This window comes from Micromys minutus, assembly GCF_963924665.1.
Source record: "Micromys minutus genome assembly, chromosome: 6".
Taxonomy (NCBI): Eukaryota; Metazoa; Chordata; class Mammalia; order Rodentia; family Muridae; genus Micromys; species Micromys minutus.
Genome location: NC_137975.1, coordinates 65481004 through 65553092, shown reverse-complemented (window position 1 = coordinate 65553092; position 72089 = coordinate 65481004). Strand labels below are relative to the sequence as shown.

General features: G+C 43.5%; 2 protein-coding genes across 2 annotated transcripts in view; one reads left to right on the top strand and one right to left on the bottom strand.

Moving 5' to 3' along the window:
- Window positions 1-25544, top strand: part of GPR137B (G protein-coupled receptor 137B) — a 31692-nt gene extending 6148 nt beyond the window's left edge. The window contains exons 2-7 of the mRNA XM_080917594.1: window positions 10415-10464; window positions 17215-17437; window positions 19644-19793; window positions 21059-21187; window positions 22506-22630; window positions 23905-25544. Of these exons, the coding sequence (XP_080773720.1) occupies window positions 10415-10464; window positions 17215-17437; window positions 19644-19793; window positions 21059-21187; window positions 22506-22630; window positions 23905-24016 (789 nt within the window). The 3' untranslated portion in view covers window positions 24017-25544. The remainder of the gene's footprint in view (window positions 1-10414; window positions 10465-17214; window positions 17438-19643; window positions 19794-21058; window positions 21188-22505; window positions 22631-23904) is intronic.
- A 4760-nt stretch (window positions 25545-30304) lies between these two features.
- Window positions 30305-68010, bottom strand: ERO1B (endoplasmic reticulum oxidoreductase 1 beta). The gene is made up of 15 exons (XM_080918181.1): window positions 67785-68010; window positions 59603-59722; window positions 55653-55736; window positions 55272-55313; window positions 53949-54031; window positions 50414-50487; window positions 45819-45939; window positions 45655-45716; window positions 40911-40934; window positions 37180-37272; window positions 36800-37046; window positions 35299-35368; window positions 34687-34773; window positions 33546-33679; window positions 30305-32859 (listed from the first exon to the last, which is right to left on the bottom strand). Exons 1-15 carry the CDS (start codon window positions 67884-67886, stop codon window positions 32799-32801), a joined length of 1404 nt encoding a protein of 467 aa, XP_080774307.1. The 5' UTR covers window positions 67887-68010; the 3' UTR covers window positions 30305-32798.
- Window positions 68011-72089: the final 4079 nt, after the last annotated feature.

The following is a 72089-nucleotide window of genomic DNA, read 5'->3' as shown; positions in this document are numbered from 1 at the left end:
TCTTCACCTTAGCCTCAGACAGCCACCGCCTTCTCCTCTATATGGACATCACGTATCAGAGTGACTCCCCGTGTCTAGCTTCTCTCGGTAGTATATTTATTTGATAATTTCACAGTGTCCTAGGCCCTCCCATATGCCACGTAAGCACACCCATTAAGCTAGATTCCCCAGTTCCCCTTTTACTTGTTATTTTGAGCCAGGGTTTTCCCTATGCTGCCTGAGCTCTCTTGAATTCACGCTGGTCCAGGCTAAATTGTTATCCTTCTGTTCCATCTTCCCGAGTTACCTAGGATGATGGGGCCTGCACCACCAAGCAAAGCTGCCCTTACATCAGTGCCTTTCCTTGTTTCTCTGTTGCTGTGTGGACTTGTCCCTTCCCTCCTGATTGCTGTTCTTTAAAGTCCTTCTCGCTATGCAAGGAGCCTGAGGCCGAAGGACTAACATTTTTAGGCCTCTCTGAGCTACAGAATGAGTCCGAGTCTAGCTTGGGCAGCTTAGTAAGACATCTTCAAATAAAAATGTAAGGAGAAGGTTAGGGATGCAGCTCAGTGGAAAAGCACTTTATTTACTAAGCACAAGGTCCTCAGTTCCATCCCCAGGATGAAGTGGGGGAGGGAAGGGGAGGCCTGAGCCAGGCAGCTTCCTCTTCAGGAGTTCCCATAGTCATTATTCACTGAAGAACACGAGGAACACCACCCAATGCCACATGACCTGCAGGTCATGGGTTCCTGGGAAAATCTAAAACATCTCCATGTTTGCCTTACTTCTGAAGCAGAAGGTCACTCTCTTAGAGGAAACCTGGGCACTTTCCCTGCTAACTTGTTTTGTGGGGTTTTGCCAGTTTTACTTCTGTGTTAAGATGTGGAGGGTTACTGCTTCAGTGCTAACCTCTTTGGTGGAGCCCTTGGGCTTGACTAACTAGTTCCTCCTGAGGGAGAAACAGCCAAGGGTTAATCTCCCTTGGGGCTATTGTGGGAGTCAAGCAGCCCTGGCTACCCAACTGAAGCTCTGATGGTGGTTCTCAGTGAGAAGGCGATTGTAGTGCCCTGTCAGATAACAGCTCTGTCACTCCAGGGACTGCAGAGAGACCCTGTGAACAGAGACTGTCCTCCATGGTTAGTTTCCATGCCAAGGCAGATGGATAGTGCTTCCCTGGTCAGCTTGGGATGAGCAGGGCAGAGCTCAGACTGAAGCTGTCCCTGAGGCTGCTAGGCCACCTCTGCCACTCCACTGGACAGGCAGAAGTATGCACGGTCCTTTAGAAGGAGGCCACGGTGATACCCGTGGGCACCCATTGACAGAGGGTATAAGGACATCTCTGGGAAAGCACCCAGATGAATGTGTGCTACCCTGGTTATATGACAGATGCTGAGCCCACACAGAACAACAGTCTTACCTTAGGAGGATGGCCTTGAAGTCACCGTGTAACCCATACAGGCCTCAAACTCCTCATCTTCCCAGTGCAGAAGCCTTAAGACTGAAATTACAGACATGTACTGCCGCATCCATCGCTAACTGCCCTTCATAGGTGATAGCCCATCCTTATGGGATCCAGGATGATTTGGTCTTATGGGACCATATGTACAGTATAGCCTGGGCAGGCCAGTTAGCTCCACTGTCTTGGACACAGGGAGAGGTGTGGATTGCAGACCCTCCCCTAGTCCCGAGACCCAGGACCATTAGCCTTATCTCCCTCCCATCTGGAAGAAGACAATTAACAAAGAATGCAAAAAGCACACTCTCACTTTGCTATCTTGCAAGGGTGACCTCAGCTGAGGATCCCCTACAGAGCAGAATTCTCCAGGAAATCTTGTAGGAGGGGGCACACTCTGCACCTGATTGCAGGGACCCTGGCTGTCCCCCATCCTGCTCTGTGCAGGGGGAACCTCAGGACCTGCAGCTGTACACCCTGAAGCAATGGGATGGTGGCTGGTGCTGGGAGGCCCTGGAGGGAGGAGGAGGCGGCCCAGGGCTTCTGGGTTTATGTAATTCCTCCGTCTATCAGGAAGTGGGCAGTGCAGCAGGGCCTCGAGTAGAAGCTCTGCCTCTGAGTCCATCACCTGATTCAGATGAAACTTCCTTTTATGGTCAAGAAGGCATCCAGGCTAGTCTTTTAACATTTAGAATCATGTTTTAGGGACACGTCTCATGATCCACAATCCTGGTAGCCATATAAGGCTAGCACAGGCTTGCACGGTACCTATCAGGAGGCAGGTGTTTGGCTAACTCCTTTACACATTTGGCTCACCTGGGCCTCAGAAGCACACCAGGCAGGTGCTGTTATCCGTCTTATTTTATGGATCCTCGATGCACAGCTGGTAACTGTGAGGCTAGCTAGGTTCAAGACTTCCCACTTGGCCCATATACTCCTCTGCTTACGATGGCTGTGCACAGGTGGCCCGTGGAGACACAGTAGTGTGGAAGTGGGTGAAAAAGTAAGGATTAGTGAGAGCTGTGTGTTCCGAGTGTTGTCACAGGCGGAGAAGGCTGTGGGAGGTATGGCTGTATACATAAGAAATGAAGACCTGTGTGCGACAGCCCCTGTATCCATCAGTGGTTCTCAACCTTTGGGTCATGACCCCTTTGGGGTTGCCTAAGGCCACTGGGAAACACATTATGTACATTACAACCCATAAAAGTAGCACCATTATAGTTATGAAGGAGCAACGAAAATACTCTTATGGCTGTGGGTCACCACAGCATGAGCCTGTCTGAAAGGGTCGCAGCCCTAGGAAGGTTGGGAACTCCTGCCGTGCATACGTAACCTAGTAAAAGTATGAGCCTGCCTGGATCAAAACCACTAGCTAGCCTCAGGAGGGAATCACCCTGGAAGGGAACAGAGCCAAGCAGGGCTTAGCTGGCAGCTTGGGCGATTTTATTTATTAAAGACAAAACAGAGCCAGGGAGGAGATGGCCCAGTTGGTCAAATGTTTGTTGTACAAACATGAGGACTTGATTTCTTATCTCGGATATCCACATTTTAAAAAAGCCAGGCATACATAGTAGCACATGCCTGTAATCCCAGCACTGGGGAGGCGGAGATGGGAGGATTCCTGGAAGTTCCCTGGCTAACCATCCTAGCTTAAGTGGAAATTGCCAGATTCAGTGAGAGACACTCTCAAAAAAAATAGAGAATGATTTAGGAAGGAAGGAAGACTCATGATGTTGACCGTGTGTGTGTGTGTGTGTGTTTGCATGTTTGTGCACACATGTATGTGCATGTGCGCACACAACACATACTTGGAACAGGAATACAAAGCCTGTTGGAAGTGTGTGGTGGGCACTTGAATTACTCTCTGTGCAGGTATATGGAATATTTGGAAATAAAATGTTTTAAGTGGCTAGCGCTTGCAAACCCACGTGCACGCTGCCAGCTTCCAGGTATTTCCAGAGGCTTTCCCAGGGCTTTAGCCCACAGGCAGGGTCAGCCTGCAGAGAGTGAGAGATTGCTCTGCGTCCCCTAAGGCAGTCTTTTTCTATGGGACAGCATTTCATGAGGTTGGGTACAGAACTAGGAACTCTTAAGAAGGTTAATTTTTGGGAGGATTTTGCAAGGTTTCCATGAAAGAATTCTTTTTGGTGGAGGAAGGTGGTTTGGAGACAGGGTCTTAATATGCAGCCCTTAGGCTAGGCTCAAACCTGCTTCAGCCTTTCAAATGCTGGGGTTATAGGTGTGTTCACACATCTTGAAAACAGTGAAAGAATTCCAAATCAAGTGTAAGTTGGGAAGCATGGAGGGTCCTTAGTTGGCACAGCTTCATCTCTGGCATTGCCACGCACTGAAAGGTAGGTTGTGTGGGCTGTCCCTACCAGGGACAATGCCAGCTTTAAGCGATGGCTGAAAACACGAGCCCTCGGGAGTTCTGAGGGCCTGAGCCAGTCTATGACATCAACAGCCAATGATTTATTAGGGGAGAGAGGCACAGGTCAGCCACTTCTCAAAAGAGCTGCGTCACTGGCAGGGCCCTGGTCCCCCCTTTGTTCTCTAGAAGGATGTGGCTAAGGGCCTAGGGTTCCTGAGGGGTTTTTAGGTTACCTGTAGTTGGAGGGGGTCAGAAAGTCATGCAGGATCCTACCATCCAGGAACCCCAAATTCTATCATCTGTCAGCTGGAGCTTCTTAAGGCTGAACCCCAGATATACAGCCATCAGCACAGAGAAGGTATGGGCACCATCTAAGACTTGTGTGAAACCTTGTCCTAGTCCTGCTAGTGCAGACCATGTCTGGGCAAGGCTTGATTTCTGTCCTTTCCACCCTTCCCTTTCTTCTTGCTGGAGACGGAATGGATCTGAGTTATTTTGGATGTGAGGTGAGCGCGCTGTCACTGAACTGTATACATTCTGTTTTGGATCTCAGCCACTTGTCCAGGCAGACATTGAACTTGGATCTTCTCTCCTAAGTGGCCTGCGTCATTGCTCCTGGTAAAATGTAAGGAAGAGGAAGTGGGCTGGGGTGGTGTGGGCCTGGAAACTCAGTGCCTGAGACAAAGGCAGGAGGATTGATTTTTTTTTAATTTTTTTTGAGGTCAGCCCATGCTTAGCGGAGCCCCCGCCCCACAATGATAACAAAAGGCTGAGAAGCAAAGCTAAAACCAAAAGGAGTTTTTAGAAGCCCCTTGAAACTTTTGGGAAACCCCTTTGCAAACTGGGTGGTGGAGGAACATGGTTTTAATCCCAGCACATGGTAGGCAGAGGCAGGCGGATCTCTGAGTTCAAGGCCAGCCTGGTTTACAGAGCAAGTTTAGGACAGCCAGGGCTACCATGAGAAACTGTGCCTTCACTCACACACGCACAAACACACACACACACACACACACACACACACACACACACACACACACACACAGCCCCTTTGCTTCTGTCATGAAAGAGGCCAGAGGTGACAGGCCTATGGAGTCTCTGATGAGACTGGTGTGTCCTCTTCCTCCTTCAGGTCACTTCTGTTCCCTTTATTTCCCACTGTGGGGGATCCCCCAAAAGCCCTGGCCGCAGGGTTGGGAGAAGAAAGAGGAAATGCCCATTTCCTGATCAGGTCTCTGGGAGCCTTGCCTGTCTTAGTCACTGTTCTATTGCTGTGAAGAAACACATGACCAAGGCAGCTCTTATAAAAGAAAGCATTTATTTGGAGGTTGGCTTACCAGTTCCAGAGGTTTAGTCCATTGTCATGGCAGGGAGCGTGATGCACACAGGCAGGCATGGTGCTGGAGAAGGTAGCTTAGAGCACTTACTGCTCACAGGCAGGGGAGAGAGGGAGGGGGAGAGAGGGAGGGGGAGAGACAGAGGGAGAGAGGGGGAGAGAGAGAGGGAGGGGGAGAGAGAGGGGTAGAGAGAGAGAGAGAGAGGGGGGGGGGAGAGAGAGAGAGAGAGGAGAGAGAGAGAGAGAGAGAGAGACTGACTCTCCAGTGACATTCTTCTAATAAGGCCACACCTCGTAATTCGTTCAGAATCACTCCCTGGTGACTAAGCATTCAAGTATTTGAGTTTATGGGGTCCACTCTTTTTTTAAAAAATAATTTGTTATGTTTTTATTATTTAAAACAATTTGACTTTATATTGATTATATTCTCTTTCTCAAGTCCTTTCAGATCCTTTCCCCATCCCTACCCACCCAACTGTAGATTTGTTTTGTTTTAAAATTTATTTGTTCTTTAAGCGTATGCTGTGGCTGTCTTCAGACACACCAGCAGAGGGCATCAGATCCCATGACAGATGGTTGTGAACCACCAAGTGGTTGCTGGGAATTGAACACAGGACCTCTGGAAGAGCAGTCAGTGCTCTTAACCACTGAGCCATCTCTCCTGCCCCAACTGTAGATTCTTTGTCAAAAAACAAAAGCTCAACACAACAAACAAACAAATAAATAAAAAACCCAAACCAAGAAAATAAAATCAAACATTACCCAAAAAGAAACGAAACAAAACACCAACCAAAATGAAAGCACAAACACACAAAAATAACTACGGAGTCCATCATATGGTGGTAAACTGAACCTGAGGCCTGCCCTGGAGTGGTTGACATACCCAGGGTCCCTCCATTGGAGAAAACAGATTTTCCCTCGGCCAGCAGGTAGAGGTGACGGTCCAGTTGGTAACCTTTACCCCAGTGGCTAGGTTTCCATTCACTGGTTTATTCATTCATTCATGGTTTAAAAATGTAACAATAAAACGTAAGAGAAAACCAAAACTATACCACCTCCAATTGGACAAGACAGACTAACAGAAAGAAAAGAGCCCAAGAGAAGACATGAAAATCAGAGACCCACTCATTCCTACACTCAGGAATCCCATAAAAATACTCTTTCTGCCTCCTCTCCATGGGTTGCTGAGCTCTGAGGGGAGGGGTTTGATGGTCTGTTTAGGGCTGAGTGTTCCAGGTCCTGCCCCTCCCCCGCCCCTGTAATGTCCGGCTATGGGTCTCTGAATATGTTCCCATCTGCTGCAGGAGGAAGCTTCTCTGATGGTGGCAGAGCAAGGCACTGATCTATGATATAGCAGAATGTCATCAGGAGTCATTTTATCACCACCCCCTTTAGATTAGTATTACTTGGTTTTGACTTAGGCCCCTGGGTTGTCTAGTCTCAGGTTCGTGGTCACCCTGGCAGTGTTAGGTATGGGCTTCATCTCATAGAGTGGGCCCTAAAGGTCAAGTCAGTTATTGGTTGGTTACCCCCTTAACCTTTGTGCCACCATTACCCTAGCATATCTTGTCGATAGTACACCATTGTAGATAAGGGGTTTGTGGCTCGCTTGGTGTTTCCAGCTCTCTTTGGGTGGCGTGCAAAGGTTCTTCCTGTAACAAAGACACTGGAATGCAGGGAATGAAGGCTCTGTGCAGGTCCCAGCTGGGCATATCCGTATTCGATTAGTTCTGCAGGTGTTGTCTTCAGCAGTGGGGCCTTGCCGTCAGACTGTGGAGAGTGACCGATAACAAACTATATATAGTCTTGGTAACATCCTGGGTTAAGAGATTCCCACCGGGTCCCTTTGGCCAACAACTCAAGAGGTGGAACCCAGACCTGGTATTGGATGCTTCTTTTAGTGACAAGATGGCCAGTTGGGACTCTTTCTCCTTCTGAGGGGCCACTCTTATTCAGTCCACCTCAGAGCCAGAGCCTGACTACTCCATCCCTTTGCTGTGTGCCTGACTCTGCCCTGTTCAGACCTCCTGGTCTTAAAATTTTAACACAGTCCTCACACCCTCAAATAACCTTTGTCTAATATGTCACCTGCATACATTTTTAAAGGGTGATGGCTCCCACTTCCCTCTGCCTGTGGTTTTGGGTGTGCATTTCCCTTCAGGCCCTCCCCCACTGCCAGGCCCAGTGACCACAGCTTATACTGTCTCACCTCTCAGCACAAATGACAACCTTCCTGGTCCCCACACTTTCACCAGACCTGACTGCTGAAGAGGCCCCATGACTCCTCCTGGTTCCCTTTTGCTCTTTTCTGGAACAAACAGAAACAAAAAACCAGCTTTACTAAGGAATAATCCATACCCCACATGATTCTTTTAAAAGGACACTGTATTCACAGAACCGTACGCCCGTCAACACAATCACTTGTCACCCCAAAGGAAGGCCTTGTGTCCATTAGTGGTCACTTTCTCACCACCTTCCAGCCTAGACAGCCAGTGTAGGCCCTTTGCTTCTGACTCGGTCTCACTGAAAACCCTCATCCCAGCTCATGTCCACAGACCCTCCACTAACTCCCTCCTGTGGTACCTCTGTTCATCTCTCATCTCCCCACACCCCTCAGATCTCCTCAGAATTCCCTGCTTGTCCTCAGACCCTCCTGCTCCTCACGTCTCTCCACGCCTGGTTTCATGTCCCCGTGCCTGGTTAATCACACACCTCCCTTCACCTCCTGCGTCCCTAAACCTTACATCTCCTCTCTCCTCTTCTCTCCTCACATCTTTTCATACCTCTTGTGCTTATCCAGGAGCTCGCCTGAGGCCAGCCAGATGCCTGCTGCCTGTGCTCAGAGACCTGCCCATTGGAATGGTTTCCCTAACCCCTTGTTGGATTCATTCACTGACCTCTTAGTTGGCTGGGGTTTTCCTCCTTTATCTTTCATATATCTGACTTTGTATCCATCAGGGATGCCTGTGCAGTCAAAAGCTCCGTAAACTATTGTCGGTCGATCTATGTTTGCCTCCCCGCCTCCCCCGAAACTTTCTCTGCTCCCAACTGAGTCTATGCCAAAGTCAACAGGAATCAGCGCTGGCTCACGGAGGTGAACATCAGGGTCAGAGGGCCCAAGGAGCAGGAGGTCACTTCCGTTTTCAGCACTCTTTAATGAAGCCAGGCAGACAGAGTGAGTGCACAGGACAACTTAGAGTTATTATTTTACAGCTTACAGGTGTAAAGTTTGGATGTGTATCTTTTAATTAATGAGGACAAAGGTTACATTCAAAATATATTTATATATGTATTAATACATAGAATGTGCTATCTATAGAAAAGTTAGGCCTGGTTCTTCCTCCCAGCCCTATGCTCCGAGAAATAAGACTAAAACTCAAAATATATTTACAAATACCTTGGTCATATATCTAGGCTCTTCTCTGACTAGATGGTTTCTCTTTCCCAGGCTGCCATGAACATCCCAATGTACCACAGGGCAGTGTTTCTCTGTGTCTGTTCCTGAGAAGCCATTAGGAAGACTGACTAGTTAAATTTAAGTTTGGAAAACTGCTGTATAGCATGTTTCTCTTGAAGATTAACATTATATATAGTAATCTTTTAAAGGCTCCAAGAATTCCTGTAAGGGAGCATGTATTTTCTGGACCAGCCAGATAGGTTACTGGGTAAAGATGTTTGCTGCCAAGCCTGACTGAGTTTGATCCTCAGGACCCCTCAGGACCCACATGAGACTCAAGGTTATTTCTTGGCCTCCATCTGCATGCTATGACAAATCTCCACCCATATATGTGCACGCAAAAACAATTTAGGAAACTAAATATTTTTCTAATGTTTCTAAATGTATCCCCTCACATGACCGTATTTCCAATAATGTTTATTATTGGTTTCCAGTTCTATAGGAACATCATGACAGGGTCAGTCTCAGAGCTAATTCTCACAGGTGTGGTTGTTGAGCTGAAGTGGGTAAATGTTTACAAGGCTCATGTGCTGGAACTGAGCAGCCTGTCCTTTCTCAGGGCTGGGAAAGGAGTTCCATGGCTCTCAGCGAGGGCTATTGTATCCCGCCTGACTCCATCCAGTGTGCCCTTCACTGAAAGTGGGCAGGCAGAGCTGCAGGGCCAGGGGCTGTTGGAAGCAAACAAATTGTTTCCTTTTTCTATAAGATGCATAGTTGGTAGGTAGGTTATATTGCCAATGGGACTGTTGGGCTGTTTTGTTTCTCTTGAGTGAGGACATCATTCTGCAGGACCCAAGGGGAAAAAAGACATAGCATTAGCCAAGGCTGGGAGTGATATGAGACCTCACGGGAGCCCTGGGTTCACTCACAGTCTCTTCCATGTGTCATTGTGTGACTTGGGTCACACCTACAGCACATGCTGAGGGCAGAGCCCAGTCTGAGGCTGAGTCCATGGTCTGTGCTCTCTCCAGCTACAGGCAGGAACTTCTTTATAGTTCTCTATACCTGGGCGCTTTTTCTCCAGCAAGACTGTAAGGCATTGAAGGCAGGGCTGGTCTTTGCCTTCTCTTTTCTGACAGCCTCATGCATGGAGCTAAGCCCAATGGATAGGGTCACTCAGTTGTGCCCTGACTGGCAATACAGTTCCTAGAGGCACTGTGGGTAAGGGCAGGCAATCTCACAGCAAAGTCACCAGAGCCTTAGGAACCTGTAGATAGTTAAGACAAAGTTAAATACTTTAAGTGCCTAGCTGTGGCACAACCTGATGTATTTTCCATGGTAAGATCAAACACGTGTGTGTGTGTGTGTGTGTGTCTGTCTGTCTGTCTGTCTGTGTCTCAAAGTCTTGCTTTGGTAGGCCTCATATTGTTGACTCTCCTAAGTGTAGGGATGATGAACACACACCACCATGCCTGCTTTAAACACCCTTTGAAAACAATGTAGTTTCTGTCTTTTCTTCAATTGAATATTTTAACAAGGCCTCTTGTGATTTGGGTTTCTTTTCTTCAGTACTGGGAATTCAACCCAAGACCTTGCACATGTTAGGCAAGTACTTGACCCCTGAGCTACAACAAGCAGTCTGCATTTTACTCTTTGAGACAAGGTTTGGCCACGTTGCTAAAGCCAACCTCAAACTCACTTTGTAGCCTAGGTAGTCCTTGTACCTGGTGCCCCCTTTACCACAGCCTTCCCAGAACTCTTTCACACTGAGGAAAAGTGCCTGGTATCTGTAAAAGAAGGGGGACTCTAAGTTAAGTGACGGTGACATTTTGTGGCTGTCTATGCCCTATGTCCCAGCTTCCATATTTTTCTGTCTTGCAGGTGATCTTCAAGGCCAAGTCAAAATATTCTCCAGAATTACTCAAGTACCGGTAAGTACCCCAGAACGTCGCTTCTCAGGCAGAAGGTGAAGTGTTTGCATGTGGAACCTGTTTTGCCAGCTGATGTCTACACACTTACCTCTCTGTAAACACCCAGACATCCCTGCAGGGGACCTGCTTGCCCAATGGAATGTTGTTTTCTTGATTACGAGAGCTTGTACATTGATAGGATTTGCAGGGGGTCTCTGGAACAGCACACACACACACACACACACACACACACACACCTTTCCTCCAGGTTTGCTTTGCACACTAACCACCTCCCTCAGCCTCCTGCTTGCTGGCTTTGCACGTATGCACAATCACACTTGCTTCAAACACTCATCTAAAATAATGTGGCTTTTGGTAGAGTGCTCACTAGCATGCACAAAGCCTTGCGTTCAATCCGTGGCACGTAAAAATGAGATGTGGTGCACACTGTGATCTCTGGACTCTGGAGGAGGAGGCAGAGGGACCAGAAATCCCAAGTCAGCTCAGCCAGATACCAGGTTTGAGGCTGTTCTGGTTTGTTCCAGGTGCCTAGGAGAGTGACATGGTCTGGAGGGACCTTGAATGACATGCCTGGTTTATGGGAATGGTGACAGTGTATGCTCCTCCTGTGTTGTCAGGGAAATCAGTTGTTCTCCAAAGCTTAGAATGGCCAGGTTTGGGTCAGGTATGATGGCGCACACCTGTCACCTCAGTCCTTGGGTGCTGAGGCAGGATCTTGCATTTGAGGCCTCTCTGTGCTATGTAGTGAATTTTGAGCTAATTTGGGGTAATGAGACCCTCATTTAATTAAAAGGCAAGCAGGAATAGTCAGGTTTGGCTATAGGGACATAGTAAGGAAAGGCCTAAGGGAGGGCTGGGGCACAAGGCATTCTTTATGTTTTGTGAGCTTGTCCCAAATCTCTCCACCATTTAAATACAATCAGCCTTCCTCATCCTTGAATTAGCCATCGATGGTTCAAAACTACCAAGAAATGGGCTGGCGAGATGGCTCAGTGGGTGAAGGTGTTTGCTGTTAATCGTGATGACCTGAGTTCTATCCCCAAGACCTATATGGTGGAGAAGTAACTGCTGTAAGTTGTCCTCTGATTTCTACCTGTGTGCTATGGCACATGAACCCCCCACCCACCCACACACACACACACTGCACATACACACACACACTGCACATACACACAAAATGCCAAAATAACCCCTCAGAAAAAAATCTTGTCAGTTATTGATATAGCATTTATATTATATTGGGTATCATGCATGCCATGGACTTGATTCAGGTTATGCAGGAGAATATGCGTAAAGTCTAAGCGAATCAACCACTTTTGGTAAGGGTTGTCCAGGCATCCTTAGATTTTGGTATCTTTGGCATCCTGGAAGCTCAGCCAGTTTTTATTCAACATTCTAAGAGTATTACTCTTAATTTATTTAAATGCCTTTAATCATGAGTGTGTGTGTGTGTGTGTGTGTGTGTGTCAGTGTATGCATATTTATGAGGATACCTGAGGAGGTTTGAGGTGTTGAATCCTCTGGAGCTGAAGTTGTAAGCCGCTTGCGAGGCTTGCTAGGGATTGAACTCGGGTCTTGGATGAACAATACACTTTCTTAACCACAGAGCCTTCTCTTCAGCCCCCAGAAGAGATGGCTTTTACCGGTAGTCTGTATCCAGCATACAAGTTGAGAAAATTGTGTATGGATTGAGAATGCATGCCCACCACTGACTGCTCTGCAGTTTGTGGCCACCGCTGTGTATTCTGTCAGCATGTGTTCCCGTCACACTGTAGAGATGAAGCTGGAGTCAGAGTCCACTCAGGTGCTGGGATGTTGGAGCCGGGAGGCAGAGCATCTCAAAATGCAAATGCCCTGAGTATGTGTATAAAACATAAGTGATTTGTTTGTTCTTTACACTTGGGGTCAGCTCCCAAGATGTCTCATTCTAATGTTACATTCCCAGCTTTTTAAAACAACCCGATTTTTATAATTAATTAATTGTACTTGGGATTAAACCAGGGCTTTGCATAGTCACAAGCGTTTTGGATGAGGGGCACACAGTCCGTTGAGTCCTTGTGAAAAGCTGTCATGTGACAAACCAGCTAGTCTTCCCATTCATCTACTGATCCTGTGACCTTTTCGGTGTCTGGATTGGTGATGCCCAACCTGTGGACACACGGGAAGAATGAGAATTCCTGAAGCTGCCTCCTGAGCTCCTCCGCTTCCCAGGACCCGCAGTGATGAATGCCGTCGAGGTTCTGCTTCTTCCAGACACAGCATCCGAACGTTTGTGTTCTGACCTTTTTTCCTTTTCTGTTTTAGCGTGGTGGGGGTGGGGATTGAGCTAGTGTTTCAGCCCAGGCTGTCCTTAAACTCCTTAGGTAGTAGAGAATGACCTTGAACTCCTGATCCTCCTGCTTCTATCTCCCCAGTGCTAGATTGGAAATGTGCATCATGAATTTGGGGTATGCCCACTCCAAATACTCATGTGGGGGCCCGAAGAGGCTGTCAGGTGTCTGCCAGTCTCTGCCTTTTTCAGGATTCACTGAATTTGAGCTAGGTTTGCAATTGGCCAGCCCCAGAAACCCTGTTGTCTCTGCTCCCCGCCCCCAAGTGCAGCCACACCTGGCTTCTCACTTCCTCGAGATAGAACAGTAAGCACTCTTACTTGCTGAGCCATTCCCACAGCCCCACATTCTAACTTTAAAGACAGGAGGATCCTGGAGGTTCAGAGAACAGGCTTTGTTTAGGAAAGGAAGGTCACAGGTCACGTGTAAAGACCTGAGTGGAGGACTGTGGTTCTAACCTGCATTCCATACTCTCTTCTCATGGGCCAGGGTCAGAAGGTGGGTGGCAGGGAAGAGGGGAAATGAAGGTTTTGTTGGTCTTGCGGTGGCAACCAGATAGAAAGTAGGGTGCAGGGACCCAGCACAGCTGGCAGCAAGTGCTATGGTTCATGCTGGATGAGGTACCAGGGTGTTCTGTGCTAATGGATGGTGGTGGTGCTCCATGTGGTGCTCTGAGATGTGTGGTGGTGCTCCATGTGGTGCTCTGAGATGTGTGGTGGTGCTCCATGTGGTTCTCTGAGATGTGTGGTGGTGCTCTGTGTGGTGCTCTGAGGTGGTGCTCTGGGATGTGTGGTGGTGCTCCATGTGGTGCTCTGAGATGTATGGTGGTGCTCTGTGTGGTGCTCTGGGATGTGTGGTGGTGCTCCATGTGGTGCTCTGAGATGTGTGGTGGTGCTCCATGTGGTTCTCTGAGATGTGTGGTGGTGCTCTGTGTGGTGCTCTGAGGTGGTGCTCTGGGATGTGTGGTGGTGCTCCATGTGGTGCTCTGAGATGTATGGTGGTGCTCTGTGTGGTGCTCTGGGATGTGTGGTGGTGCTCCATGTGGTGCTCTGAGATGTGTGGTGGTGCTCCATGTGGTTCTCTGAGATGTGTGGTGGTGCTCTGTGTGGTGCTCTGAGGTGGTGCTCTGGGATGTGTGGTGGTGCTCCATGTGGTGCTCTGAGATGTATGGTGGTGCTCTGTGTGGTGCTCTGGGATGTGTGGTGGTGCTCCATGTGGTGCTCTGAGATGTGTGGTGGTGCTCCATGTGGTTCTCTGAGATGTGTGGTGGTGCTCTGTGTGGTGCTCTGAGGTGGTGCTCTGGGATGTGTGGTGGTGCTCCATGTGGTGCTCTGAGATGTGTGGTGGTGCTCCATGTGGTGCTCTGGGATGTGTGGTGGTGCTCCATGTGGTGCTCTGGGATGTGTGGTGGTGCTCCATGTGGTGCTCTGGGATGTGTGGTGGTGCTCCGTGTGGTGCTCTGGGATGTGTGGTGGTGCTCCATGTGGTGCTCTGGGATGTGTGGTGGTGCTCCATGTGGTGCTCTGGGATGTGTGGTGGTGCTCCATGTGGTGCTCTGGGATGTGTGGTGGTGCTCTGTGTGGTGCTCTGAGGCGGTGCTTCTGGGATGTGTGGTGGTGCTCCATGTGGTGTTCTGAGATGTGTGGTGGTGCTCCATGTGGTGCTCTGGGATATGTGGTGGTGCTCCATGTGGTGCTCTGAGATGTGTGGTGGTGCTCTGTGTGGTGCTCTGAGGTGGTGCTTCTGGGATGTGTGGTGGTGCTCCATGTGGTGCTCTGAGATGTTTGGTGGTACTCCATGCAGTGCTCTGAGATGTGTGGTGGTGCTTCATGATGCTCCTTACTGTTCTATGGTGCCCGGTGGTACCCTTTGTTTTCACCACACTGGCACAGAGGGCAGTTGAGACAGATGAGGGGTAGAGCATGAACCGGCTACACAGGCTGAGTGTCAGAACCATCGCCTGAGCACATCCAGGTTTCGGCAAGGACTTATGACAGCGGCACTGGGGCAGGAGGGATTGCACCCTGTGCCCTCCCGGGGAGCTCCAGGGCATTGTAGGGTCTTGGTCCCAATCACACAGCCCTCTAAAACCCCCTCTCTTTCTCTTTTGCCTCTTCTGGCCCCCAACTGTGCCCTTTGGTGTGCAATGCCAGTTCATCCCTGCAACATGCACCACTTCAACCCCATCTTAGAAATGAGGCCATTTCCCCAGTGACCGCTTTCTGAAGCCTGTGCAGCTGATGCTGTGTTCCGAGGCCTATAGCAGAGGGCATCTGGAAACGGTTGCTCCTGCCAAGCCCCTGCGCTGCTATTGGATCTGACGTAACGATTGACACGAGGAAACCACAGATTTAAAAAACCTTGCCAGGCCTTTGTGCTCTGATGGAGACTTGGCAGTAGCCTACGAACCCAGCGTGTTCTATACATATAATTAGTTTATTGTATACTGAACAAGGAGGTAGACCATTATACTGCTGAATAAGGAGGGGGCTTGACTAGTTTCAATAGGGATGTCTCTGTCGGGCCACAGTCTCAAGCTTCCAGGAAGAAGGTACTGTGAACAGATTCTGCACACATCTGCCATTTCCCCGAGTCTTACCCAGAGTCTCAGTTACTGTTCTAGTGCTATGTGGAGATACCAAGACTAAGGCAACTTATAAAAGGAAGCATTTAGTTGGGGGTTTGCTTGTAGTTTCAGAGGGTTAATACACAATCATCATGGCAGAAAGCAGACAGGCATGGCACTGGAGCAGGAGCTGAGAGCTTTGCATCTTGACCCACAGGCAGCAGTCAGACAGACACTAGGCCTGGCATGGGCTTCTGAAAGCTCAAAGTCCACCTCTAGTAACATATTTCCTCCAACAAGGCTCCTTCTGATCTCCAACAGTTCCACTCCCTGGTTACTAAGCCTCCAAGTATATGAGCCTCAAACGACCACAGAGAAGGCTTTGCCATTCTAATGCATCTGAGGCACTGGGGTCCTTGGCGTGGCCAGTCACACCCCACGCCCATCACTGGGGTTACATGTGTATAGCCATGGCCATTTGATGCGGGTCCTGGGGGTTTGAGCCATCTGTAGAGCCCTCACGGAAATCAGTCTTCTTTGTCTACCACACGGGTCTGCCAGAAGACAGCGGGAACACGGCGAGCTGGGAAAGGAACGCGAGGCTGGTGCCTCGAGTGTCTGTGAGTCTGTGTCACCTGCGTGCCGGTGTCTTGCACATGTGTAGCTCTGAGAAAGTGTAAGATGAAATGGCCAGTGAAGTGAGCAGTTTGGAGCTTTGGCTCTGTAGGTTGGTGTGTTAGAATACTCAGGGAAGGGTGTGTGCAGTGCCCTGGCTTCGATCCTGAGCACCACAAAGGAATGATAACATTTAAAAAGTCAGTTTTAAATCCATTTAGCATTTATTACTTGCTGTGGTAGGATTGTATTGTAGGTTTCTTGCAGTTAGAGCTCAGGCCCAGGCCTCTGTGCAAAGCAAGTGTTCTGCCACTGTGTTCACAGTCCAGCTATTTGAAACCTTTCATCATTTTATATATGAATGTCTCATGTGTGCAGACATTGGAGCCCCTGGGACTGGAGTTACAGGCAGTTGTTAGCTACTTATGGATGAAGATGTAGAATTCTCCTTCTCTAGCACCATGTCTGCCTGGAATCTTTTTGGAGGCTTAGTCTATTATCATCATGGTGGGAAGCGTGGCAGCATACAGGTAGACATGCTGGAGGAGGAGCTGAGAATTCTACATCTTGATCCAAAGGTAGCAGAAGGAGGCTGTGTGCTAAATTGGATGTATCTTGAGCATAGCAGACCCCAAAGCCCACCAACAAGTGCTTCGGAGGACACACTTCCTCCAACAAGGCCACGCCTCTTAATAAGTGCTGCTCCCTATGGGCCAAGCATTCAAACACAAGAGTCTGGGAACCATAACGTGGTTGAGTCTGGGATGTAGATACAGTGTGAATGGAGGACAGAGCAATCTATCTTCAGAGACAACCTTATACGGCAGGTATCACAGTTTTTATTTTTAGAAGATGAGGCTCAAAATGATTGTACTGTGTTCCCTTCGCCCATACTGAGGGTGATGGGGTAGAGCTTTCTGTACGCCTCCTGGAGTTCTCTGACCCTAAGCATGTTCTCATTCTTAAGCTCAGGCAATTTTGACAGGATGCTCAGGCAAGCCAGCCAACAGGCAAGACCTGAAACAGTCCTTGCCACCCTTAGAGGTGAGAGTCTATGAAGGATCCTAAGGCAAGGGGGCCCAGAAAATGGTCATTTTAAAGCTGAGAATGTCTATTAGCCAAGAGCCATGCTCCTGCCTCAACAGTTAGCCCAACGTCTCAGCTTCTTTCTAGACTGACCCAGAATGTGTAGCTAATATGAAGTGACTGACCCTGAGGCATGTCTCTCGTCTTCCCCAGGTTACCCCTCTACCTGGTCTCACTTTTCATCAGCCTCGTTTTCCTGTTGGTGAATCTGACCTGCGCTGTGCTGGTGAAGACGGGGGACTGGGACAGGAAGGTTATCGTCTCTGTGAGAGTGGCCATCAACGACACACTTTTTGTGCTTTGTGCCATCTCTCTCTCCATCTGCCTCTACAAAATCTCCAAGATGTCCCTGGCCAACATCTACTTGGAATCAAAGGTAGAGGTGGGAATGCGATCGAGGTTCCTGATTCTGAAAATGGCTTCCTGGTTTACACATTGTACACGACAGATCTTGCTCACTCTGGTTCACTCAACGTTGTGAACTTTTGTTTCCAGGTGGTTTAGCATAATACAGGGTGTGTAGAATCTCTGGGAAAACTCAATCTGGTTTAGAACTATGATTGTTTAACTGTTAACTTATTTTTGGGGTGTTAGATATCAAACCCATGGGCCCATGTGTGTTTGGCAAACATCTACCACAGAGTTACAGCCCCACACATTTTAAAAATATCATTTATTTAATGTTTATGAATACACTGTAGCTGTCTTCAGACACACCAGAAGAGGGCATCAGATCCCATTACAGATGGTTGTGAGCCACCATGTGGTTGCTGGGTATTGAACTCAGGACCTCTGGAAGAGTGCAGTTAGACATCTTAACTGCTGAGTTATCTCTCCAGATCCCCTTCCCCCACCCCTTTTTAAAAATGATTTGGAGACAAAGTCTTTGTAAGTTGCCTGGGCTGGCTTTGAACTCACTGTTACCTAAGCTGGACCTGTTTCAGCTGGGATTATGGATTTAACAGCTCTCAGAAAGTGTTACTTCATTTTTAGTGCATGAGCTGATGTCAGCCTCCCATTTCAATGGGGTAGGTTAGTATTAAGTCCCAATTTAATGGTCAAGGAAATCAAGGCAGAGAGAGATATCAAGAAACTTGTCCTAGGTCAGTGCTCATAAATACAGAGCTGAAGTGAACGTGAGCTGTCAAGAGCTGGGGTTCAACACTAACAACTTTGTTGTAACTCCTTGATGACTCAGATTCAGGCTCTGCCCTTACCAGCCTCTCCCTGGCTGTGGGAATGTTCCCGGCACTTGCTGCAAGCTGGAGTCAGACTTAAACAAGGAGGCAGCTCTTGTCTCTTAACTACCACTACACCTCACAGCCTGACCTCCACACTGTCTTATTCCAGGCTTATGAGATGGGCAAATATACAGGTACCCTGTGGTCCCAAAATGCTTCAGCCAGATCCTTGAATCTCCCTACAGGTTCCCTACCTAAGCCCTGGAACGCTTAGGTGCATAAGAATGGGGTAGGTGGGTATGTAAGAAGCAGTCTTGTGCCCACCTCCGTCCCTCCCCTCCTCATTCCTCTTGCCCGGCCTTGCCAGTTGTGAAGGCTTTAAAGGGTTTTGCCAGTGTCGGTGCTCCTGTGTCTGCAGAGCTTGTGCACCCTGGGACAGATGTGCTCTAGCTTTCCTCTGGGGAAAGCTCTCCTTCTGGCCTTAGTTTGCCTTTGGCCTAAGAATTGCAGAGCAGCTGGGTTCCAATCAAGTTGTGTCTTATAGAAGTAATTAGTAGATGAAACTTTCTGCCTCAAGCCCTCACAGAACACCCTGTGATTCAGCTGAACTCATGAAAATCCTACACAGTAGTCGAGCCAGTTTCACTTGTAAATCTTGATGAATTTTACCTTTGATTTTTGCCATAAAGTTCATTATCTTATCTCTTATACATGAGTTGTGTAAAAATTTTAAGAGACCTGCAGTTTTTAAAAGGAAGGATTACATCATAGATTGTCAGATGTACTTAGATGACCCCTGTGACCAAAATGAATGATGCTCTGATTTAGTTAATGACTCCTCAATGCAGGATACACGTCAGCTTTGCTTTCCTTTGCTCCTGTGAACTAGACAGGGCTCCTTTAACTGACTACAGGAATGGATACATTTTACAAAGAGGCAGATACTCAAAGTTGCAGATACTCAAGTGACCTCATCCCAGGGGGCAAGCATGACTTCAGTGTTTCCAGTCTAAAAGGTTCTTCTACACTTTGAATGAGGTTATATGCCTCCTGACCCGGCCTAGCCTGGTATATGCTAGTCAGCCAGGATCTTGTTACTGAATAGTGGGACTTAAGAGATCTGATGAGCTTTTTAATATTCTGATTCTTAAAGCTCAGTCAATAGAGTGCGGACATAAGAACCTGGGTCCGATTCCCCCAGAAACTACGTTAAGAGCTGAGCGCAACAGCATGTACTTGTAATCCCGGTGCTCAGCAGGAGACGGAGGGTCAGCAAGCTCCAGGTAGAGACACACACACACACACACACACACACACACACACACACACACGGAGGGAGGCGGCTAGTGTACCTGCAGTGGGTACACCAACAATGGTCCATTCCTGTTGGCTGTCTTCCAGGGCTCATCGGTGTGTCAGGTGACTGCCATTGGTGTCACTGTCATCTTGCTCTACACCTCTCGGGCCTGCTACAACCTGTTCATCTTGTCATTTTCTCAGATCAAGAATGTCCACTCCTTTGATTATGACTGGTACAATGTATCAGACCAGGTCAGTGGGACACAAGGTGCTGCACTGGGGCCAGATTAGTGGGATGGAGTGAGCTACCACAGTGGGGACCAGATCAGTGGAATGTGGCAAGATGCTGCCTCAGTGGGGACCAGGTTAGTAGGATACAGTGAATGCCTGCTGGAAGGCCAAACTCTGTTTCTGCTGTTGTGCAAAAGTAAGCGGGCATCTCTCCTGCCCAGGGAGGTGTAGAGACAGATAACCAGTGTGAGGGGAAGTGAACTCCTCGACTAGGCCTCTATTGCATTGTTTTGTAAACACTCCTTTGTGTCATCTAAAACCAGCAAATGCCCAAGTATCTAAGTTAAATGACCACAGTGAGCTAAATCTCAAATGCACATTATCCCTGGAAAAGACAAAGCTATGGCTGTAACCTAGCAATGCTGGTGAAGCCTGTCCTACAGGTACGGCTGGAAGGAAGCTGGGTGAGGATGCTCAGGTACATGTGCTGTTTGAGGAAAACCGGATGTGGGATTTCTAGACCTTAAGCAGTGACTGCCTGTGGAGCTGTTCTTCGTGCACTAGGACAGGCACTAGCACTGGTGTGTGTGAGTTCACACCATCACTGCCACACGCTTGGCCTTTATCTTTCCAAACTGAAGTTCCATCAATCAGCAGACTTGCTTTTAACAAATTCCAATTTTCTTCCAACCAAGAACTTAAAAGCTCTATGCTTGGGGTGTGATATTTTTGCGATGCACATTTTCAGTGGCTTCAAGTACCTTCTCAGTGAAAGGGAGACCATACAGGGCTGAACTAGGAGACTTGAGTATCATCACTCTGGGGACAAACATTTGGTCTGTGCTTTCAGCGTGATATGTTAGAGGACCGGACCGAAGCTCAGTACTGCTCTCTTCCTGGTAATGGGCTGAGAAGCTGCCACGATTGGTTCCCCTCTATCCTGGGACCGTCCCTCCATAGCCTTGCTCAGAGGACTTGGATAAGCTGCCTATGGTCAGCTCTCATGAGTGGAGAATAGAGTGTGGCTAAGGTTAGGATGACTCTGGACAGACAAGCTTCTCTCCTTTAGGAGTCGGGGCTGAGATGTGGGCTCCAGGTTCATTCCCGAGCCACAAAAGTAAATGAATTGCCAGTTGTAAATCATCATCCAAAATGGTTTCTACAGTCCTCCAAGGCCTGACCCACCACTGCGACCAAGTTTCAGAGTGCAAGCTTTAAGGGGAGTGTTTCTTGCTGCCCTGCAACACATGAGGGCTCATGACTTCATTTTCCTTTCCCTGGAACAGGCCGATCTCAAGAGCCAGCTGGGTGATGCTGGCTACATAGTGTTTGGCGTGGTGCTTTTCGTGTGGGAGCTCTTACCCACCACCTTGGTGGTTTATTTCTTCCGAGTCAGGAATCCTACGAAGGATCTTGTAAGTATCCCCTTGTCTGTTTGCTGGTGTCCCTAATCCCCCTGAAACTGTCGAGTAGGATGTGCACCTCCCCGCATCTCTGTGGGGTAGGTCATCCAGGATTCCTCCAGGAGAAGCTTTTCCCTTAATTCTCTCAAAGAAAAATGGGGATTTATTTTACAAGAGAAATGAAAGTTAATTACATCTCATGGCCCGGGGACAGTATTCACAGTCCTCCAAACACATACACTGTTCTTTCAGCAGAAAATAAGAGGGCTGGAGATACGGCATTTGGTAGTGTGTTTGCCTAACATGTATGAAGCCCTGGGGAGATAGAAGCAAGTAAATCAGAGAGGTTTGGTCACCATTGTCTATGTAATGAGTTCAAGGCCAGCCTGAGAAACATGATACCGTGTGTCTGAAAGTACCAGTAAAAAGACTCACTTTATCCCCAGAGTGACAACCACTCATCGGTGAGTAGGAGAGTAGTACAGTGGCATCGTGGTGACCATGCTAAAGCCACCCACATCTGCTTAACCAAGTCAAGTTCAGAGTCCCCTGGAAGCCAGGCTACAGCTTTGCCTTCCTGACGTATATACTCCGGAGGGCACAGAAGGATGCCCACAGACAGACATACCCCAGTCCATACCCAGATAACAGCAGCTTGCTGCTCTTTTCCCCACTTGTCTCTGGTGGGCACCGCTAAGCCAGGTACAGGAATCAAAGCAGGGTGATGGGAGAGGAAGCCCTGCCCATCCACCTATGCCTTTCCTGCCAGGAAGGACTCCAACAAAGTATGCTTGCACTTTTGAGAATTCAGTTGAGGGAGGGTCCTGAGGTAAGAAACTGCCCCTGAGAGTCTGTGTAAACAGGCGTGTCTCTACATGGGCATCTGCTTTAGCCTAAGGAACTGCTGGGCACAGCTGACCTTGAGCTAAAACCTCTGGCCTTGGCCTCCCAGGTGCTAGGACATATCAATCACTGGAAGTAAGAGCTATGGATTTATTAGCATTATTAACTATGTTCATAATATTTTGAGTTCACTGTGGCCTTTATAAAGGCATATTTTTGTTTATCTGCTCTTTCCTACTGATGTCCTTTTTAAAAAGAACTATAGCTCCTCAAGGAGAGCAGCTCTTCCCTCCCCCATGCTGTACTTTGGGGGCTGTAGCTCAAGAGGTAGAGGAAAATAAAAACACTCAGCTTGAGACTAGCCTGGGATACATGAGGATACATGTATACACACACACACCAACACTCCAGCTAATGCTAGCACTCCTTCCTCATGCTAGCAGGCAGCTGTCTGCATGGATGCTAACATGGTAACATCTTCTTCTAGACCAATCCTGGGATGGTTCCCAGCCATGGATTCAGTCCCAGATCTTACTTCTTTGACAACCCCCGAAGATATGACAGTGATGACGATCTTGCCTGGAACATTGCCCCTCAGGGACTTCAGGGAAGGTAAGAGCCAGCTCCTGCTGGAGCTCACTGGGACACTGGGACAGATGGTAGTGGAAAACTACTATTTCACAGCTGTCCTGCAGGGTTAGGCTGACCATGGGAAGTAGCCAGATGTGAAAAGATAATGAGATCTTAGAGATTCCTCCCCCAGCATTTTTCCCACTCACTATTCCATGGAATGCTTAATAGCCGCACTGGTTTTAAAAGAAATCAACCTTTACTGATAGGGCCTTTCCGAGCCTGCCAGAGAGAGCATTTGATGCTCAAATCACCCAGGATCCTCTTTTAAAGCTAGAGAATATGAACAATTATATAAGAATTTGTCATTCTTAACTAGTTATTTACTATGAACAGTTACATAAGAACTTGTCATCCTTAACTATTCACTAAGATACCCACAAGTGCCGTCCGTTGTTTGCTACAGTCCTATGAGGTCGGTATAATTGAAGTCTCGTGGTGCAAGATCTGTGGGAGTCCCTTTACTAGGTAAACAGCAGGGCTGGCCCTGGGTCATACCTCAGTGCCAGAGCACATGGGAACTGCCTCCTTTCTTGAAAATTCACTTGCAGACTGGGCTTAGTCATTTTTGGGGTGGGCACTCGGAACGATGTGTATGCTCAAGACAGTAAACAAGCTGTACCTGCAGCTAGATTCAGAGGAAGAGAAGCACGTGCCTCCTCTCCTTATGCACCTGATCTACCCAGGGCTCAGAAAGTTGTGCTTGCTTTGCTCTGTGTGACAGTGAAAGTCCTTGGAAATGTGGGAAGTGCTCCGAAAGGACCTTGGTTTGGGATACAGAACTGAGACAGAACACACTGCTGTGTCAGTGAGGAGGGAGGAGAGACCCCCGATCAGATGAACAAGACAAGGTAGCAATTAGGGGGAAAGAACAGAGCAGCAGATGTTAAAGATCCTTTTCTATGGCATTTTAGACATTGCCCTTGAGGACTTTTATAACAGCCCAACAAAGACAATTGCCGATGCCCCTGTCCTTCATATGATGTTATCCAAAACACATAATCCTACCTTTTTGGGTAGATTAGACACTTTTGGGGGGAGGGGGCTAAACCTATGTTCTCTACAGTGGCTAGTGTTAGGTTCTGTAGTTTACATTACTAACTCTGTAGGGTTCAGTAGACTTGAATTCAGGCTGCCAGCACTGTGCATAGCTGTTTGGTGGAAAACAGGCAAGACACCAGCCTGAGAAACTCAGGTCTATTGCAAAAATTCACACGCTACATATGTGCAATACACTGAACTGGTTTTGTTTAAAGTTTTTCTCCAGACTACTATGATTGGGAACAACAAAACAACAGCTTTCTGGCACAAGCAGGAACTTTGCAGCAAGACTCCACTTTGGATGCAGACAAAGCAAGCCAAGGGTAGCATACCAGCTGACACAGTCCGATGGAAGAGTCCTCTACTGCAAACCTTCAGCCAGACAGACTGATGACAGCTGAGATTTTTAAGGCAGTTTTCCTGATGAAACAGAACTTTTATTTTTTGCTATAGCTTTCTCATGGCTCCATAGGGATAAGCAATAAACCCTTTAGTACTAGCAGAGAGCCTGGCTATTTCAGTGAGTATAATTTAAACTTTTAAAAGAGATTCTGTACTTTTTATAAAGATGTATTTTATATAACTTAAATACTAATTAATGCTTAAAGTATACTAGGTTTTTCCTTGATTGTAATGTATGTTGTAGTTTGCACAGACTTTCATGCATAATTCACTTTAAAACGTGGTCTAATAGTTTAAAGCTTTTGGAAAAGTTTCCACAAACCTTACCTCTGAAGGTCACTTTCGTGAGTGCCACAGCGTTGGGGCTCCTTTAACTGCCACGCCAGTGTTCCAAGTTAAGAGGAAGCAGAGTTCCCAGGTGTGTACGCAGTGGGCTCAGAGCAGTAGTAGTTCCTCAGACTTTGTCCTGAGTCTGGTGCTTCTTCATCTGAAAGCACTACTGTCACTACTATAAACACTCCAGTAACCAGTGGATACTGTCACGATGTCGTCATTCTGTAGTTTTCTTCAGCCCGGTGTAACTGAATACTCACTACCTCAGTAGGATGGAAGGAATGCGCCTTCCCCGACTCAGCCAGTGCTCGCTATAGTCAATGACAAGCCAAGAGGTCCCAACAGAGTATTAATAAATATTTCTGGCCTTTAAGCTCTAAAGGACTGTGGACTCCTGACAGATTTTCTGTAAAACATGCCTGTAATTTGTATGAGACTGACACGGTGCTCGCCGCCTGTTATTTTTAACTAGTATTCTGTCTGTTGAAAGCCATGTGAATGAAAAAGTGCACTCTGCCTATGTGATAGCAGCATCCCTGTTTCAGCCAGAGAGAGCTCCAGACAATGGTCGCATGGGAAAACTCTGGAACCAATGTGGCTTTCCTGGAGGCTATAGCTTCTCACAAAATGCATTGTCTGGTACTAGCAGTCACAGAGCCACAGACAATCTCTCTCACTCCCACATTTCTCCTGCCGTGTCCTAGAGTTTGAGAAAAAAACCTATCTGGGACCTTAACAGGGTGGAGCCCAAGTTTCAAATGGGTTGTGACTGGTTTTCACTGTGTAGAGCACACCTTGCAAAACCCCGTACCACATCTTTGCCTTCGAGTAAGCATCTGGGTTGCAAGTCATTTAAAATTGTTTTGTGTTTTCTACACAAATTGCCCAAATCAGTAAGTAGTTTACAGTAGCAGTATATGCGTTTATCTGTCACCATACCTGCAGTAGTTTGCCTGTTGCGGCCAGTGCCCACAGCTCCTGTGTCCTTGTCTCCAGCAGCCGAGGCAAGGCTCACTGGAAAGCACAGCATCATTAAGATTGTTCGGATGCACTCGTTTTGTAGCACATGCGCACAGCTGGTTAATGCTGTGTCTGTTTTCTTACAGTAATAAACAAGCTATAATCCACGTTTACAATAAAGTCGTCAGCATTCATGTCAGACGTAAAGAGACTATCGCTCTTCAATGCTGTCAACACTTGCTGGAACACAGATGCAGCGTCTGTGGATCACGTGTCCCCCTTACTTCCTCCGCTAACAAAACTGTTCTTAATGCGTTAAACATAGGAAAAGTTCATGTTCACAACATGAAACTAAAGACCTGGTAATATTAAAGCACATGGGGCCAAGCACGGCATTGTGGTTATAATCCCAGTACTGGGTCAAATCTGAGGTGAGCCTGGGCTGAAGCAATTCTCAGAGATAAATAAGTTCATGGGGAAGAGGCAGTACCACTGAAAATGTGGTACCAGCAGTGAGGTCTGATGTAACAAGGTCAAGACACACCTTTTTAGCTGCCAAGTCATTTGCCTAAGCACTTAAGAATTCTGGCCAAGCTGTGCTCATATCCAGCATTGACTGACACATATTCCTTAGTTACAAGTAGAGTTATGAACTAGAAGCTATTACAGCGTATGTCCCAGGCACATTTAGTTGTTTTTGGTGGCTGTAGTAAGGATGGCTTATAGGACGGATGCCATACATGGCAAGTGCTCCATCACTGTCTATCTGGGTAAACTCTGATACCTCCCAAATTCCTCCTTCGCTAAAACTTAACAGCTTTTGTAGATATTACTGTGGAGCCAACACTGGACCCTATAAAGAGCAAAAGCAGCATTAGTCTCTGGGCTCGTCAGAAGCGATGTGAGAGCTCTCCACAGCTTCTGATGGATCCAGACGGCAGAGCCATTAGGAAAAGGAGCAGACTCAGATCACAGTTCTCATCAAAGACGAAATAGGACAAATGAGAAAACTTCTAAAACGGGTCTGTGAAGACAGACTGGGATTTAGTCTACTGGTGCCTCTGTTGGACTGGGCAGTTGTGAATTTTGATCTGAGACCATACTAAAAGGATCACACACAAACTTCCTCAGCTCCTGGCAGGAACACATGAAAAGCCCTCCCCCAGTGGAACAAAATACCTGATATGTACTGTGGCCGCCATCCCTATGTCCCAAACCACTGCCTTTGCCTCATCCTTGCCCTGGGTAGGTGTTCAGTGACTCATTGAACCCAGATACCTGCAGGCACCCGTGCCTCCCTCCCCCAAACCATCTCCCTCCATTCTCTGATACAGATACCTTACTAGTGATTTCTTTTCCTCTAAGCCTTATTTAGCTCACACCTCAAATTCTGACTTTCCATAATCTGTGTGGAACTGTATCCTGAACTTTAGCCTAGTCAGAACTGCAATTCAGAGACTCACTTTCTTGAGCTCATATGCGCCTCAGAATTCTTCCCTTTTCTATCAACTTCTCTTTTTTCAATTCTTGGTCATATAACTGTTACCCATGATACTGACACCCACTAGTCACACCCCAGTCATGGTCTTCCTTCATGACCCTAACTACAGCATAAGAAAGTGCATGCATTCAGATGACCAGTACTTTCTCAGGCCTGCTGTGTTGAGTCTCTAACAGATATCCAACTTTTTGTACAAATAAAATGAAGGGGAATTTTTTTTTAACGAAGGTAAACCCAAAATCATTCTTGGAGACAACCTCTTACAAGATGAACTCTGACTCCATGTATGGGTGATGTGCTGTACCTCTATGAACTGCCCCATTTAGTAAGAGTACTCAAAATCACAACAGATAGCTAAAAAGAAAATCTAAAATGTCTTGCGTTCTTCTAACGGTTGAGTTAGAAGAATAAAGATATCAAAAGTTAAAAGTACCTTCAATCTAAGGTTGTAGTTGTAGGTGGAGTGCTTATCCATGTGTAGGAAGCCTTTGGTCCGATCCCTGAACTGAATAAAATGGGTATGACAGTTTACACCTGGGATCCCAGCACTTGCAAGTTGGGAGACGAGGAGAATCAGATACTCAAGACCCTGAGTAATGAAGGGTGGAAGGGGAGAGGGAGTCACAACAGAAAACAGTTCTGTCATGCTATGAGGATTCTTTCAAAGCTCATGTGGAGTCAAATAGTATCTAGGAAAAATAAAAGGGTGCCTGGGAAGGAATGAGTGTTGGTCACACTGAACACATTCACTGTAAATTCCAAATCACCAATAATGTGTTGGTGTCACATTAAGGAAAGAAAGCATTTCCCCTTGGTGTCATTTAACCAAGAGTGAGCTCAGATTTGGCTTTCTATTTCATGTTCCCTGTTTCTGTCCTCATCCTCTGTGTCTGTTACATAAGTCTGAATCTGTGCCTGCTGGAGGATAGATCTTGTAAGTTTATCCCCATGTGTCACAAAGGGCTTTGTTCTTCATTGAGCAGCCCAGAAAGCATAACACTGAGAAGGAATGAGAGGGATTAACAGAAATCTTTAACAGAGTTTTACAAGGGATTAAATCGCAGATTCCAATAAACCCCAACTGACCCAGATAACAGTATTTCAAACACTATTGTTTATCAAGCAATATTCAAATGTTGTGTTCAACGTTCATGGTGGATATTCATAGAAGATCTCTTTCAACTTCTTTGTTTGCTGTTGTCAGCAAATGACACCCATTCATTACTGTTGGTCAGGGACGTGGAAGAGTACATGACTTAAGATTATAGCTAGGTGGGGCTGGAGAGATGGCTCAGGGTTTAGAAGCACCAATTGCTTTTCCAAAGGTCCTGAGTTCAAATCCCAGCAACCACATGGTGGCTCACAACCATCTGTAATGAGATCTGATACCCTCTCTGGTGTGTCTGAGGACAGCTACAGTGTACTCACATTAAATAAATAAGTAATAAATCTTAAAAAAAAATTACAGCTAGGCACAGGGAAATCCATGGGCAAGTAAGGGTGATAATACTGTTTTTTTTTTGTTTTTAAAAGCTGGGCACACAGTAGGATAACATCTTAAGTCATAAGTAACCTCAGGGAGTACTAACCCTGGCTGTAAGACCCATCACAAGTTCTAATCCAGTCTCTTAGAATGAAAGTTTTTCAATTTTGTTTTTTAAATATTGCATCATCACAACATAAGACCAAGGACTAATATTAAACATTTTTAATTAAAACAATGTCTGCTGGTACATATATAAAACTGGACTGATGAAATGGAAACAGAACCTAGATAAAGAGTTAAGTCCATAAAGGTGTCAAGATACCTGACCCTCGAACTAGTCATGGACAAGATGAGTAGCGGCTCAGAACCAAGAAGGTCACCACCTATGTAAAATTAGGTTGGTTTCTTAACCTGTATTTTGTACTAGGATCCAAAGGATCAGAATTTAGAAATGAAAAAGCAAAGCTGTCAACTCTTCAGAAAAAAAAAAGCCAGTGGATTACTGTCTTGGTCTAAAGTGAGGAAGACAGTCTGAGTTGATACAGAAACTATCAAAGAGCTGGTATAGGAAATCAGACCATAAACAGCATGGTAAAACCATTTGAACACAGCCACGTAACAAATTGGGAGAATATACAGCTCATCATACTTGAAGAATTAATACTTCTAACAGGTGAATTCAGTGCTCAAAGAGCACTAAGCGAATTCAAGGGACTCCTTAATATATTAAGAGTTAGTTGTTAATTTTCTACATTTAGGTTTAAGAATGAACATTTTAAATTTACCTTCTATCAGAATGTCCAAATCTAGCATTTGAACGCTGTCTGTGGTAGTGAGGCAGCCGGTGAGCAAGCACAGGTGTCTATCAACTGAGCTAGTGCCTGGGGAGGGCAGAGTCCGCGTCAGTACCTCAGATCTACAAGTGAGTGTGGTCTTTCACCTCTGAATACTTAGATGTACATATACATATGTGATGTGAAGTGTGGACAAGGTCTAGAAACAACTCCAATGCTCAAGAACGGCACCACTCAACTAAATCCTGGCATAGCCATGGTAAGGACACCAAGCAACAAGTGGAGTGAAAGGGCGATGGGGTGATACATGGCCACTGAAATAATTAGGTGATAAAAAGCAGATGGTGCGTGTATGATATTACTCCAAGTAAAATAAGAACGGACAGAGAAATAAGGCCTTGCATTTCTATTTGCTGGCATACTTTTTAAAAGGGGAGCTATGGATGGAAATACAAGAGGCCAGAGGAAGAGGGCATGTGTGTGCACTTTGGGAAGCTGGGAAGATGAAGTTTTAGTATATATTGTATTTTTTAACCATGTGAATGTTCCACCTATTTGGAAAGTTAAATAAAACAAGCATTTTTTTTAAGCCTATGAATCAGTACAAGTGTTTCTACATTTTGATCAAACCGTAACAGGCCAATACAACAATGATGCAAGCAGTTGTCAGCACAGGCTCTGGTGGTGGCTTGGGCTCTGCCCCTTGAGTTTAGAGCAGAATAGAAAGCTCTGGCCGAGTCTCAGCCTTCAGCTGTCTCTGTGCTTTAGGAGACACCCGGACTTACCTCCTAGTGCGCGCTGCTGCACGCAGTCCTCAGCACTCGGTCAGACTGCCGTCATGACTGGAAGAAGAGCCCCTTAGACTATGCAGAAGTCTGTTTTCTCCCTGACCCAGAAGTTCTAATCACAGTCTCATAAGAAGCACTTGGTATGGAGGAGGGGAAAAACAAAGAAACAAAAGACTGCAGAAACATGTGTTTTAATTCATGGTTTAGATTCTGGTGGGTACAACAGCAAATTATTTGGAATTCTGCTCAGAAAACTCAAAGCTGCACCTGTGGATGTTATTTCAAATAAAGGACATGTGGATTTATGTACTTGGTTTGTACCAAGGAATTTCCATGTCAGCGTGTACCTGGTCTGAGCCTTTTGGTGACTAACTATGGTTTCTTCAGGAACTTCAGTCTGCAAACTGCTGAGAAGCCTACTGTGAACTGCTTTCAGGTGTCCAGCTGAAGGCACTGCTGAGGAAGATCAGCACAGTTGTCCTTCCTTATATACCATGGCACCTAGCAGGGTCAAGAAACACGGCAGAGCATTTCATACCCAAAATACATGGGGCCCAATATTTGACTTGTCAAGTTTCAAAATTGGTCTCCACATAATCCAAAACAGGTGGAGTACTGAACATCGACCATTTTAGTATGTAAAATCTGCCTAACATGGATGCCACTAAAGGAAATAAGGCCACGAAAGAAAATACTTCCTCTTCACATTGATTATGGCACCAGGTACAATCATTTCAGTCTTGCGGTCAAGTGCTAGATTTTTACAGTAGGTGATGAGACCCAGAGAAACAGCAGGCATTTTGTCAGTAGGCTGACAAGCAATCTCACAATGTAAGCAGTGCCCCCCCCCCACACACAGGTGACAGTACTGGCAGACAGACTCATCACCAGGGTCACCAAACAGTCCTATAGTCTCCACAGTCCTCAGATGTCATGGTGATGTCAGCAGTGCACACACCAGCACACCATAACATGTAAAAGTTAATTTACTGGATACCAACCTCAGAATACTTCCCTTACTGAAGAAATTTGTTACAACCTTGAGGACATTCTAGAACCGTCTTTTTCCACTTCCTAGAACACACTCTGTGTGTCCTAAGCTTGAAACAAATCACAGTTAAGAAAAATTCAGCAAGTGGAAATGAAGATTTCCCCCTTAAGGAAATAGTTTAAACAATTAAACAGTTAGCATCTAACTGCAGTGGTGTTGAGTGACATTTCCAAACAACCTCTGCATGTAAAGTAAAAATAGACAAAGTGCAAATTTCCACATTTCTTTACATTCTAAATGGGCACTATAGAACCCACTGATGGACTAGAGCAAGGTCTCTGGCATTTACTTTCTGGACTTTTTGTCTTACAGTGGCCCGTCCCCATCACATGGTAACACTTGCAACTCTTTCAAAAAATAAAAAACAAAGAAAAAGGAAAACTTTAATCCTTTAAAAAAAAAAAAAACCAACCTATAAAATTCACCACGATCAACAAAACATCAGGTTTATAAAGATTAGAAATTAGGAGCAGAAATAACGGTAGAGGCCTCAGTCCCCATCACACACATCTATAGTGGAAGACTAGGCATTAAGAGGGGAGTGAGCCAATTAACCTGGCATACACCATGAAGTTACAAGGAACATAGTTCAGACTTTGGCAGATAAGATGTGGATTTAAGAGCACTTACTGTTTACTTCAGAAAGACAGAATCTAAGGAGAAGCGAGCCTTTGGACTGCGTTACTCTCACACAGATAAGAACCTTTCAAGTAATCCCATTGTACACTGCCACCTTTAAAAGAATTAAGATTTAAAATGTTTAAAGAATTTAAATCCCAGATTTAAAAAATGACAGTCTAGGGCCTTCAAAGTCCTCCACTGTCTTAAGTCACACGAAGGATGGCTGATCCAGGATGAAGGGAAGATGAGGGACAGGGAGGAAGTGACACTCATGCTGAAGCATCTCACCAGAGTCACACAAAAGAGGTAGAGGATTGCATAGATTGTGTTCAAAATCAAATATTTAAGACGCTTACTTTAAAACACCAAAATTTGTGTATAATCCAATTAGCATTATAAAACCATAGGATCCAATTCAAATTTTGTGAAGAAGAAAAATCCATTAAATAGGGCTTTTCATAACTGAAAATGTCTATAATTAGGAGAAGAACAAAGAGAAAAGTCAGAAGGGGAGCTGTAGGCTTTAGGTAAAGGACACTCCACTCTTGGGCCAGCCTGGGGTACATTAGGCCAAGTGAGCACGGAAGGGCACTTACCCACCTTCAACAAGGCAGGTCCCTTTAGGCCAAAACCACAGCAGCAACAGCAACTAAACATCTTAACAGGGGTGAAGACCTGGGAAGTCATCCAGAACCTCTCACTAGTCACTGAAAGGCCTGTTCATTACAGTGACAGCCCTGTACTACAGAGCATGACACACAGTGTTAGGCAAGTCTCAAACACTAACTACACCATTTATAGGTTTCTGTCACTGGGACCAGCTCTAGGCAGCACTGGTTCCCTGGTTCTTTTTCTATAGCAGATTGAATAATCTTCTCAGGATAGACACATTTGAAATTGTTCAACCAGGAATGCAGGGTAATACAATACAAACAAAATGTGAAACAAACATGGCATTAGTATAACTTACAATTTTAAAGTATATACTTCATTTATAAATATCTCTAATTGATATTCTATTAAGGATCATAAATATTCAAGTGGACATTTGAATTTTCTCTTAAAGAGTTCAGAATTCTTGAAGTCTTAGACACTTCGTCTCTTTGCTCAGTGTCCAAGGCTAAAAGGCTTCATACAGTCCGCTATGTCTGTGAAGACATAGGAAAGTCTTCATTACCTCCTGTGCTGCAACAATGCTTTAAAGTTCTGTAGTTCTCTTATGCTTGTAGAAAGTCTATAGGAGGAAAATGAGTGCATATTAGAACGTACAGATGGCAGGATGTGCACATACTTCAAATAGCCAATATTCCTTGAGCTATATCGCCTGGAAGCAAAAAATCTAAAAGAACCAAAACACTGAACATTGACAGTTTCATTTAAGATAGAAATGCTGGGACACCCATCAAGACTAACAAGTCATGAAGCTTTGGGTTTCAAGGGCAAAAGAAACCCCAACATTTATATCCCGACATTGCATATATTTCTGTAGGTAAATTCAAATTATTTAAAACTTCCCAATCATGTTTTCCTTATGTCTAACTACTGAACTACAGCAGGCAGGAGCCAGCCACAGAAAAGATTACTAGAAGACTATTTCCCTTATGAAACTGAGAAAGCAAACTGAAAAGTACTGGAGCTGCAAACTGTCAGTTCTGGGACTGATGGAGAACTTGGCTGTCAGCCTGGAGGTTGACATACTGAACAATGGTGTTTGTTTGAGACAAGGTCCTTACTACATAGGCCATGCTAGCCTTGAACTCATGATCTGTCTGCTTCAGCTCCTCGATGCTGGGGTTATGAGTGTGTGTCATAACAGCAAGCACCTTATCTTTCTGTTAGCAAACCAAACCAAAGCATATCTTAGGGGGAAAGGTAATCTTTGCAGTAACTGAAACCTGTAGGCATCAGGCCTCAGCTTACCTTCCAAAAGCATTTAAAAGAGCCACTATTTCCTGTCTCGTAAGCTGGAAGCCTTTAGATGGGCTGTTCTCCGGAAGTTTCTGGATTTCTTTTTCAGAGAATAGTATCTTCAAAGCAGTTCCCAAACCCTGAGTCTGAAGAAAATAGTCACAAGTTTACAGTTAACTTTATACAATAGCTACTATGAAACACTGCTCAATGAGAACACCGAACCCCACATGAGGGAGCTGGAGAGACAGCCAGCAGCTGGGAATGCAGGGAATACTGCTCTTCATCCAGTGGCTCATAACCACCTGTAATTCCAGCTCCAGGAAATCTGACACCCCTACTGGCCTCTGTGGACACACCCATAAATAAAAACAAAGACAATTTTTTTCAAATCCTATGAACGAAGCTTTATAGCACAGTGCTGGACCGTGCACGAAGCAGTGTCTGATCCCTCACAGATCACGTACACATAGACAACACCTCAGGAAAGCCGAGCAACCTGATGCTTGTTGAAGATGTTCCTGTTCCACATTACTAAAATGCCTATTTTATTATCAGAACCACAGTATTTGACTTGTAATCTTGAAAGCACTATTTTTTTTTTTTTGTAGTACTGGGGGTGTAATTGTTTTCATCTTTGTAGGAAAATAAGAGCTGGGTGGCAGCAGTGTAGGCCTTTCATCCTAGTAGTTCAGAGGCAGGCAGATCTCTGTGAGTTCAAGGCCAGCCTGGTCAAAGAAAGTTTCAGGACAACTAAGGTTACACAGAAAAACCATGTCTTGAAAACAAAACCAAGAACAACAACAACAACAAAAGAAGAGGTAAAAATCAAGCAATCCTCTGTACTTTTGACATCCAGGCCTGCCCTGCACAACTTGTGCATTTTGTGCTCAGCAGCTTTTTACCACTGAAACAAACCATGTCCCAAAAAAGATGTTTAGGACTTGCGCATTTTACTTTATACAAAGAAAATCTAAGATGCTGAATACAAAAACGTCTTTACTTATGGATATCCAGCAGTTTAGTAAAGTCTTTCCATCATAGAGAAAAGCCAACCTTGGATCTGCCTGTTTCCAAACACTAATTCAATGATTAAAACTGAAGCAGACAGTGGGAATCTATAAACAGCGTGAAGAGAGAAGATAACACACACCTGCAACTTTCCCCATAATCTGCATTTATCGCACCCAACGCAGTCCATGATTCGGGAGATGTTCTTGAAATGTAGCCGGAATTCCTCCTGGTGTGCAAAAGAATCTGAATTAGACTTTTGAAATTAAGATACATTTGGTCGAATTACACATGTAAATTTCTAAGGTTCACAAGTAACATGTTTTTCAGTAGTTAAAACGATCTGAATTTGTATAGCACAACATAGTATATTAAAACAGCAGACATTAACAGAGATTGCACATTATTTCAACACATCTCACTAAGAAGGCACTTTAATGAAGGCTTAGAACGTTAACAGTGTAAGGCTTTACTTGTAAGAACTGAACTGTTGCTTACACCGAGTAGCTTTTCAAATCTAGTTTGTCAGGGTATCATCTCACAGCAACAGAAAAGGTAACTAAAGTAAAACCTGATTTAGAACGTTGGCCGTAGAATGACCGCTACCGTAAATTCCTAATGCCGTGCTGTGTCATAGGTTCTCAAACAACAATGATCTCAAGTTATACCGAAATCTAATCAGACTCACATGAAAATGTAGGACAAATGAAGTGTGGATGAGCTAAGATGTAGTTTCCACATTACCCTCAATTACCTTTAATGACTTGGCCCCCTTTTTGTCACCTGCAAACATGGATTTCTCATCGAAGTGCATAGGAAAGGACCTGATGGAATGACAAGACTGTTAGTAAGTTACCAATGAAAAATCCAAGTACTGGTCTTAAGAGTTTTGTTAGAATTTTGTAGTCCTACAAATATTTAAATGTGTTATTTATTTATAATATAGGAGAGTAACAGTTCACATATGCACTAATACAGCAAACTATATATGACTTTGTAATTTATAAGACTATACTATCTTATTCTTTTTGTTATTTATTTAAACCCAAATGATGCCCTTCTTCCTGGTCCCCCTCACAGAGTTCTTCCCACCTTCTCCTCTGAGATAGTACCCCACCCCTCACCCCCAGGGCATCCCCACTCCCTGAAACATCAAGTCTAATGAGATTGGGTATATCTTCTCTCACTGAGGCCAGACAAGGCAGTCCTCTGCTACATGTGTAGTGGGGGTCTCAGACCAGCCCATGTATGCTCTTCGATTGCTGGCTCAGTCTCTGAGAGCTCCCGGGGGTCCAAGTTAGTTAACATTCTTGGTCTTCCTATAGGGTTGTCATTCCGAGGCTGCATTATCTTAAAGATGCAATATTTTAAGGAAATTAGTAAAATTATTTAAAAGTGAAAAACAATCTCCAAGTATGCTAACACTCAATATTTGTAGACACTTTAATATGTAGTTTAATTTATGTCCTTCCCATCTACCTTCTTCTTCATGCTTAACAACCAGAGACTGTGTTTTACAGGCTAAGAAAGCTTTAAAAGGTTATGTTTGAAACACTACTAACACTACTACTGCTGCTACTACCACCACCACCATTACGGTGGTAGTTTGAATACACTCCTAATGGAGTGGCACCATTAGGAGGTATGGCCTTGTTGGAGTGGGTGTGGCCTTGTTAGAGGAAGTGTGTCACTATGGGGGTAGGTTTTGAGACCCTACTCCTAGCTGCTGGGAGTCAATCTTCTCCTAGTGACCTTCAGATGAAGATGTAGAACTCTCAGCTCCTTCTGCACCATGCCTACCTGGATGCCGCCATGCTCCTACCATGATGATAACAGACTGAACCTCTGAACCTGTCAGCCAGCCCCAATTAAATGTTGTCCTTACAAGAGTTGTCTTGGTCATAGTGTCTGTTCACTGCAGCAAAACCCTAAGACAACTACCTCTATGTTCGCTGTAATGCTTACACTTATGAGACTATGCAACTTTGAACAGTAACAGAAGTACTACCAAATTGGTGGGGCATTTTGATGCTAAAGAAAAATCTTAAATTCTGTATTAAAAAGTGCATAGCCTATTTTCAGGTCTAAATACTTCTGCAGCCAAGCTTCAGAGAAGCTTTTTGTTCAGCATCTGGAAAACTACTATGCTACTATTGCTGTGTTTCTTTCCTAACCTCTAGTCAGCTGTTTATCACACCTTGCTCCGTATCATCTGAGCACTGGAGGATTCCAAGACACTGAAAGCCAGGTCTTACTTTGTATCCTGAAAGATGCTGAGCAGAAGGGTCTTGGTGTCAGCATCATCTTCCAAGTTACCCGTATAAAGATCAACAATTGAGCGCTCAAAATAAGGGGCCACCTTTGACAAAGCACGAAGCTCTATCAAGTATAAAAAGTACAGATTCTTTAGCCTTCTTGGACCTTCCCCTTTTGTTTCCACAGGGTCAAAGCGGCGTTTAAATTCTTTGATGTTAGGTCCCCAACTAGGTTTACCCCAGGTTTCTGAGAAGAAAAAGAAATACATTATCTTTTAGCGTAAAAAGGTTTTTGTTTTGCTCTGCAGAATATGTGTTTTACTTTCCAATACTTTTTATATCTAAAAAGTAAAAAGTCTCCATTTACAAAATCTGATTACCTTCCAGAAGATAATTTGCACACAGATGTAAATTGATGCTGGCATGAAGTCCTGATATAAGCTTATAGAAGACTCTTTTCTCAAGACACAAACCTATTCAGAAAAACAGGAAAGAAGAGCCCATGCCCATTAGATACAAAGTATCCAATCAAAAACAGTCAGTACATGGGTTTGGGGTTAATATTCAAGGACACAGTTATGGCTGGAATGTGTACTGTTTCTGCAGGCGGGGGTTGGGGGCTGGGAGGCAACAGTCTACATGTCTGTTTCCTGTCACTCTCTGGTCCTGTCTTCATTACAGCGGTCCTCTGTCACACATTCCCTCCATCATGATCTGCTCACAGGGTCAGGGCCAAGTAGCCATAGAGTGAACCCTCTCAAACTCTGAGCTGCATAAATTGTTCTGTATATAAAAACTTCATCAGCTATGTTGGTCCCCTGACATAAAGGTAACACAGATAATAAAAACAAATCAGGAGATAACGGTATAGGCAATTAGATGAAGACTGAGTAGAAAGCATAAGATTCTTGTTTCAGAGTGGACTTAAATGAACATGATAAAAACTGATCATAGAACAAGACAGAAAGGCCTGGCCCCTGAGAATGGCCCCAACACTGGATGCAGATGTCCCTAGGCTACCAGAAAGCAGCTGCACAGGTTGCACTTTAGACTAAGGATGCACTATGCACAACTATCAGGATGAAGTCATTGCTTTGCCTCAGCCATCCCTGTGCCACCCCTCTGTGTTCTTTAACTCTACCTTGTGGAGATCAAAGGGCCTTTATGGCCTCTTGCCCTGTGATGGGCTATTTCCCTCTAATGACATATCACTCTACTTACAGAGAAGTAAAACCTAGAAAACAGACTCCCAGGACTTTTAACACTTAAAAAAAAAAAATAGAGTATTTATAAAACAAGTCTCATGGTACAGAATTTAAGGGTGTGATACAAAGTCACTTCATGTAGCTTCCTAAACCCACACAGGCTTCTGCTCAAAATTTACGGCAAATACCAACATAATCCCATAGTCCTTCCCTACTGCTGCTCCTTCATAAGATTTTCTTCTGCAGTAATATACATTATACGTGCACTGCTTGAAAATGACTAAGATGGGCCTGGAGTGAGGCTCAGTAGCCTAGAATATGCTTAGCATACACATGACCCTGAGCTCAACTCCCAGCACTAAAGTAAAAAGATAAACAGAACACCAAGGCTAACATGGTAATTCACACTGTATTTATTATGCCACATGAAGAAACATTTTGAATGAATATTCTTTATAGAAAATTTAAAAATAAATAAAAATGCAGAATAATACATTTAAATTATGATTTACTTTATGCACATGAATGTTTGTTTGCATGTGTGCATACTCTGTGCATGTGTGATGCCTGCTGAGGTCAGAAGAGGATACTGGAGCCCAGAGAACTAGTTACACATGGTTGTGAGCTGCCATGTGGTTTAGGAACCAAACTCAGGTCCATTGCAAATGCAACAAGTATAGTATTTAAGAATCATTAGATGCAGTTTTTCTTTACCACCCAACAGGCTTTGTTTGCTTTTTAAAATATCCTTTCTACTGGGAAATGTAGACATTGGGGCACAGTCTCATTTATGTGCTGGAGAATTTGAATTTAAAGAGCATTTATGTGGCTTACTGTTGGATACTATCAAGGGCTCTCAGACCATTATTCCTTACCACAAATGGCTCTGAAACAAACATCCTTAAACTAGGAAAACAATTCTTTTTGAGATCTCATTCTCCAATTCAAAGTGTTATAGAGACCAAAATTTAGAGATCAAATTTTGCTCTGTAGCTTCTTCAGAAAGCATATGTCAATTTAAAATGTTTATAACAAGAACTACATATAAAATGAAAAGATTTGCTAAAATACTAAGTACTAACTTCTAGGAAAATTTCCTTCAATACAAAATCAAGCAATTGGTCAAATTTGAGTTCAATTTCTATTTCTTCCAACCTAGCTGTATAAGCAGTGCTTCTGTCATATAAAATGGCCAGAGTCTAGAGAAGGAACACCAAGTAAACCAAGTTCATGAAAATTCTCAGGCCTAAAACCCAGGCCCTGGGAAACTAAGAGGAGTTCCTACCTGCAAAGCTCACAGAGCCCATAGGCTGGAATAGAGCAGGCATAGCAAGGAAGGTAAAGCAGAAATACTAATTCTGTGACCTGGGCTACCTCAAGCAAAATGCTGACATCAAAGACATGCCAACTGACTGCACCACATAGATACACAACACTAACAGGGAATGCTGCAGACCTTCTGGCTCAGCCTGGTGTGTATGGGAGCAGGCCAGAGCTTTCACCTCCTGCTCTGAAATAACACACAGGACGATCTACAAAGGCAATCCCACCAACTTCCAGTCCTAATGATGCACATCAAATCAGACTACCTGCTTTAGGGACAGCTCTTTTAGATTTAATGGCACTCAAATTATTTTTCAGCAATAGGTTTAGGGGACACTGAGTATATGGAAACATGTCTCTCACAAGAGGGCTAGATTTACTAGTGCCTTTGACTGTCACTTGGCTCTTTTCAATTCTTACTGCTATCATCTCTACCAACATGTAGGTGGCAGCACAACTGCCGTCACACTTCAGCTCCAGAAGACAAACATTATCATCTCAGAAAAGGCTGAGCCAGTTGCCTATTGCTAGAAGTGCCCTTGGGACACACGCAGGGACTCCAAGCAGCAGGGCACTGAGTAGATGCTGCAGAGAACTTAAGGTTAAACTCTGACAGAGACTCCATTCTCCTCTGAGTCTCAGTCAGAAGTGTCCAGCCCATGGGTAGCCTGCATCCAAAAATATCTATAAATGCAATCCATACATTTGTAGACCCTGGGATCATATCACAGCGTCAAAGTGTCAGATAATCCTGATCTTAGTTACTTTCCACAGTGTTCTTCTCTAGAACAGACTTTAAGTTTTGCATCTTTTACTAAAAGTCTTTTCCAACACAACTCATAACAATATTGATGCATGTTCACCTTATGACAAATACATATGTATGCATAAATAAATATATATACATTGTTGACTAAGAACAAATAAATTATATTCATAAGAAAAAACAACCAATTAACCACCAACAGAATTGATTGCTTAGAGTTTGATACTGCTGGAGGCTTATGGCTATCAAACAATGATTTCTCTCTATCATTCTGCTTGCTAATCTTCCACTAATGGAAAACAGTATAACATGATTTCAAAAGTATCATATTCCCAGTTACTAGCCACAGCTGTTGAACTCCTGGAGCACTGAGCTTTTATTCAATAACTTTTATATTTCCAATACAGAACACATGAAGAATGGGAAGTGCACTGCAGACTATATTGCTTTCTCATCAGACAGTGTAGACACTGGACATGGGCAACCATGTACACAGCCTTCTGATTTAATTTACCTTGTCTTGCTTTGCATCACAAGTGCTTCCTTACTAAGGGAAATATCTCTACTTTAGAAAGTAGATTTGTTCGCTAGTTACTAGTAAAATGTGGGTAAGACAGGTAAAACTGAGGAGCCACTTACGAACACCTAATGATCCTTTTAGCCTGTGTATTCATCTGGTACTGGGTTTTGGCTACCCAATATCCTCAAGATTTTCACATAATTTTATCACAAAATATAACAAATGCAACCATGTTGTTTCCTTTCAAACATTGTTAAGCATCAGCTGTGTAGCGAATCAAACAGATATAAAGCTTACCTTCTAGCCACGTATAGAATGATTCTCCTTAAAAAGACAAAAAAAATGGTTAAAACATTTTAAATATTCATGTATAAATGATAAATCAGATCATTTGAGGACTATCTCTAGAAATGTCTACTTCATTAGACTAAATAGTAAAATGGGCATATGTGTCTAGAAAAACCCACTGACAATTTAAATAGTTCTGGAGAGTATTCTTATAGATGCTTTGGTTATTAAAATATATAAAACAATACAGTGTAGATACTAAAATATACCTTATTCTCTGAAGGTTTAAATTCAAAAGCAGAGACACAAACAATCTGTCTGAGGTAGCAAGCATAGTATTTAATTATTCCAGCAAACCACGAATATGAAAATTAAGTTATAATTACTTAGTTTTCTTAAGCCAATCAAGGTAGGTGTGTTTCCTCAATTATCTGAGACTAAACTTCAAAGGATAATCTTCAATGTGATACTTAGAAGTGACTGTGATTCGCATGTATGGGACCTAAGACATCTCCCTGGGGCTGAGAGGACAGTGGTAAGAACCATCCACAGCAGCAGTAAGTTCTACAGCACAGCACGAGGACCAGAGTTAGCAATTGTGGTCTTATAAACTGGTGAGATTTTAAAATGTCTTGGCCACAGAAAGAAGCTCAGGATACAAATTTGTATAGAACTGATCTGTTTAGCTGCTCTCCATGACACAGACCTTCCAACCACTGCTGATAAATGTACATACTCGTCATTAAAAGCTATTCCTGGCTGACAATCCAGCTTTTGAGCCGGGGAGGGAAGGGCAGTGCTGCTGTACTTCCTGAGAGAATGACAGCCACAGAGGCGCTGCCCAGTCTCTAGGATGAACATTGAGAGCTCTTCTGCCTCACCCCCAAAGCCCTACAGGCAGCTTGCTGCAGCCATGCGCTCCTACACTGGCTAAGGATGGCTGCTCTCACACTTACCCAACCTCAGCTGGCATCTCCCAAAAGCTTCCATGTGGCCTCTTAACCCTTAATCCCTTTAGATGATTTCAGTCCTTCCCACTGCAAACAAGTCACACAGGACACATGACTTCTTTCTCAGTTCCTAGGCTTGTGCTATTCCAACAAGCCCACACTAGCTAATTCTACTGATCTACACCTGCTCCTTTAATTCAGAAGTTATCTTAAAGACCACTTCTCCCAGGAAAATTTTCTCATCCTTTTCTCATGCATGAGGATGCTTTGTTTCACCCTTACTGGATTTACACCTGCTGGTGGGGCCGTCTGTGTGCCTGAGTTTCTGTGTGTTGTTGTGTTGGTTGTGTGTTGCATTTGTCTTCCTCTGTGCATCCTTGACTCACAGAGAGAATGTATGCATTTTATACATCATCTCATTCTGCATAATGCCACTGGACACAGGTAAGGAGAAACTGACTGGAGTGATTTTCTGGCTGTTTTACAGCCAAATGCTGGAAAATAGTCTTTATGAAATTAAGCACATTATTGAAAACTGAAAATGTAACTTTCAGAGTCAATAAGAAAATAAAAAGGTCACAAATTCTCTGATTAAAAATAACTTTGCTACATCTTCTCAGAATCTTCAGGTAGATTTAAAAATATACTGTCCATGTGAATGTGGGTGGGAGGAGAGGTTCTTGCATGCCTGTCCAATGTGGAAGTCTCAGGACAACTAGAGGGAATCAACTCTTGTCTTCCATCATCCGAGTCCTCAAAACCAAACTCAGGCCATCAAGACTAGCAGCAAGAGTCTTACCACCAACACTCAAGACTTCGTTAACAGAAGATGGGAAACTTGGAAAGTGGACCTACTTTATATACTAAACATCTAGGTTAAAAAGTCTCATGCTCTTTAAAAAAATGATTTATTTATTTATTCACTTTGTTTGTATGAGTACACTGTAGCTGCCTTCAGACACACCAGAAGAGGGCATCAGAACACATTACTGATGGTTGTGAGCCACCATGTGGTTGCTGGGAAGTGAGCTCAGGACCTCTGAAAAAGCAGTCAGTGCTCTTAACCGCTGAGCCATCTCTCCAGCCCTTATGCTTTTGTTTTCTTAACATAACACAACTTTATATTAAGAAAAATTGCATTTATTACCAGTCATCATTCATTTCTGAAAAAAAAGGCTAAGCTATCTTCTTTTCTTAAGAAAATAAATATTTAATAATAAAATTTCTTTCATGGTTGAAAGTAAACACAAGAGTTTCAACTCACCATCATCTTCTCCTAAAAGAAAAAAAGAGAAAGACATTACCAACTGATTCCAGCCCTGCTGATTAATGCAAAACTAGTCTTCACTATTAAACTGTTTACTGTATTATGAACTCTGATCATTGTTGCAAGCATCCTGCAAATAAGGTTCTTAACAAAACACAGGCCAATGAGTACAAGATTTTCACACTCTATAAAACAGACAGAGGATGGTGCAAGAGAAGAAGAAACTAAGAAGGGAGAAGGAACTGAGCCTGGGAACGCAGGCCCATAATCCCAGATACTTGGGAGGCTGAGGGCAGGACCTTCACTGAGTTCAAGGACTGTCTGGGCCGAGCTTTAGACTGGAATGGCAGCTCAGTGAGACTCTGGGGAGCTGGAGAGGTAGCTGTGCTGAAATGTTAGTGTGCACAGGCCTGGGATTTCCATCTTCAGCACGTTAAAACATAGGAAGCAACTAAGATGGCTAGAGGCAGCCAAGTTCAGTGCTGATCAGATACACAAACTGTCTTCAGTCCCATGAACACCACCTCTATGGACAGCATCGTTTCCATGCTGGGTATCTTCTCGATGGTTATCCTTTTCCCAGATGGCCTGATAGAGAGCGAGGACATCCTTCTGGAGTGGGAGAGGCCTGAAGGCTGAGCTGGCATCGCTGTTGTTCTGCCTGTTGCCTTTGACAGATTCTGACAGGACAGTTTCCTTCTCAGGAAAAGGCTCTGTTGCTTAAAACCTTTTGGAAAACCAGAAGCCTAGAGCTGACACTTCTTTGGGAATAGTTGAAGGACTATTCTGAGCAGAAGAGCCCTCCGTCAGTAGAGAACCCACCAGCACCATTAGTCAGGCCTGCTGGCTTTTGTGAGAAGCAGAGCTGTGCCTCATTGCTTGGTCTGTCTTTAAAAGTTTGTCTCAGGTTTTCTTTTCTTCCTTCTTCTCCTTGATTTCGTTCCCTCCTGCTCTTTCTGCCAGTTTCTTGTTTAACGTATGGTAAATGGAAACAATGTGTTTCTTTGTATCTGGCATCTTTTGTTTAAAAATATAATTGTATTTTCTACTCTGAAACAAAGTAACCACAGGAAAGGTCTGAAGAAATGCCTTCCTTAACTGTAACTGGGGACAAAAGAGGGAGGGATGTCCTTTTGTCCTTTATATAGCTTCCACAGTGTCTCAATTTTTCTAATATTTTGTATAATCAAGACATTGAAGTTGAAAAACCAAAGTTATGATGTAAAAGAAGCAAAAGACATAAAAAAATAAGTTATGACCACTCTGTTCATAGTCCCAGCCAGAAAGTTTCAGAATGAGTTTGGAGACGATAGAGCCATTTTGCCTAGATAGAGCCAGCATCTATCAACTATTTCACGTCTATTTGATCCACAGGCCAAAAGGCACCAATCTACATAGGAATTTCAATTTTTTACCTCAGTCCTGACCTGAACTCTGGACTTGTAGGTCAGCTATGGGGTCAATCTCAGGAACTTTCTGCTCTTAGATAAGAGGATGAAGATGTCCCCACTAACTACAGCATGCTACACCATCTGAACAGCACACTAGCTACTATGTACCTTAAATAGCTGTTTTTAGAGGTATCTGGGCACTATGACCTCAGTGTCACAGGCTTTGGGCTGAGAGTTCTGTCTAAACATGAAGGTTCTTATATGAAGACAGTGGCAGGTGGCACTGCCACCACATTTACATCAAGTGAACTAAACTTAAAATGCAAAACTATAATTCAGGCTCACACAAACCATAAAAACAATGCCGGCTGGTAACTGGTCACCTTGTGGAACAGTGCAGGGACTGGAGCAGTGTTGAGGGCAGCCAGATTGTCTGCATTCTCAGCATCCTTTCAGTGCACAGCACGGTCCACAGGTAGGTACCCCAGGAAGCTCAAAGAGTGTGTTACATGGGTCTTTGGTGGGGCACAGCCCCCTATGTTGTGTGCTCAACTGGCTCCCAGGTAGCCTGTGTGCACTGTGAGAAGCTGTGATGAGCCCCTGACTCTCCACTGTGGCTGCACATCACTAAGACACTGTTTCTCAATGTTTGAGTCATGAGCCCTCTGGGGTTGAATGACCCTTTCACAGGGATTACCTAAGACCATCAGAAAGTACAGATAGTCACATTACAATTTATAACGGCAGCAAAATTACAGCAATGAAGGAGCAACAAAGATAATTTTATGGTTGGGGTCACTACAACATGAGGAACTATATTAAAAGGTTCCAGCATTAGGAAGGTTGAGAGTAATCTTGAACTAGTGTTTAAAAACATGGGGACAGGGTCCTCACTCTCTGGCTTCTTAATTTCCTGTTGTAGGGCAGGACCTGACCTCTAGAGTTTAAATTCCTCAGGAAATCTGGGGTATGCTTAGACCACTCACATCTTCTCATCTGTCCTACACCAAGCTTCTACTTTAGGACCTGGCACAGAACTCCAGAAGACATCCAAGCCTATCAACTCTTGCTTGCCTTAATCACCAAAATTAAGCAAAACATAAAATTGCTGCTTTGTTTTTCTTCAACTAGAAAAAGCATGAAACGTATGGAAAACCCACCTCGGCTGGGTGCCAGAGGATTCAGAGGACGGTAAACAGATCGAGGCCTGAAAAAGAGCACAAAGCCCAGCTGTGACATGGTTTAACGTACATGTAGTGCCTTTCCAACAGAAACAAAGGCCTGCCTCTCCCCTCCAGCCCTCAATTACTTGAAGCAGTTTTCTTCATAGATGCTGTTCCACACCCTCCATGCTGAGGAGCCCTTGTAGCCAGTGTACCGTTCCGGGTTCAGCAGCAGGTCCACATACTGCGCAGCAGGAGACCGTTCATCTGCCAGGAGCAAGTGGTAAGGCACTCAACCTCACTACTCACCTACAGCTCGGCACCAGTGACTCCCCAACCAGAGAAGTTCCTGCACAAGTCGCTTCCACCTCACACGGTTGGGTGGTTAGCCCCTACGAATGCACTTGGCCTGGAATTTGTAGAACTTGGACAAATTACTCAAGAGAAGAACAACTTCTTCCTTTCCTTGGCTCCTCCAAGTTCACTCAGGTAATGTAATATTCTCCATCTTAGTTATAACCACCCAAGAAGAAAAAAAATAACAGAATCAGATTTAACCACACAGGCATAAAGAAAAAGAATCAGATTTATGTAACTGTTTTTCTTTCTATATAATTTATCAATCTCAACATAGACTCAGAAACACTCTTTTGTTAAATCTAATATTACAAAGATTTTTCTCATTCTCTACAGAATTTGGTCATTAAACTCCCTCTTCCTTTCCTACTTGATAATGTATTTTTTTGTCACTGAACAAGATGCATTAAATATTCATTGACTACTGTCCCCATAATCACAGGGAGATCTGGCAACCTGGCCCATGTCCTTCTGCTACCTGCCGATATCATGATGTAGAAAGATAAAAAGGTAACCACAAATTGTCTGATTAAATGGACTGACTACAACAGAAATAATGGAATCATGATTCTGCAGAATGCAAGGTCTTATCTCTAATCCTAATCACAAAATATTGCATTACACAAATTTAGGCTCAGGAAACAAGTTACAATTGGATATATAAAAACTCACAAGCAGTTTGATTTGACTTGAACCATTAATTTAAAAAAATCCTAATAAAAAAATAAAAGTTCAAATCATGAGGGTATTTTTTTTTTAAGTATTGTTTTTTAGGGTTAGGAATGCAGGCAGCAGCTAAGCTAGGTACTTGTGAAGTTCTGAGGTATTTTTGTTTTGTTTTGTTTTGTTTTAAGGTTTATTTATTTTACATATGTGAGTACATTGTAGCTGTCTTCAGACACACCAGAAGGTGGCAATGGATCCCATTACAGATAGTTGTGAGCCACCACGTGGTTGCTGGGAATTGAACTCATGACCTCTGGAAGAGCAGTCATTGCTCTTAGCCATTGAGCCAACTCTCCAGCCCAGCTCTGGATTTTTAATACCTTTAAGCAAACACAAACTTTAAGAGAAAAAAGAATATTGTTTATATTAATATAATTTAATATACTGAGTACATCTCAAGGGAGCAGAGGGAAGTCAAGGCAAGAACAGAATGGCCTTATTTTATTTCTAATTTGTGTATCATTCATTTTTAAAACCTCACGGGTATTTTACCTGCATGTATGTTTGGGCATCACATCATGCAATTCCAGCAAAGGCCAGAAGAGGGTGTCTGCCATGCATCTGGTGTTACAGACAGCTGCGAGCGCCATGTAGGTTCTAGAAACTGAACCTAGGTCCTCAGTTAAGAGCTAGGCTAGCCTCAAACTCAAAAAGAGATCTGCCTGTCTTTGCCTCTCAGAGGTGTGTGCCAGCAAGTCCAGTGAAAACAGTATTTAGCTGGAGAGATGGCTCAGCGATTAAGAGCACTGGCTACTCTTCCAGAGGTTCTGAGTTCAAATCCCAGCAACCACATGGTGGCTCACAACCATCTGTAATGGGATCTGATGCCCTCTTCTGGTGTATCTAAAGACAGCTACAGTGTACTCATATACATAAAATAAATACATCTTCAAAAAAAAAGAGAAAGAAAACTGTTTTTAGAAGATTGTTAAAATGGGCATGGAGGCTGTGGTGGTTTGAATAGGAATGACCCCCAGAAACTCATAGATTTAAATGTTTGGTCCTGGGCTGAAGAGATGGCTAAGTGGTTAAGAGCACTGACTGATCTTCCAGAGGTCCTGAGTTCAATTTCTAGCAACCACATGGTGGCTCACAACCATCTGTAATGATCTGGTGTTCTCTTCTGGTGTGTCTGAAGACAGCTATAGTGTACTCATATGCATACAAAAAAATAATTTAAAAAAATTTTAACAACAACAAAAAGAAATAAGTGTGCCCTTGTTGGAGGAAGTGTGTCACGGGAGGTGAGCTTTAAGGTTTCAAGGGTGCATCCCAGGCCCAGTGGAACTCTCTCTTCTTGCTGTCTTTGGACCCGATGCAGACTCTCGGCTACTGAGTCTGCCTGCTTACTGCCATGTTCTCCACTATGAGGATGACTGACTAACCCTTTGAAACTGTAAGCAAACCCCACTTAAATGTTTTCTTTATATAAGAGTTGTCATGATCAGGGTGTCTCTTCACAGCAATAAAACACTGAGGAAGACGTGGCACATACCTTCTTAGCAGTCAGGAGGCAGAGGCGGGTGAATCTCTAAGGCTTCAAAGCTAATCAGTTCTACATAGCGAGTTCCAGGGTAGCCAGGGCAACATAAGAGATAATCTGCCTCCAAAACAAAACCCAAAACAAACAAAAAACAAGTGCCGGGTGGTGGTACATGCTTTCAATCCCAACACTTGAGAGGCAGAGGCAGGCAGATCTCGAGTTCAAGGCCAGCCTGGTCTATAGAGCAAGTTTCCAGACAGCCAGAGCTTTACAGAAACCCTGTCTCAACAAAACAAAAAAACTAAAGACCAACACCAAAAAATTGTTAAAACTATATTACAGGTTATCTAGTATGTCAACTCCTGTGTTAACAGTCACCCTGGGAATAATAGGATACCGTTTGTGGTAACCCCATGTGTGGAATGTGTGTGCACCACAGCATGCATGTAGAAATAAGAGGGCAACTGTGGTTGTCTGTCCTTGCTCTCTACCTTGAGGTAAGGTCTCTTGTTCAGTATGCCTAGCTTTACATAAGTGCTGAGGATTCAAACACAGATCCTTGGGCTTGCAAGGCAAGTGCTCTACCCACTGAGCCATATCTCCAACCCTAAGTAGAATTCCGTAACATGCCTATTTTGAGTGATATATATTCACAGAATACATCAATATGAAATTCTCCAAAATAACCATGCTTACTTTTTTAATTGAAAGAAGTAATTATGATAGGCTTTGTTTGTTTGGTTCATCTTATATAGCTAGACTAAATGTATCCAGGGATGACTTTGAATTCTTGACCCCCCCTCATCCACATCCCAAATACAGAGATCTCAGGCATGAGTTGTAACACTCGCATACTTGAGTGCCAACCAGAGCAAATGAAAGAACAGTGGTGTAAAATAAACAATGCCAATTACTTGAGGTATTTCCACTCAAATAGAGATGACAGCAGCCACAAAGTGGCTCTAACAAAGCCACCAACTCTAAGCCTCACAATGGGGACTTTTCACATTGCACTGGTTATACATTGGTATATCCAGATAAGTCATGGTAACACTCTAGCTCAGTTCTCATGTTGATTCTGCTACAGCGATGCACTCTGTAACTTAACGTATATTACAGCTCAGTTCTATGTGCCATCTGGATGAGAACGGTCTGCAGACTCATGTTTGGTACTTGGTATCATTAGTGGAACTGTTCGGAAGGGTCAGAAGATGTGGCTCTGTTGGTGGAGGTGAGTCAGTGGGAGGAGTTCTCATCTTTCAAGACTCCAACCATTCCTGGTGTTCCCTCTCTGTCTTGTGTTTGAAGATCAAGATGTAAGCTCTTAGCTGTTATTGCGCCATGCCTTCATTCTACCGCCATGAACTCTGCCCCCTGAAACTGTTCAGTCCAATTAAATGCTTTCTTTTATAAGTTACCTTGGTTGAAGTATTTTATCACAGAAATAGAAAACAAGGACAACAGTATAACCACCTTAGGACTCTAAAGGACTTGGGAAGTGTCTGCTTCCCAGGTTCTGTTTCCATCTGTGTACGTTGAGTCTTATTGTTCTTTCCACAAGTTAACACTACAGCAAAAAGTGAATCGAGGTCAAAGGAATGATTTGAATACACAGCACAGTGAAAATATTCTCGGGAAGATTTGAGTTACTGTAATTCTCTTTTGCTGAGTGGCAGTCACCTGGTTGGCCAGTGCCCTGTCAATCACCTTTCCAATGACCCTTGGAAAGAGAGGGCTATGAGTAAGTCAAGCAGAGTCCTCCCCAGTACAGGGACTGCTATGAGCTGAGACAAATTTTCATGGCCCGTTCACAGAACCAGAACCGAGTGCTCTAAAGTGAAGGCCCCCAGCTGCAGTGCTCAGACCTGGGACTGAATCATGCCCCAGCTTCTTACCAGTATGTCATCTTGGGCAAGCTATTTGCTTTTCTCAGGCTCAAGTTTCTCAGCCATGGAACAACAGACATCTAGAGAAAGCTGTACAGATCAGAACAAAATAACACACCTATAGCACTTAGTACAGGGCCTCACAATACTCAGTAAATGCCACTGTCAACGGTAATGTCTCCACAGAAAAACCCCGTGTTCAAACACTGACTCCGGTCATATTTTCAATGGTTCAAATGTCTTGTAAAAAGCTGCAGGGTAAAGAGATGGAGACAACTTATTTTCTTACCATCAAGCTCACAAAAGTGATCCTGCGAATCATCGTATCTTGCCCAGTCAATGAATGCTTCTTTGCTTTCGTTACTATGGGAAAAAAATTATATTTGGAGCTGAAATTTTAACATTGTATTTTAGTGAGCAAAAATAAAGACAATTTCTTCAGAAGATGATGCCACAAATTCTAGCAGTAGTTAAATTAAGGAATGAAGTAAAATCTAGCAGTGGTGAAAGCAAGTCATGAAAAACACCATTCTCACTTTCCATAGGTTGTTTATGGTTCTTAACTAAAATAATTCTTGGCTCTAGTTTAGTAATTTGAATTTACAAAATATACAGCAAACACATACAAAACTCAAGGTTACTACTCCAACTAACATACAAATTGTAGTTTTTTTTTTTAAAAAAATAGAAGTTCAATTTGTTTTTTGAATTCTTTAAATTTAAGTTGTTTCAATATTCATAGAACCCCCAAATACCAAAAACTTTATTGTATTAACTCACACTCTGCATGCTAGACCAGTCCTGTTACCACACAGCTGGTTCTCCAGTCCTGGGATTTTTGAAACAGGTGGTGCCATGTAACTTAGGCCGGCTTCAAACTCCCAGTGCTCTTGTCTCCGCCATCAAAGTGCTGGGACTCAGGTGTGCACCACCTGTGCTGTGTGCTGCACTGTTCCCTCAGGTGTGCACCACCTGTGCTGTGTGCTGCACTGTTCCCTCAGGTGTGCACCACCTGTGCTGTGTGCTGCACTGTTTCCTCAGGTGTGCACCACCTGTGCTGTGTGCTGCACTGTTCCCTCAGGTGTGCACCACCTGTGCTGTGTGCTGCACTGTTCCCTCAGGTGTGCACCACCCGTGCTGTGTGCTGCACTGTTCCCTCTCCCGGTTCAACACAGTTCTCACTAGTTCGCCAACCACATCACTGTGGTCTACAATTTATTTCACATTTGCCTCACATTAAAAAACAATCGAATGTAAAGTAAGGAGCTCTGATATAAGAACGAGTCACATTCAGATCAACTCTGACGGCATCTGCTCTGATCCGTGTTCAGGTCCCCTCACTATTTAATACACAATGGCAACAATGATTAGAAAAGCTCATGATGCAAACAGGTAAAACTGTGAGGAAACACGAGATGGGTTAGTGTAGGTGACACGTGTGTGCACATGTCCAGCGGTGAAGTTGTCTATTTCAAACATGCACATCACACTGTGTTGTCAATTACTTAAAAATAAAGTTGTTTAAAATAATGACAATTGTTAGAGAAATACAGAAATAGTATACCTTCTCTCTGCTCCTCTTGTGTGCAGCACGTGTATGTGTGTGTGAGTGTGTGTGTGTGCACGCACATGTAGAAGTCAGAGGACAACTGGGGAGGTAGTGCTCTCTCTACCTTGTTTTGAGGATGAGTCTCCTTTTGGCAGCCAATGTGTACTCCAGCTAGCTGCCCCTGGACTTCCAGCCTTTCCTCCAATCCCTACCACCCAGGATGCCACAGTACTGAAATTACAGATGTGCATCACCACATCTGGCTTTTAACATGGATCCCAGGGATCAAATCCAAGTCACCAAGTTTGTGTGGCAACCACTTTTGCCTACTGAACTATCTTGCTGGCCTCAAAATGAGTTATTATAAACCACAAGTGTAATCTTCTATAGTAATTTTGAAAACTCACTTGGCAGTATCGAACTCCACTCCAGGGTTATTCTTGGAAATGTGCACATGTACAGCCTAGATGTCTTTAAAATGGCTTCTAAGTGAAAAGCATCTATCAATCAATGGAAATCCAACAGCACCACAGAGTACTGTGTGCCAACAAAAAGTTGATGTATTCAAGAACATGAAGGAAGACAGACATACTTTAAAGAAGACAGACACAAGATGGCTATGACGCCGCACATCAGTAACCCTTGAATTCAGAAGGCTCGGGCAAGGAGAATCATAAACTGCAGGCCAGCCTGTATCCCGTCTCAAACACTAAAGAGGAAGACGAGGCGTGGTAGTGCATCCATTTAATCCCAACCCTCTGCCTCAGAAGGGAAAGGCTACAGATGTATCAAGTTGAGGCCGGCCTGGTCTGCACAGTGAGTTCCAGGCCAGCCAGAGCCATAAAGACCGTCTCAAAAAAACAAAAAAAAACAAAACAAAAACACTAAATTAAACAAAATACTCATAAATACAAAAAATATTTTATAGTGTTCTATTTGTATAAATAAGCAACACTAATTCCTAATTCTGGCGAATTTTGGAAGGTGGTAGCAGCTCGGAAAGTTCGCACGGTCGTCTGGTAGTAGGGACATTACTAGGTTCCAGCTATGAAGGCAAGTTCACTCTGTTACATCGTACTCTTCCTGTATTATACTTAATGTTAATTTAAAAACGTTTCATAGTAGCAAAAAGAGAACAGGTACGTAAAATACAACACATTTATACAAGAAAGCATCTACCAGTCAAGAGAATGAGATAAATCTGTTTCAACCCATGCCTAAAAAAAGCAAACTTACAATCAAGAAAAAAAAAAAAGACTAGAAATACAGTTCAGTAGCAAAGCACTTGCTCATATAGGTGAGGCCCTGGGTTCAGTCCATAGCCCCAAAACAAACATTACCTAAAAATGTTGACATTCATTTGAAGAGTGATTTTGTAGCTGCTTTTATCTTTCCACTTTTCTACATTAAAATCTTAATAATAAATAATATAGGCTATTTATCTTCATATAACAAAGATACTAATAAAGACCACTAACTTTATGGTTTAATAGCAATTATAGTTTATAAATATAAATCTAAACAAATAGAAGTTTTAAAAGAATTTATGAATATTGCATCCAACTACAAGTCACACTGAGTCACTTTATACTGAATAACCTGAGATTATAAATTGTGTGAACTTTCAAAAGCAAGTCTCTATTTAGAGCAAATAAGAAAAAGTCATCAGAAAAAAATCATGAAACTTAAATTATGCTGAGAGCAACTTTTATTGCTGAAAATACACAGAGTGCATATTAAAGGCTCAAGGGCTCAAGCTCCACCCACACAATGTTCATGAGGAGCATAAATGTCCTGCCAGTCCGCTCTTCCTCTGGCATTATTACTGAGGCTAAAACAGGACAAAGGGTGCAAAATTTAATGCAACTGTGGCATTATTCTGTTTAGAAGTTTATTAGCTGAAAGTGTAAAAAAATGTTCTACCAAAATCATTAGCTGGGCAGTGGTGGTGATGCACGCCAGCACGCAGGAGGCAGAGGCAGAGGCAGAGGCAGGCAGATCTCTGATGTCAGCCATGTTGGTCTACAGAGTGAGTTCCAGAACAGCCAAAGCTATACAGTGAAACTCTGTCTCAAAAAAAAAAAAAATCACAAAAAGTGACTCAGTGTGGCTTGTAGTTGGGATGCAATATTCATCTTTTAAAACTTCTATTTGTTTAGATCAATATTTATAAACTATAATTGGCATTAAATCATAAAGTTAGTGATCTTTATTAGTATCTTTGTTATATGAAGATACTTTGTTATATAAACAAACTAAGTACAACTAAACTTGCCTTAGTGTGCTGTTGATGGCGCCCAGTTTGTTAGCCTGCTCACAATCATCCAGTTCTTTGGTGTTGTTTGCTGCTTGCGAGTACTACAAGAAAGCTCATTATGTAGTTAAATGATAGCAATTAGCTCTTCTTTAGCAATCAATGATGACACATTCTATCATCAAAATCCTTACAGTCAGAAAGACTTTTTTTTTTAAAGGCATTAATAAATGCAATAGTATGCTGGTGATGATGCCATCGGAAAGAGAAATTAGGTAAATATGTATCTAGAGTTTTACAAACACATAAATCCTTATAACAGCAGCCTTCAACTTAGACCATAACCCAAGGCAAAAAAAATTTTAATACAGCATCTTAGTGTTTTGTTATCATTTGAAAAGGCTGAGATACCCAGGCCTTATGGGCCAGCATTGCTTCTACACGCAATACTAGGGAAACGTTCATGTGCACACAAGGAGACCAGGTACAAAAATGCCAGTGTTTTACTGCAAAAGCAGAGAACCAGAATGACTGAAATGTCCACATGCAGGGTGGCCACTGTTAGTCAGTCACACAAATGGCTAAGATGTAGCTGGTAAGGGAGAATGCACAAGATCCAATGTGTAAACAGGGAAAGAGGGTTACAAGCAAAAACATTGAGCCAAAATACAAGCTAAAAAGTAATTCCAACTTGAAGAAATTTATACTAATAAAACCTTTTCACTTTCCATAAAGTAATCTATATAGTATTGTACTGAGGACACATGCTCTGAAAGTGTTACTTATAGACAGATCAAATGTAGTAAGAATAGAACCACATAAGGCACTTCAGGAAATGGCCAGCTCTGAGGAGGAGGAAGTAAAATGGGATTCGAATGGTCGGGGGAGTGTGGGTGATATACATGGGAGAGACAGATACAGAAAAGGAGGCATAGAGAGTGGGAAATCATCATATATGTGCAGCAGAGGAAGAGCATAGCTTACCCCAAAATAAATAAAAATAGAACGCACAATGGTACCTTAACACCATGTCCAAGTACTTGGCTCAAAACAGCTTGGGAATATTTTTCTTGATATAATGTATTCTGAATCTAACAAATATTAACTGAAACAGAAGACTTTAAAATAGTTAATAGTATTTCTGCTGCAATTACAGTTCAGAGTGTTCCTATCTAGAGATTCTAAAAACAGATATAATTTCAAAAGAAGCTAGGCATGTATAACCTCATTGCTTGATTCAAGAGTCAGCATTTTGAATTCTGAGGTCAAGAATCCCCATTCCCAGGTAAACTATGGCTCTCTACTGTCTCTACTATCTGAAAACAGTCAAGAAAAGTAACTCACCTTATTTGAACGTCCAGCTTTAATTCCAACTGGAATTTTACTCTTAAAAGAAAAAGAAGAGTATGACGTAAGAGAGTCAGAAGGAGCGCTACTATCAGAGGGAAAGTAGGGAACACAAGGATACTCATCTCAAAACGTATATGTATTTTGCTTCCTATATTATGGCTCCTCTTTTTAAAATTATGCGTTATGTGTATGAGTGTTTTGCCAGCATATGAACACATGCAGCATGTGTTCACCTACTATCTACAGCAGCCGGAGACGGTACTCTTATGAATCTGCTGACAAGTACAAACACAGGGACACTGGCAACGGATTATGATTTTTTAAAAGCCCAAGAAGCCAGTTCGTGCCCCTCTTACTCCCCATTACCATACTCACTTCTGGACAGGGCTCCACGTGACAGTCTTTTATTGAGCAATGGCCATCTTCTGCCCAGAAAGGACATGGTCGTTTCAGATTAACCTTTCCAGGAAGAACAAATCAACATTAGTAACTGGGTATGATAATTACAGAATGTTTGCAGATATCACTGTATAGGGCACAGTGACACAGCAGCGATGGGGAGGAAGAAGCTGTTTGACCCTGCGGCGTGTACACAGTTCAGATATTAAATGTCAGCAGCTCTGCAGGCATTTGGAAGGAGTGTTAACTTTATCGTTCTCTGACGTTGCAAAAGAGGCAGAGCATTCAAGTTCACTGTTCTTTTGAAGCACAGTTGTCACTGGGCAGCATTTCAGGATGACTTTAGCATTCATTCCCCAAACACCAAACACCACCTTAGCCTTAGGGATTCCACACTACCTTAGGATGTGCTAAGCACTGGCTGTCAGATACCGGACTAGGCTCAAGGCAAAAGAGAGCCCTCTCTTCTAGTACTTACATTCTAAAGAAAAGTAAAAAAACACATTTATTTCATTGCAAATTGTAGTATGTGTTCCAAAGGAGAACCTAGAGTTTGGTAATAGTGCTGATGGACAGAGCCTCTGAGGAAACCATATTTTAGGAAGACGAAAGAAAGGTGGGGGAAGTGTGCATTTGGCTACAGCAATGGAGAGCTTTGATGGTGCTAAAGATGAAAAACTATGAGTTCTACCATTTTTGGTAGAAAAAGAATAAACAATAAGGGTAGAGGTCACGTGGTAAACACTGATTCCCATATTCTTCATACAACAGGAAGTTGATAATCTAACAGAACTTACAGATGTATTGCCAGAGCTGAAAACCAGACTTTTCTATTTCCTCCCTTGTTACTTTCTACCACCTCACCACCATCACATCTCTTGCCTAAGCTTCTTCAATAGTTTCCCTCCTCTAACCACCACTGCACACAGCAACAGTTACATCAAAACCAGGGCAGACCTTCCCAGTGTCTGCCCAGAATCTTCCTTTCAGGTCTCTTGGAGCAAATCTATGCCTGCAGCAGCTCCACACAGTCATCTGCCTCTTACTCATCTACTGCTCTGCATTTCTTTCTCCTTAAGCCCCAAAGCCTCTATACTGCCCATTCTCTTTGTATTGTTGTGCCTACAGAAGGCCTGTTCTCAACCTTACTTGGGTCTTGATTAGACACTCTAAAGTAGTACTTCAAATGTCACCAACCCCCAACATATTGCTATATCGTGTGTGTGTGTGTGTGTGTGTGTGTGTGTGTGTGTGTCCCATATGTACATGCTCACATTTTTAAAGCTGGCCCCTACCTACCTGTCCAATCCTCCTCCTCACCTGCTTTGGTGGCCTAAGCTGTCTTCTAATTCTTCAAATATACTAAGCTTACTCCTGTGTCAAAACTCTTAAATCTATTCACTCAACGTCCTGAACTGTTTTCCCCAGATCTCACCACCACTCATACTTTCACATTAGAAAGGTCTTTGTGCCGTATCCCATTAGCATAAGCACCATCCTTTCCTGATCATTTCATCAAAGCACGGCTACCTACCTGTGTTCCTTATCCTCAGCCCACTCATACTGTCTCCTGCTTTATTTTCTCTATAGTAGCCATCTTACATCTGATAGTTCAGTTCAATGTCTACTTATTTATCTCCCTAAGCAGAACAAAAGCGTTGTCTTACTACTGAATCCACAGTACCAAGACCAGAGGCTGTCACAAAGTCATCAATGCGACCAATTGCCTGGCTGAAAAGGTGGGTGGTGGCTTCTACCTCCAGCTCCTTGTTCCCAGAATCCCCAGATTGTATGTGTGTGTTTGAAATCAACTTCTCTTAGCTTCCCACTAGTATAGTATACTGTGAATGGATAAATGTTTCTATTTATCTCACAGGTAGGCAGAACTAAAACAGAGCATCTTTCTCTCAGATACCTGCCCATTCCTGTGATGAAGGCATCAGCAAGATCAGGGCTACACTCTTTTGGGGAACAGGCATGAATATGATTGGTCATATATAGAACAACCTTACCCTGTTACAGCATTTCTAAACAACCAGGAATACGAAAACCTATGCTGATTGGCCACACTGTTATTTTTGCCTTACTTAGCGTTCATTTTCCTTCTATTGTAACTGTCTTCTAACTTCCCTTCCAGAAACAATGATCCCTCAGGCTCCTTTGAACAGCACTGCCATCCAAGGTATCCTTTCTTCTGGTAAATTTGACTCTTTTATAAAAAACAAGAAAAATATGGGAAAATAGCTAATCTGGCCTCAAATGTTTGGTCTGAAGGGCTGATGCTACAGCTCAGTGGAGCAGTGCTTGCCTGGTTACCCTAGATTCAACCTATCATAAAGCGAATGCCCGTTAGTACCTGCGCTCCTTTCATCTCTTCTGACTTGTATACTTCACATTTTGTCTTTTAAGTTTGTAAACTACTCAATTATCTTCTCTCTTAAACCTCTGGTTTTTCTAGTCAACAAAAGTATCCTTCTTAGGATACCCAGGCCTATTATTTCTTCAATTTAAAAATGTGGATAATAACAAAAACTTCACCTGAAGATTAAACGAGATCATCCACCCAAATATTCAATTCCTCAGTGGGCCAAGCCTTATATGAATACAGAAATAGATGCAATCCCAGAGGGAAGTGTGCTGACTGAGGGTTGGAATAGTTTCAGTGGAAACGTTACCTGGACCCCAAATGAAAGCAGTCTCTGACAGCACACACAAAATTTCTACTGTATTAGACTGAACCATATGAAACTGGCATGTCCAGCTATTTCCAAAACACTAAAGTAACAATTTCTTTGTGGTCTATCTAATATTACGAATGAAACATCTATGCACACAGCTGCTCACCTCATGCAGGGACTCAGGGGCACCTGTCTTATTTGTATGAAAAACACATAAAGATCAGCCATGGTTTTAGGTAAAGTCTTATCTTTGAAATAATCCATCAACTGCATTCCCAATAGATTCTGTACAGAGAAGAAACTTTTACTCCTTTCTGGGTATTCTTTGTATCTGTGGTCAAAGGGATGGATTCCCAATATGTAACTTTCTAACTGATTTTCTTGGACAATCTAAAATTGCTGAGAACTAAGTTTTTCACCCTCAAAAATATTTAAAGAACCAAGATAATCTCTTCAGAATCATGATTTAAAAAGAAACCATGCTTAAATTTTAGAACAAATTAAAATAAGAACCAAATTATATACCAGCAAAATCCTAAGAGCAAGAACAAGATCAAAGTAAAGCCAAGTGTAGCTTTGAAATATAGCTGTAAGGCAGACTGTGCGACTACTGAAGAAAGGGAGGAAATGTGCTCACAGTGCACTTGAACCAAGAGTCCAGCATGTAGCCAGTGCACTGCCTTGTACATGAATTACACAAATAATTGTTTTGACCCTTAATACTGTCTCATTAGAAATAAAAAATTACAATTGTCTTTGTGTTCTAACAGTTCACATACTTCCGAGACTGCTCCTGCCTTCCTGTATTTTAGAAGGTCTAGAGACTCGTTCAGGGTTCAGGACAGGGCACAGAATTCCTGCGGAGGATGTTCTACTTGTAGCATCACTTAGTCTGCAGCCCCCACAAAGAGCACCAGTGACCTTCTGCTATTCTTCAGTGCCTACGACACACCCACTAGACCAGCACAATGCCCAGCAGCAGCCTGACAGTGTGGTCCAGAGCACATACCCTGTGCTCACGGAGGCTGACAAAGTCCTTGTGGGCAGGAGGAGTCTTCACCTCAAACACTGAAGCTGAAAAAAGAATAATTCCCCCACACAAGAAGAGAGTCTGATTCTCGGTGTGTAGTAAACAAGTTTTCCACTGTGATATTTTTAAAAAGATTTTGAAAAACATAATAAACAAGTCACTCTTGTAGATAAATATATAGGAATCTTTGGATTAACAATTAAAAATTGCCACCTTACCTTATAATAACGAAAATAGTCTCGTTCTTGTAACTTCTTTATTTTGGGGAAGACTTTGTAGGTGTTGAAGTTATCAATGCTGTCAATGTCACATAAGCAATCATCCAGAACTCCAGTCACCTAGAATGTACATATGGGTAAGACAGAAGATTTACAAACCACTAATGTTTATACCTTGAAAAATATACTATTTTAAAGGATAATTTATTCATTCAAGTTGGCCAGTTTTACTGATTAAGGTTTATAACATTAAGGCCAATGAAATGGCTCGTGTGTAAAAGTGTCAAGTCTGACAGCAGTTCAAGCTCCCTCCACATGGTGGAAGGAGGGTTCCAACTCTTGAAACCTGTCCTCTGACTTTTATATGCATGCCATGCCACATGTGTGCTCAGTCCCCAACACACAGACAAGGTAACTACCTGTAAAAAGTATTAAGATTTATAACATGAAAGCAGTCACTTTTTAACTATAGCAGTTGAATATAAAAAGAAAACAACAAAATCCAGAAAAATGACATATACCTACTTTGAAATACCAATCCTTCTTCTGGAGTTCAAAACGAAAGACACTCTTCCTTTTCTCTGCCCAGTGAATAAACGCCTTAGCCACCACTGGATTCCAGACTAACCTAGAAGCCACGGCCTGCAATGCCGCCTCTGAGAAGATTCACACCTTTCTTTTAGGTTGCTATTTATGTGCCACACATGGTATTAAGAGCTCTCGTATGTAACCTCATTTATTCTTTAAAACTATCCTGTAAATAACCCTCACTGTAAGGAAATTATGGCTCAACGAGCTGACAATGACTGTTTACATACATGGAACTTAACTCCCCAACTTTAAAAGGCTTTAAAAGTCTATGTTCTTCCCTACCACTCAAAGTATCCATGAACCCAAGAAGAGAAACAGATAAACATGGGGTAAATTTTGAGTCCAGAAAATTCTGTAAGACATTCTTCAGCTTTATTGAAAATGACTCTCAATAAATAATGCACAACCTGAATTAACCGTGGAAGAAGTCTCCTGCCTAAGTAAAAACAGCATTCCCCAAACTCACATGCTATGGTTCCATGTACAGAATATTATGAAAACTTTTAGAAATGGTAGTAAGTGTGATGGTTTCAAGCTGGAGTAGGAACAAGATGGCTCGGCAGGTAAAAACATTTATCCTCCAAGCCTGATGACCTGAGTTCAATTCCAGGATCCCATGATGGATGGGAAGAAGCAATTCCCAAAAGTTGTCATCTGACCTCTACATGTGTGTCTGCACCCACCCACACACACACACACACACCCTACACCCCCCCCCAAAGATGATGCTGATGATGCTAGAACAAGGATAGTACTTCAGTTGAGCATCTACGCCCACACACTGCAAGCATGCAGATGTGAAATAACGAGGAGAAGGGGGGAGGAACAGAATAGATGCCTGAAGTGAATAACCTGATCCATATTTTCACTGTGGTGCTGAACGCATGAAACGGCACATTATAAAAACATGGATACAGGCAGTGGTGCTGCACAGCTTTAATCCCAGAGCTTGGGAGGCAGAGGCAGGCAAGTCTCTGAGTTCAAGGCCAGCTTGGTCTACAGAGTGAGTTCCAGGATAGCTAAGGCTTCACGCAGAAACCCTGTCTAGAAAAAACCCCCTCCCCCAAAAAAGAATATGTACACACAAATATAAACAAAACCAGAAAAATATCAAATCATTCTATCAATGGCAACATCCTGCTTCTAACTGTATCTTTATATAATGTTACCATTGTGCAACCTGGTAAGGTGACAATACTTCTCTGTTACTTCCTACAACTGCACATGAACGTGCAACTATCTCAGTTCAAGGTTTTAAAAACAAGGGAAGTCTGCCTATTAAATGTTTTATTCAGGAAGCTCTCAGGAGACATAGATTCTCTAGTCACAGCAGTTGTATATGTTGTTTAAAATTTTTTAAATCTGGGCATGGTAGTATATATCTCTAATCCCTGCTTTCAGAAGACAGGGGCAGGCAGATCTCTGCATTTGAGGATAGCCTGGTCTACAGAGTGAGCTCCAGGAAAGCTAGGAAAATCCTGTCTAAAAACAAACAACAAAATCCTTTTATCTGGGAACTGTTCTTTCTTAGTAAAATTTTTTACACTTTGGTTTATAAACTATTATTTTCTTTAAATATTTTCAGGGGCTGGGAAGAAGGCTGTCAGCAAAATGCTTGCCACACAGCATAAAGGCCTAAATTCAGGTCTCCAACTCTTACATAAAAAGCTGGGGAGGGGGCTGGAGAGATGGCTCAGCGGTTAAGAGCACTGACTGCCCTTCCAGAGGTCCTGAGTTCAATTCCCAGCAACCACATGGTGGCTCACAACCATCTGTAATGGGATCTGATGGCTTCTTCTGAAGAGAGTGGCAGGGTATTCACATATATAAAATAGTTAAATAAATCAAAAATTTAAAAAAAGGCTGGGAAGGCAGCACTAGGAGGCTAAGACTGAAGGCTCCCTGGGCCTTGGTGGTCAGACATTCTAACTGAATTGGTGAGCTCCAGCTTCATCAAGACTCTGTCTCAAGAATAAGGTGAAGAAATGATTGACAGCACCTAATGTCAACTGCTAGCCCTAATGTAATATATAGTAATATTAATGTCATTTCATTTCAATTCTTCTGCAAAGGTGTTGTTTTTACTAATGTTTTACTTTGGCATTTATCTGTGATGGTGGGTTTTATTTGTAGCTAGCTCATTCACATTCCCTGTCGTAAATGCTGTATAATATGAGCAATCAGTTTATCCATTCCATTTTGTTCCATGCAGAAGAACAGCCCAAGATATGCAAGTCCTGATTCCTAAGACACTAGTTCACAAACCTTATCTTAGAAAAATATTCTTTTACAAATAAGTCTTTAAAGATGTGAGCAGGGCAGGCAAGACTGCTCAGTGGGTAAGGATGCTTGCCAGGTAAGCCTGGCGATCTGAGCTTGATCCCTAGGACCCGTGTAAAGTTGGAAACAAAGAACTCCTCTGATATCTACATTCACATGTAATATGGCAAGCAAGCATGCACATGCAAGCACGCAAGCACACATACAATATAAAAATTTTAAAGGAAAAAATTAAAGACGTGATTAAGGCTCTTAAGACATGAAGATTATATTGGACTAATAAAAGGAGAGCAATAGAGTTAACAGAACTCCTTATCAGAAAGAGGCAGGGGTGCTGGTGTGGAGTCAGGAGAAAGTAGAACTTACAGTACTGACAGTGAAGGTGCCGGAAGAAGTCACAAGGCAAAGACTGATGCCTTTAGAAGCTTGGCAGAATCAAGAAACAGTTCTCGCTTATAGCCTCTAGGACTCCTACCTTGTTGATAAAAATTAAGATTTTATCACTGTAAAACTCATTTTTAAATTTTTGGTCCCCAAAACTAAATTAAAATCATTACATTGTTTTTCGTGACTAAATCATCCCCAATTAAAATCATTACATTGTTTTTAGTGACTAAACTGTGGTGATTTGTTATAGCAACCTAGGAAACAAATATATTCCGTTTTGATTATAAATTTTGCTAAAGAACAAAGTTGTGCAATCGTCTTTGTACATATATCTTGGGAGACATGTGGAAGTTTATCAAGGTGATAATTTTGGGTGTAAAATTGCTCTAAGCACACATTCAGCTTTATTAGGGAATAGCAGGCTGACTTCCTAAGTTTTTATATCAAGTCTGTACCTCAGCACCAACAGTCAGGAGTTACTGTTGAGATATGCCACCCTGAATGCTATATTAATGTAGGACCTAATTTTTACCAATAAACAAGGACAAAGAGGTATGAGGGAATATGAATTTTGTCCTAATGGTAATATATTACATTTATTTCTTTCTGATTCTGAAGCTTGAGATGCTTGTCTTCCAAATGTAAAATATAGAGAATAAAAAGTTGGATATGGTGATCCAGAACTAAGATTTATTGTCTTCAAATATAACCTTGGGACTCAGGTACAGATGGCTTTCTAAGACCAAGCATCCAGATAAGATGAACAAGAAAGATACAAATCCCAAGGGTCAAATGACCAGTGATCAAAAGCAGAGGAGAAATCAGCCAAGTGTTCTAAGATAGACTAGGCCACTATAGAGGGAGTAAACCAGAAAAGTTAGCATCCTGGATACCAAAAGAAAGCAAGCACTTATAGGAGTAAGGATTGAGCTGTGAAAAAAAAAAAATCTGCCAACAGGTAAAACCTGAGGTTTAAGAGCTATCATCTTAGCAACAAAGACACTGGTAACCTTGGGAAGAGAGAACAGAGTCTGACTGTAATGAATAGGCTAAACAAACAGAACAGAAGAATAAAATGAAGACAACTCAGGAGTTTTTCTAGACATAGAAATTAAAAGGGAGAGAGGGCAGCTCAATCAGTAAAGTGCCCAATGAGGACCAGAGTTCAACATCAAGAACCCAAGATCATATTCTAGGATGATGGTAACAGTCCATGAGGGGAAGGAAAAGTTACCGAGGTGGTTGTAGGAAATGAAGAGAACCATATCCTTGAGTAGGAAAGAAGAAATGGACCCTAGTACACATTGTAAGAGCACAAATGACTCATCCATGCTGTAGCCAACATGCTCACAACAGCTGGTAGAGACACCAGTAAGTGCATTACGCTGTGGAAATTCTCTTGTTAGGCGTGAAGCTGATTTGGAAGAAGAGCAGAGGACAAAGGATTAAGTAGGAAAATCGGTAATGGTGTTTTAAGCTAGGTATAATCAGCTATTTAATTAATTCATCCTCTGAGCTTTACATTTTACTTCCCTTCCCAGTGGTCCTTTGAGACAGAGTCTCAAGTCGCTCAGGCCAACTAGGAGCTGGCTCTGCAACTAAAACCAACCTTGCACTTCTGATTTTGTCTCTACCTGAGATTAAGGGTGCATACCACCTTACTTGGCTTAAATTTTACTTTGAAAACGCCAATTTCATTATTTTTAATCTTTTGGTCATTTTTTAAGATTTGTATTAATATTTCTATGCTTTTCTTAAGTACACTAAAACTGACATTAAATTACCTACCTAAAATTTTCAGAACCTAAGGTATTGTCTCTAGTGTTTCCACTATAGGTGTTCCTCAACTTAAAATATCAAATGGAAATGCAGTTGAGACACATAACCTACCATACAGCATAGGACAGAAACTCAGAAGACAATCTGTGGAGTACAGGTTGTTTGCCCTTGTATTGGAATAACTGATGAACTGTTGCTCACTGTCCCTTTCTAGTATAACATAAAAATATATCAAAATATGAAGTAGTTTCTACTAAGCAGACACAGCTTTATAACCTGTGTAATTAAAAAAAAAAATCCATCCATCATAAGCCAGGGGCTATTTGTATCTGATTCATGGTACAGTGCTTTCTGGTTTCTGATTGCTTTCTTTTGGCACACTCCTGTTTATTCCACCGAACATGATCTCTGAAAAAATCTAAGTCCTTGATTTAGGACACTTCCCTAGGAGGAATGGATATTTGCTTTCTCTGGTAACCTGGGCTTGCTGTCAGTTCCTCTGAGAAGGCCCGAGAGGGCTGCTCTCAGTCACAGGTTCTCGGTGGAGTTCTCATCCCCTTCTTCTGGCAACACATTTCCTTTTCCTCCAATGGGACTCGGTTTTTCATTCACATTTACACTAGCAATGTAGCTCTTGGGGGTCCAGGCTTTGTGGTGGGGTCTCTTATGATTTTCCCATTTTAGGAAAGACAATGGTGTTATTTCTTGCTAATTCTACCCCCCATGAAGCTGTGAGACTAGAAGCTTGGTCTTCGGTCCTCTGGGTAATGGAATAGTTAGGCACTATGAGTCCCACATTTCTGACCTCCACTTAGCAGGGAGCTGTGGTTCCTTCATTTCATGCCACCTCAGATGGGCATTTTAAAGGATTCCAAATATATCTGACAGAAATATCCTTTTACAGGAAAACTGTGTGCTGGCATGCCATGAACCATATTTGCATTTCATTCATAAGAAAATGGAGCATCAAATATACAAATGAACATCCTTTCACATAGTCAAAAATATTTTCCTGCTTTCAATACAGAAGGCAAAGTGCCTATTTCCTTAAATGACTTTGATTTCTTATGAACAGAGGTGTTCTTCAGAAATTCTAGTTCTTCCCTTCACTTTTACTCCTTTTTTCCAAGTTTAGGATGCATGAGTAGAGGAACTGCCTTCCTAGTTCCACTTTCTGATGTTCTGGCCTCTGCTTTTCCATTTGCTGAGGCAAGTATGTCAATTTGTTAATGCTACGTAGAAGAGAAAGGGCTACATTAGGGCCCCGGTTTATGTTACTTAAAAGTCAACTAAGCTCTCTGAACTTCACTTACCACCACAGCCTTACATATATGTACCAAATAAAATGAGGCAATATATAATTAAACATGTTACAGGTTAGCGTTATCTAAAAATGTCATCAAAACTGTGTTAGAAAGTACCGCTGGAAATAAAACATACTTTTGTAGACTGGCACAGTGGTACTTTGAAATGCGCAAATATTTAGTTGTTGATATATAGATATATATCTGGATATAAGCCATAGAATTACAGGTACATTATAAACCACTAATTACATGTGCTTATTGGTAGCTGGGGAAACATTAGGTGAAGCTTCTAGACTGGTGATTAAAAAAAGTATACAATTAATACAAGACATATCAAGCAAGGAAAAAGGAGAACTCAGACTTTATTAAAAAGTTCTAAATGTAAGTTCCACTTAAACCAAGCACCCACGCTAGCAACCACAAAGTAATTTTGCTATTGACAGCCTGGGAAATTTATTTTTTTCTAAGTCTGCTAGGTAGACCCAGAATTCCATCATAGTGTTTTCCAAGCCAGGCTAAGATGAGGTGGGAAGAGCAGTTGCATCGCAGATACTTCTAAGGCTTGTTTAAAATGCCGATTCCTCGTTCAGTTCCAGATGGACTAAGAATACACAGAAGGGAGTCAGAGAGTCTCCATGTTAAGAAACGGTTTCCTTCTCCTTCCCCTTCTTCCTTCTTTTCTCTGGTTAGTTCACTGTTTAGTTTTTTGAGGGAGGGTCTTGCATGCAGTTCTGGTTAACCCAGAAACTCAAAATGTAGACCATGGGTCAATCTGCAGCAATCCTCGTGGTTGGTTGGTTGTTTGTTTTTTTTTTTTTTTTTTTTTAACTCCTGAATGCTGAGGCTACAGGTGTATGCTACTGTTCCCAGCTGTTTATTTTCACCAAATCGTTTATTTAAAGAGTACTCACACATGGACACAAACAGAATATCCATGCATTCTAGGATTTAGCGGTGGGCACCAAAACACCAGGATCAGCCGAAAAACATGTTTACACGGTTACTCCTATAGTTACCATCTTTTTTTTTTTTTTTTTCTTAGCAATGAGCGTTAATTGCTTCAAACTGCATGCCCCTCATTATCAGGCCATCTGAGACGCTTGTTTTTCATTGGCTTTGGCTCTTCCAGCTAACACTTTGCAGCAGGTGCAGACAAGATTAGCAGCATCTGGCAACCTGTTCAAATCTTCCTCGCTACAAAAAGCAGCAAACCTACCTCTTTTCAAGGCAAGAGTCTGTGCTTTGGGCTTTCTACATAGTGAACTCTTCCGTAATACCCGCCTAATCAAGGCATCCTCAAAGTCTAACAGACTCTCAGCTAGAAAGTCTCGCTATAGACTTACAGGCCCACAGTAGGGGCCTAGGCCCTCCCTCAAGTGTCATAAATGAGCTCACCGGGCATATGCATAGTAGGGCAGGTGGGTAATTATAAAGCTGGTAAAGCATAGCTATCTCTAGAGCACAAGTTCAAGGAAGTGAAGTGCTGTCCCCTCTAGTCCAGGAAGAGGGTGGGAGGGCCTGCCTCCCTGTCATCTTCTGAGAGGGAAGGGTGCCAGAGGTTTGCGTCCTCAACACCATCACTGCCATGTCTTGCCCAAGACCAGTGTCTCCCCGTCACCATCACAATGATAAACCGCTAGCTAAGGCTGTCACCATCTTCCTCTTCCGTAAACCATCACCACCACGCGTGTCGCGTCCCCGCGTCCGCCGCGCTTTACAGACGTTGCCCGCACTAGCCGGTGCGGTTCTCAGTGTCTGGCGGGCCACTCGCACCTGCACCTCGGCCTCTCGGCGACGCCGGCGCGGCCTGTCCCCAGCCTCTGGTCCCTCGGGCTTACCTGGGTCTTGACTAGACTTAAGAGGAAGCTCAGTGTGACAAACAGTTGCACAGCGGCCGCCGCCCCCTGCCCAGCAACGGCCCGGCGGAATCCGGGACTCATGGTGACCTCGGCCGCTGCTGTCGCCCTGGCTGTCCGAGGCTGGAGAACGGCGGGCTGTCGCGACGACGACGGTAGGAGGCAGTGCCCGGGAATCGGAAACCTTCAGGACCCGGGCTCTGAGCGCCGATCTCGGGCAGGGAACACTCTACGGTTCCCAGCAGCAGCGACTGATGTACCAGCGCTGCGCGCCCCCGCTTCATCCCATGAGGCCCCGCCCCCGGCGTCCACAGTTATGATCACGCCCTCTGCGCAACGCCTTCTGGGAGTTGTAGTCCGTGTAGCCCCTTGGGGCCCCCCCACAGCCGGAAGGTCTGGAAAATGGAGAACTACACGCTCGGAGGTCGCTCTGCCTCCCTGAGGCGGGGCTCCATGGCGGCCAATGAGGCGGGACCACGAGGACTCCAAAACACCCAGGAGCGGGCGGGAGAGCAGGTACAGTTTTAGGGATTGGCCTGAGGTGGGGGAATCTCTGTTTCGTCGCTCTGAGATACAGGGCTGCCCCCACCCCCCACCCCCCACCCCGCTGGTCTTCAGGCGCTGTGCCAGTAGCTCCTAGTCACCGCTTGGCCTCCCGGAGCCAGGATTTCCTCACCAGGTGGAATCTTTGACTTGCTATCCCAAGAGCTTTCTTTGCCTTTTTTCTCACCTCTGCAGCTACCTAAAAACACATGGCACTTTGTCAAGAAGGCTTTGGCACCTCCTTCACGTCACACGCCCCAGAAGTATCATCGCTTGGCGTCTCCACTACTCCTCTACCAGCACCAGAAAATCTATAATACACTTTAAAGTATATAGAAAAACCCAAATCCATACAGCGAAAATGAAGAATCAGAATAAACGCACAGAAAAGCTTAAAGGGACATGGACTATCCCACATTTAACACATTCTAGATGGTTTTGTGGTCTTAATTACACCTCATACATTGTTCTGAGGTTATGTAAGATTGTGTACATAGGATTCCTGTACTCCCTAGCAAGTAAGTGATCAATAAATGGTAACCTCTAACTTTGTCGATATTCCTGAGTTATAGGAAACTTACATTCAGTAGTGTGTACCAATTTGTCATTGATGATGTAACAAATGACCACAAGGGTAGTGATTGAAAACAAACCCAATGTATTATCTATCTTACATTTTGGAAGCCAGAAAACTATAACAAAGTCACAAGACTGCATGTATCTGGAATATTCTAGAGAACAATATTTCCTTGCTTTTTCCAGCTTCTAGGGCCAATCAAATTCTTAGACTCAGCACCTCACATGATACAATGGCATAACCCTCTTCTGTTGTCACGTGCTTTCTGATTCTATCTCTCTGGTGTCTCTATATAATAAGACCTGCGATTGCACAGGGCTCACCCAGATAAACCAGGCAATTTCCTTATCCCAAAATCCTTAGTCACATCTTCAAAGTCTCTTTTTCGGCCTCTCTAGTAACGCAAGACCATTCACATCTATGATTCCATCTATAATTCCACTGCATAATCTGTAGGGTCAGCCAGAAATGAAAGTTCAGAGGAAGGGTGAAGAATTTCAAGACAGTAATGGCAGAACAATAAAGCAAGTCAAAGGCTCTGGAACTCCACGGGTCACCCTCCCATGTCACCAACCCCGCCTTTCCTCCACATTGCTGCTGCCTCCACTTTGACCCGGGTCTTTCTTACCTATACAGCCAACACAGAACTGTGGCTTGCTTCTCAAACCTGCCTTTCTATGCTCCTCATTTCTCCGTGGTTTGGATATGCATGGGACTTTCCTCAGGCCCCTTTGTGCTGCAATTGGTCCTGATGAAACATGGCCATTTTTTTATAGTTATAAACTGCCCTATTTTTTAAATCTCAAGGTTTTAATATCTGTTATCAATGGCAGAACCCATGCCGGTCATTCAGAGCACCTCAGGGTCTGTCATGGAAGGAAACTTTGAGCTTTTCTATCAGCTTTTCAGTTGGTAGAAGGGAAACAAGTTTGCAAAGATTATAATGGCACAAATTACAAAGCTTATAATGACACCCGGCATTTGTTTTAGCTCAGAAACTTGGCTCCCGGTGTTTGGAAAGTGAAGTCAGACATGGGTGTTTTTCATGAAAGGTACCAAGGGTTATTCACACTGACCTGCGCTGTGATCTGTTTCAGCATTTGTTATGATGAACGGTGTGAGGGGACGGTTAATTGATGAATACTCTGCTGTCCTCGGTTTTAGCCTTGCTGTTTACTTCTAGTTAGAGCAGGCATTACCTTTTTAATGATACCCATGCTCCTTACCTACGCTCCTTAACTTCCAACTTCCCATCCTAGGGATGGGTTTGGAAGTTGAATCAGGAAGGCTGTACCACATGGCAAGCTATAGGAAAATCCAGATCCAGCTAGATTTAAAAACAATTAGAAAACTAGTAGCAAGTAGAACTGACAACTTGTAGGACCAAACAAGGCTTCACCGCTTACAACTCCAGAGAATTCACTGGGGTGTGACTCAGTGACCCAAAGGATTATGGGCCACTGGCTGGTCTTTTCCAGAACGTTACAGTTGGGTTGACTTGTCCTTTTCATCTTCTATTCTCCCATCAAACTTCGGTATGAGGTTGGAACAGAACTGGGCCCTTCTGCAAGAGCAGCATGTGTTCTTAACCACTGAGCTACCTCTCCAACACCCTTATTTTAATTTTGCTAAGTTGTCCATGTTCCTGCCCCCAAGCCTCCCGAGTAGCTAGAATCACAGGCCTGGCTTTAAATTCACGTTTCTTTGCCTTGGTTTGAATTCGTAGATTCCTTAGATTGTCACAGATGTCCTGGTCTGTAGGTTAACAGAAAAGTAGACCTATCAGGACACTGGCCAACCAAATAAAGCTGTATTATGTTTCTGCAGATAATGTGATTTATTATTTACAAACCGCCTGGCTTAGACAAGCCTAATTTTCTGGAACTAAGGACCAGGAAAATTATTCTTCTTTCAGTGGGAAAAATGTATGAGCCTCCCAGATCAATTCTGGGAAGAGTGAAGACCAATTTTGTCAATTAGTACAAGTCCTTCAGGTCAAACAGTGATGATTTCTCATTGAAGTGGTTGGGATATATCAATGTTCTCTGTGGGAGAAACAACTAGTACAGATGATGTGTTGCTTTCCTCATTGCTGGGACCAAATGCCCAACAAGAAGGAACTTAAGGGGAAGCAGGTGAGTTCGTCATGGGGCAGGAAGATACATGGAAGCAGGGGAACAGGCTCCAGTCGGTAGCAGTGGGAGCTTAAGGCTGAGTGCTCATTTCTCAGTGGACTAGGAAACAAAACAAGTCAGGCTTTAACCCACCTCAATACACCACACACACACACATACACACACTCCACACACAATACCACACACACTTCAGACAACATACCACATACACACACACACACACACATGCACACCCCCCCCCCCCCCAGACAACATACTCACACATACCAGAAACTGATTTTCTCAAGCTAGGTCCCCTTCTAAAGAGCTCACAAACTTCCAAAACAATGCTACCAGCTGACCAAGGATTCAAATACAGGAGCCTCTGGGGATATTTTATATCCAAATTATGACAGATGGTGAGGCGTGATCTTATTTCCTGTAACTCTCAAAGGAGCCTAACAAAACAGAACTTGGGTGACCTGAATATGTTTCAGCTTTTGGAACGGGTGGTGTCAGTGGCACTTGGCCACTGAGCCACCTCTCCAGCCCCCTTCTGTTTGTTTTATCTTGCTAAGTAGTGCAGACAGGCCTTGCCATCTTGGCCCTCCCTCCTCAGCCTCCGAGTAGCTGGGATCACAGACCTCTGTCACAAGGCCTGGCTTTCAGATTCACTCTTCTTGGGGATTAGGGGGGCCAGGGGTTAAGGGAGATGCTCAGTTGGCAAAGTGTTTGCCATAAAAGCCAGACATGCCAGCACTGCATTTGTTATCCTGGTACTGGGAGATGGAGACAGGTAGATCCCTGGCCAGCTAGGCTAGAGTAATTAAGCTGGAGAGTAATTGAAGAAGAGTACTTCATGTCAGCCTCTGACCTACACACACACACACACACACACACACACACACACACACACACACGGAGAGGGAGGGAGAGAGGGAGAAGGGGAAGAAGGAAAAGAGGTTGAGGAAGAGGGAGGAGAGGGTGGGGGAGGGGGGAGAGGGAGGCAAGGGAGAGAGAGGGACGAGAGGGAGAGAAGGGGGTGGAAGAGAG

Excerpts from the sequence above, each read along its gene's own strand:
- ERO1B (XM_080918181.1), bottom strand. The coding sequence starts at position 67,886 with ATGAGTCCCGGATTCCGCCGGGCCGTTGCTGGGCAGGGGGCGGCGGCC. Across the intron at positions 55,737-59,602 it reads ACTATTTTCGTTATTATAAG|GTTAATCTGAAACGACCATG; the intron begins GTAAGGTGGCAA and ends CTTCCTGGAAAG. Across the intron at positions 37,047-37,179 it reads TGCAAATTATCTTCTGGAAG|AAACCTGGGGTAAACCTAGT; the intron begins GTAATCAGATTT and ends TTTTCTTCTCAG.